The sequence below is a fragment of the Hakea prostrata genome, chromosome 11 (genome assembly GCF_041222555.1).
Source record: "Hakea prostrata isolate BN-2017 chromosome 11, UWA_Hpros_2, whole genome shotgun sequence".
NCBI lineage: Eukaryota > Viridiplantae > Streptophyta > Magnoliopsida > Proteales > Proteaceae > Hakea > Hakea prostrata.
The window spans coordinates 670,010-742,098 of record NC_142610.1 but is presented as its reverse complement, the minus strand read 5'-3'; the positions used below and the strand labels follow the sequence as shown (position 1 = coordinate 742,098).

Sequence of the window (72,089 nt, the reverse complement as noted above, 5' to 3'; positions counted from 1 at the left end):
GTATGGCCTTAGCTTCCTGGCGGCCATCATGAGAGCCAGAGCCTGCTTCTCAATCTGTGAATATCTTATCTCCGCATCTAGCAACACGTGGCTCACATAGTAAATTGGCCATTGTTTTTTATCCTTCTCACGAACAAGTACTGCACTGACCGCTGAAAGGGACGTTGCTAGATATAGCTGTAATATTTCCCCCTTCTCTGGTCGGGACAAGATCGGTGGTTGCCCGAGTGCTTCTTTTAATTCCTCGAAAGCTTTCTGACATTCTTCGGTCCATTTTGCTTCTTTGCTGCCCCTCAAATCTTTGAGTGCCTTGAAGAATGGCAAACACTTTTCTCCAGACTTGGAAATGAATCGATTCAAAGCAGCAACTCTCCTTGTTAAACACTGCACATCACGGACAGTTTTGGGAGCCTCCATATCAATCAGAGCTCGTATTTTGGTAGGATTAGCCTCAATACCTCTTTGTGACACCATGAAGCCCAAAAATTTTCCTGAGGAAACTCCGAAAGCGCACTTTTCTGGATTCAGCTTCATTTGATATTTTCGCAGTACTGAGAATACCTCAGTCAAATCTGCAATATGATTTGCTTTTGTAAAGCTCTTTACAAGCATGTCGTCAACATAAGCTTCAACATTCTTCCCTATCAAATCTTTGAAAATCTTGTTGATGGCCCTCTGATATGTAGCTCCTGCATTTTTCAGGCCAAAAGGCATGACCTTATAATAGTAGCTTTCATGATCAGTCATGAAAGTCAGAACTTCTCATCTTCCTTATTCATAAGGATCCGATTATACCCCCGAGTAGGCATCCATGAAACTTAAAGTTTCATATCCTGCAGTCGCATCTATCAAGAGGTCAATCCGAGGCAACGGATAGCAATCTTTAGGGCAAGCCTTGTTGAGGTCTGTGTAGTCTGTACACATCCTCCACTTCCCATTCGCCTTTTTTACCATTACCACGTTGGCTAACCAAGTTGGGCATTCAATTGGTTCTATGAAACCAGAATTCTTGAGTTTTTCAACTTCGCTACGAACGGCTTCATACTTTTCAATGGAGAAATTTCTCTTTTTTGTATCACTGGTTTCACCTTAGGATCTATCCAGAGTTTATGCTCTGCGACGACCCGATCGATTCCTCGGCATGTCTTCAATGAGACCATGCAAATATGTCGTTATTCTGTTGAAGAAATAACTTCAACTCATCTTTGAATTCCTCCAGTTGTTCAGACCCAATATAAGTGATTTTCTTTTTATCCTCGGTACATAGTTGGATTTGCTCCAGCTGCTCCACTGGTTCGGGCCTTTGCATTTCTGCTTCTTCCCGATCGTCTCGAACTTCTATAGGTAGGGCAGTCCCCTTCCTCGGGCCCTCCTTGTCTTTTAAATAGGCAACGTAACATTGCCGAGAGATCCTCTGGTCAGAGGAGACTTGACCAATTCCCATATCAGTTGGGAATTTTATCTCTTGAGTGTTTTGTCGAAACAATAGCACCTATCTTGGATAAAGATGGTCGCCCGAGGATAACATTATAAGCTGGCAGTTCCCGAACCACCAAAAAATTGATTCGGACGGTTGTTTCCTTAGGAAAACTTCCAATAGATAAGTCCAACTGGACAGATCCTTCTGCCACCGCAGATGACCCTGCAAAACCATATAGATGTGTGGATGAAGGTTCCATCAAGTCCTGATCCACCTTCAATTTTTGATACACTTCATAAGAAATTAGGTCAGCTGCAAACCCTGTATCAACCAAAACTCTATGCACTTCTCGACGTGCAATTTCTACCTTGATGACTATAGCATCATCATGAGGTAAACATATGCCTCTTTCATCCTCCTCACCAAAGGTGATAGAATCTTCACCATTCAGCTTTTTTCGCTTCTATGTCTCTCCGGTTCCGACAAATTTGGCTTTTGTTTTCAAACTCCGGAGTGATTCGGGTTCTGGTCCTCCAAAGATGGTAAGGATCGGTGACCGAGTAGCTTCAGTCACCTCCTTGCCCTTCTTAGACTTCGGAGCCTCCCTTGATCGTTCTGAACTAACCGAACGATCCCTTTTAGGAGCAGCCGCGCATGGCTCCTCCCTTCTTCTGCTAACAAAATTGGACAAGTGTCCCTAAGATATTAATCTCTCAATATCTGCTTTCAGATGACGACAGTCATTTGTATAATGACCATAGTCCTTGTGGAATCGGCAATACTTTTCTCGATCCTGTTGCTCTCCAGGCTTCAAAAGAATTTTAGGCGGCCACTTCAAAATATTTTTTCTTTTGATGATATTTAGAATATCAGCCCGAGGAACATTCAATGGAGTGTACTCACTTTTACCGGGAGACCTCTGGCGCCAAGCCTGAGATTTTCCAACCCGATCGCATACATTTTTCTTTGGCTTCTGCTTCTGCTCAGGAGCCTTCTGTTCCTTATTGGAGACTTTATTATCTCCTTGGCGCGCATCTAGAATCTCCATGACTTCGGCCTGCTTCTGGCATCTTTGTACCAACTCAGCATAAGTTGCAGGCATATCCTGTAGTAATAATTCCAAGAGTTTCCGATTAGTGAGTCCCGTGAATAGAGCAGTTTTGGCTACTTGCTCATCCAAATTTTCTATCTCCATCGTTACTTTGTTGAATCTTTTCAGAAACTCTCTGATTGATTCGTTTTTTCTTTGCCTGACAGTAATCAAGGTTTCCTCTGTCTTCTTGACCAGTATTCCACTCTAGAATCGCCCTATGAATTTGCGCGCCAATTCATCAAAGTTTATGATCCTTCCAGAGGGGAGGTTCGAAAACCACTTTTGTGCCGCTCCAGTTAAAGATGAACCAAAAACCCTGCATAAAATTTCATATGAATTACCTGAAACTGCCATGGTCTGCTGATAATAGCCAATGTGAGTTGTTGGATCTCCGGAGCCATCAAATGTAGAGAAGGTAGGCAAACGAAAGTTATGGGGAAACTGATATCCCGCAATTGGCTCAGCAAAGGGGGTCTTCCGAATGACTGAGTAAATATCCTCAGTTATCCTTCCCTTAGCCAATTGCCCTAATTTCTGATTGATGTTGGCCAATTCCTGACCAATCTGGGTCGGGTGATCTTCAGCAACATGATCACGACCTCGATTAACACGATCTTCACGAGCTATTCGATCATCACGAACAGCCCTTCCATCACGAACATTCCGCTCATCGCGAACTGCTCGATCATCGCAAACGGTTCTTCTTACAGTTGGTGAGTGAGTTCTTACCCCCGTATCCAACCTTGTATTTGAATCAGTTGTACTCTCTTGCGGTCTGTCGAACCGATCGTCTCGCCTAGGTTGATCATCAATTCTCCTAGGTCCTCGGTCTCCTTCACGAAAATTCTGACCGATATTCCGGTCTTCAGCCAATCTTTGATCACGTGACAACGCACGTCTCCCTGAATCGCGTTGATCAGGTTCTTGTGGTAAAACCACTCGTCTGGTGAGCATGCGGAGTGCTTGGCTCACCTCCAAGACTTGAATCTTTACCTGATTCAATTGATCTTGGAATGTATCAGGAGGATTACGTCCTCCCTGACCACCATCTACCTCGATAGGATTTTGGCTTCCCTGGGGAATATCTGGATTATTCGCTCCAGGGATCTGAACACCGGAATCGCGTTGTGCAGCGGCTGCTGTTGATCTAGTCACCATGGCTTTTCAAGTCTCTTCCCACAGACGGCGCCAAATGATGCGTCCAAAATCTGCTCAGCCCTTAGATCTCCTCTTGATGACCTGCAAAACGAAAGCGTCAGATGTGGCCCGACCGCAAGGGTCGGGAGTCCACCTCCGAAGGCTAAGTCAGTTGATGAACTTAATCACAAACGGCTCTGCTAGAAGCACAGAGCTAAGGAATAAAGAACTGGGAAAGGTGATCTAGATCGTAAGCCTCTGATAGTTTACGTCTACCAGTATGTATGTCAAAAATCTCCGTCCCTCACCTCGTATGGCAGTGAGGTTTATATAGAGTGTACCTTTGAATCTCTTTCGTTGGATGCACTTGAGCCTTCTTCGGTTAGTCGTTGGATCTTAACAGTTAGATCCGTTGAGCGATAGACTTCTATTAGTTTGGACTAGTAGAGAACTCCTGAGATAACTTCTAGGTTATGCGATGATTATCCCTTCGTTAATGATTAGCCGCAGCCGTCAATTTGAGTCTGCCATCATTAGGGTAATTAACCTAATCCATAAGTAGGATTAGGGTGTGCTTGTAGCTGAGTAAGTTTCTTTTTCAGCAAGCCATCGGTTCGCTCGGGAGCGAGTCGATTTCATCCGTCCCGACTGGAGTCGAGGATCAAACCAAGTATAAACCCGGTTCGATCATATTTTCTCCATATCAGCATCCTACGGAGGAGAGCAGTTGAGATGTAAATTTGATGATTAATTATAAACTATCATGGTAACATAATTTTACAAGGGTTCCATTGTACAAGGACCTTGGAAACTCTAGAAATCAGCATATAATGTAGTGGATTCCACTGGCACCGTTATATACACAATCCTTGCATAAATACACAGTCCATACTTTTTCTTGGGCTACTCATTACATTTTCACTTCTTTCATAACAAAATTCAAATACTATAAGAAAATTTTATTTTCCTCATTTAAAACCAAGCAACATGAAATTTTCAATCAGGAGGAAATTCTTACATTAAATTGGTTTTTTCTTGTCACTTCCATCCATCTTTGGTCACTTAAAAGGAAAGTGCCATGGAGAAAAGTGTTACCGCACGTAAAATGGACAAAACATCAAAACACTAGAAGTAACAGTGGAAAGTGCAATTAATATGTGTTATGCACATAAAATTTACAACAACGAAACTACATTATCAAGTAGATGCTTAATTGGATGGTCCTCTCTCTGAATCGAGTTCTCTTCTTTTTTTCCTCTCGGCGGCAGCAGGGGTGTCACATGGAGAAGATAAAGAGTACAATAAAAAATTAGAAATAAAATAAAATTTGAGAAATAGTCAAAAGATAAATGACATCAACCATGAGAACTCACTCAAAAATATGGGTGTAAACAGATCGAATAGTAGTAATACCATATCGTATTTAATGATATTCGGACAATATTCTATTGGTTTTTGGACGAATGTTGGATTCAGATGATATTCGGATACTCAACACAGATTGAATACAAGTTTCCGTTGTTATCTTCTCTTCTTCTTTTCTTTTCTTTTCTTCTTTCTTCTTCTTCTTTTTTTTGGTGAAAGTTAGCTTTGAAATTTAAGAATAAGCAAAGTTTCTCTGATCATTTTAGTTTTGAAACTTAAGGAATAAGCAACCCCATTTTCTCTGATCATTTTAGTCTTAGATTTTTTATTTTTTTTTCTTTGGCCCAAAAGATATTTATGTTGGTTTAGGTTTTTCTTTGATCTTTTTTTTTTTAAATCACTAACGATTTTTTTTGTATTTCTTTTAGTCTAAAATATAGAAAAGTTTTCACATATCCCAAGTAATTTTTTTTTTTTTTTATAAAGATGAGAAAATAAATCCAAAAAAGTAACTTAAATGGATAGTTTTGTTGGATGGTTAATAATTGTCTGAAATGGGTATTACTATATCCACATCTTATTACTAATGAGACTGATTTGGATACCTCTAAATGGATTCAAATGCGGATTCATAAGTAAATTTCAATCAACCATTTCCACCTGTAGTTAAAAATTAGAAAGGTAAATTAGTTATTATAAAATATCAAAGGGAGAAGAAGCTCCTCTGAGAGTTCACTATTTTGGAAGAATTAAAAGCAAAACTTTTGAGGGGGAAATTTTAGTAAATAGAGTACAAAGTATAAAGAGTGACAGAAATTTTCTATAAGACCAGGAAAAGAAAAAAAAAAGTATAATAAAAAATCTATCTAAAAAATTTCATGTTACTAGATCAGCTTCTTAAGCTTCCACATATGCAGAGGCAGGCATCCAGACAAGGTGTGAAGTTTTGGCCTGGTTTGCCGAATTTTCGCCTAGATTTGCAATAATTTGGAACACAAGTTGTACAGCCGTGAAGGACAGAATCGGTAATCACTAATCAAGTGAAGTAAAAGAATAAAAAAGGCAATGATGTGACATCACATAATGGGATGGGAATGTGTGGGAAAATGAAAATCAAAATTTAATCACAAAACCACGTTGGAGAATGAAAATCAATAAATTAAACCACAAAACCACATTCGGGAATTAAACCAATAAATTTAATCACAATTCCTTTGGTGGTTTCATGAACCCTCGTTACAGATGGAGGTGGAGCCGTGGAGGTTTTCATGCTTCTTCTCCTTGCCTGCGATTCTACTGTGGAGGCGAAAATCGTTTAACTTTTTCAATATTTTATTTATGATGAAGGAGTTTGATTGGGGTCTCTATAATTTCAACATTTTATTTGTTCAACGTTGTTTGTTATTTCTCTTGTTGCTTCCATGGCAGATCTGCAAGCTTCTCTTCTCGTTGCTTCAATATCTATCTCTTCTTAGAAAATATTGACTAAAGCGTTTCATTTTCCCTCTTTGTTTGGATTTTATTGGGTTTTGCTTTTCTATTCTATATGTGATTGCAGATAACAGTTAATAATGGAGGTAAAAGAGCATGGATCGATGTAGTTTTGGCATTTCCAGTGATATTCGCCAGTATATTACCAAATCGCAGAAAAATCGTAATCCGGCAATATATTGTAAATTCGGATTTTGGTTCGTCTTTCACCAAAACGTCCGAAATTCGACAAAATGTTGTATATTACATCTAGATAGCAACCGTTGTGTTTGTAGACCTCAAATGATGAAGTCAAAGACATATCAAACTATGGCCTTACAGAAAAAGCAAACGACCTACAAGTCTAAGGAAACAATTTCTTCCACACAAAAGAAGATAATGCTAATATTCTGATAATGCTAATATTGTCCTCCTTTAATGTATACATGATATTTGTTGGATGTGTGTGGTTGCCAAGTGAAACTGCGCGTACAAAATCTCGCCATCTCAAATCAATTCAAAAACAAATTTTCTATTGTGGTAACATACCTAATTCGTAAGACTTAAAACCGATTGACGAAGTCAAAGTCATGCAACTTTAATCAAACTGTGCCCTTACAAAAATCAAATGACCTACAAGTCTAAGGAGACAATGTTTTCCACACAATAGACTAAGAAGATAATGCTAATATCCTCATCCTTTAAAGTATATATGACATTTATTGGATGTGTGTGGTTGGCAAGTGAAACTGCCCATACAAAATCTTACTAATCCTAAATCATTTCAAAAACAACTTTTCTATTGTGGTACAATAGCTGACAGTTGTGAATGCGTACTACAATGTATGAGTCCAGATCATCTCCTATGACTGGGAGCACAGAATTATAGGGAGACCTATAGGATTAGGATGATGGTTTTTTTAATATTTTATTATTTTTTACTTGTAGGTCCTACATAATTTGTAGTTGTAGTGTCATTAGGGAAACGTCAGGGAAGATGATCCACATCACAATGTATATCGAAACTATAGTAGTTTAAGCATAGTGGTTGACAATAAATTTCCAATGCATCTTACTATCTAATCTTTTCCAAAGTCATATGCTATTCTTAGAACTTTGCTCAATTCACAAACAAAGAGGAAGACCGTGAAAGACGTATTGTATTTTAAATTTTTAATAAAATAAAAAAAATGTTACATTTTTTATTTAAATAAGTGGTTATCTATCATTTTCCTATTTAGGAAAGAGTTTTTCGTTTAGTCTCATATCAAAACTCAAGAAATCGAAATTCGAGTTAATTAAAAGGTGCTACCAATTAACCTTGATTTATAATAATAAGACATACTCAAGCATGTGTGCGGTGTATGAGTGAGGACAATGTATCGTTCAAGCACACACTCGCGCTCTCGTACTCGCGGCGTTGGCAGTGGTCTGTTTAGGCGATTTTGGCAAATGCACACTTGACATGTTGCACTCTTGCATCACTTCAAGCAATATGGATTGTATATTTTGATCAATAGTAGATCAAGGGTGATGGAGGTAGATCCATTGGATTCCAAGAAAATCCAATGGTGAGATTTGTTCTTGTAATCTATCTGTTATAAGATGATACCCATATACATTAGATGGTTCAATCTAGACCACTAGATCGTGTGGCTATATGATCTAATGGCTCAGGTCTGAACGTGGGTATTGGTATCCCTACAAAGAGGTAACTATATGAACAGAGTCATGAACTATTAAATATAGGTACCTTAATGCTTATAAATACCCTCAGTTTACAACAGTTTGAGATATAGAAATTTTTGAAAATCTCTCTATACTCAAATTTTGTTTGTGCTTTGCAAAATCTGAGAATAACAACATCAAGTTGGCTCCTTGCTTCCTAGGAGACAGTTCGCTAGTACCCTATAGCTTCTTCTGTGGGGGCAAATTACTTCTTAAGGACAACGATTATGGTTTCCCCATTGTTATGCTGCATCTTTCTGTACTTCTATGGGGGGCAAATTACGTCTTAAGGACAACAAAATCAAGTTCTCTTTGTACTTTTTGTTCTTCTTCTTCTTCAATGATTACTACAACTATGGTTTCCCCGTTGTTGTGCTACCTCTTTCTCTATAGATCAATTTCATTATCTTCTCTCTTTGTTGGAATCAAATAATTTTTTATCCTTGGAAAATGTGCAGCTAAAACATCTTCATTATGGGTTATTAATTCTCATGCTTGTCTTCATATGGTTACTGATCTGTCTTTATTTAATCCTAGTGGTCTCATTCCTAACGCCTAATCTGTTCGTCTTCCAAATGGTGGTTTTGCTTTTGTTACCCATAGTGGGAATTGTAGCCTCACACCCACTCTACCCATCACAAATGTGTTGTGTGTTCCTTCTTTTGTGTTTAATTTATTATGTTCCAACAACTTAGTTGTTTCTTAACTTTTTGTTATTTGTGTGATATAGGACCTTTGCACGAAGGAGATGATTGGGCTTGTGAAGGCATGTAATGGTTTTTATTATTTGGAGTTGCATCCCCTTATTATTGTTGTTGCTTCTCTTGCCACTAATTTTTAGCATTCTCATTTAGGCCATCCCTCTAATATTTATTTTCATAAAAATTGCATTTGCTCAATTTGCCTCTAGCTAATCAAACTTGACTTCCTTTCACTTCAAATACAATATCTAGCACTTCTTGCTTTGAATTGATACATCGTGACATGTGGGACCTTACTTAGTAAACTCAATTTGTGGTGTAAAATACTTTTTAACTATTATGGATGATTTTTAACGGTGCACCTATAATACCCCAGTTTTCAGAACCTAGGCCTATTTTGAATATTTGGAATTCTATAGGTGAAGGTTCCTCTAGAGATCTAGAATCCCGAGGGACCACCAAAGATAAAGGTGAGATTAATAGGAATTCATTTTTATTTTAATGGAATTTAATATCAATATTTTAGGGTTCAAGCAGTAAGGTAGAAACCTTGAAGCTTAAGCCAAATGCTTAAACCTGAATTTTGATGACTGGGCCACTCGAGGTGGTCGTGGGCACAAGTGGTGTTAGTGGCATAATAAAGTAGATAAAATAATGGTATAATACAGTAAAGTCGAAGAAAGGCTAAAATGACCCAAATGCCCCTATTGAGCCTAGGCTTAATTAAGGCTCTAATAACACATTGACACCCCCCATGTGATTTATTAAGCCTAAAATAGTAAGCAGGTGGGAAGATTGCACGATCAAACTTAATTTCATCTTCTAAAAAAAACTTAAACATGATATTTATTGGATGTGTGTGGTTGGCAAGTGAAACTGCCTGTACAAAATCTTACCATCCTAAATCATTTGAAAAACAAATTTTCCATTGTGGTACAATAGCTAACATTTTTGGGTGCGCACCACAATATATACCCCTGCAACTGCAATCCTTGGCCCTCAACCTCTCCCCCCTGAAATCTCGTAAATGATTCCTATTACCCCTAAATGGTGTCATGAATTCAGTCATAGTCGGGTATCCGGAGTCAACCATATAATACTTACCTATGACAAATTAAGATAATAAAAGATAGTCCCATAAGTTTAGATTTGATGAAGGGTTAAAAAGAATTGATGAGGTAGTTGTATTAAATTTACCTGGAGGAGATTGAGGAAAATCTAAACTGGGGTCTGTAATCACTTGTCTAAAAACTCTACAATCATTTGCAGAACTTTCCCAGCCAGAGTAGACAAACATGAATTTCATGTCAAAGGAACACACACACATGACATTCTGTGTGGTGATTCCTTTCCTTCCACGAAATGGTACTTGTTTTTTAGCCAGGGCCACTACATGCACATGAGTGCCATCGATAGCACCAATATAGTCCTAGTACAATGAACATTTTCATACCCGTTAGATGTCGATGAGAAAAATAAATTAAAATGTTTACTATTGTATTCCAACAATGAAAGCGTGTATCATACCTTAAAGTAAGGGAAGTGTTTTGGATTTGTGAGGATCTCATTTGGAATCGCATTCAAGTTAGGAGGCTGGATGTTTTCTCTGCTTAACATCACAAAAGCATTTAACACTCTCTTGAATACTCTTGTGACTGTCTCCGTTGAACGTTGATAATCTTCTGCGACATCCCTATATTTGAAGTCACAACCAAGTAAACACAAAAATATGACAAGTTGTTCATCAACACGAATTTACCTAGTATCATCTAACCGTCCTCGATGTCGCATTTTAGACTCTAGGTTATAGAACACGTGTCGCTCCATATTGAATTTCTCGTAGATTCGATCTATGTGTCCCTCTAAGATCTCTCTAACACGTTTCGGTCCTGTGAGTTTACTATCTCGTATTGGCTCAGATACATGGGACACTTGTGGTTAATCCATCAGCAACATCTCTAGGCCTAAAAACTCCACGAAAATTTCTTCATCTGAATCACTAGATGTATCCATATTATGAATATAGCCCCTGAAAATAATCACATGAATGCTATTCAAATAAAAAAGATATAAAACCCATACTTAGAGTTTATAATCCATACACTATTAAAAAGATGAAGATAATGCACACTACGCAAATCAAAGTTATGAATCTAATGGTAACCTATTAAAAAGCACACATAAGTTGCATACAATGCACATCCAAAGTCGGAGGGTCTATACCCTAGTTAAAAGCATATAATATCATCCTAAATCCAAAGGCATATATAATCCATACAGTCCATAACCAAAAAAATAAAAAACCAAAATATGTCCAAGCATTCTTATACAGACCAACTGCATGTAATATCATCCTTAAAAAAACCAAATATAAAAACATCCTGCAAACACAAATTGTTCAAACTTGAGTAGGGTCATTGGGGTGGCTGGGTACTGGTAAGCATAGTATTCAGAAACACTTGCTTCACTTCGCGGGGGGGGGGAGATATCAGCACTTCTCTAAAACCCAGATCCGACTTCACATATAAGATTGCCCTACATAACATGGCGGAATCCAAATTCATAGTCATAAGAACTCTTATGGCATTAGCAATGCTGAAATCATTAGTATCATTGGATGTTGCAGTACTCTAAGATAGATACTTGTCCCGCGTTGCCAAACACATTTCTGAAAATGATTGAATTGCATTTGATTTGCTAAATCTTGGGAATGGGCTCTTTCTCTTCCTTCTCTTTATATTTGGAGTCTTGTCATGCCTTTCAGAAGGAGGGACGGGTCCACTAGGTGTACGAAGCTAAGGGGTAGGTGACAACTCAAGATTGCCTTCAGAAAATATTTGCAGAATGTCATCTCCATCTGAGCTATTATCACCCACATACTCATCATTATCCCTGCTCAGGTCCATTGAAGGCTGCAATGCAGTGGCAGGAGATATCGCTTCCTCACCATTCGCATATGTGCCTCCAAAGATCTTACACAATTCCTCCCACTTAGGAAGGCCATGCCTCTTAAACTTAGCCCAACCTTGATTAGTTTGTTTTAAATATTACACAAATAAGTAAACATACTCCAATTGCTTAAATATATTTAAAAATATAGCTCAAAATTACCTTGATATGAATTTCCCATAAGGACTTCATCAACACTGGCTGTTTTGGTGATAGAGTTCCACCCAAATCCCGTGGTTTCTAGTAACTTTTTGAAACTAGCATATTGCTGCCTTAGCTTGTTAAACTTGTTTGTCAGCCACTTCATTTCCAAATTTAAGTTTGACATGTTTCAAAATTCCTCCAAAATATTTCTCCACCTAACTTTATTGAATGTGGACGTTTTTCTATTTGAAGCCTAGACTTCTTCAATCATAATTTCTATAAAAGTCTTGTATTCTCTTGGTTCCAACTAGCAATTTGATTGGATGGCGATGACATTTTGCAAAAACTACTAAATTCATACAAATAATAATGATTAAACCATACAAGTTACTAGCAATGTAATAATATGAACAACAACTACATAAGGGGCTAACAAATAATAAAAGCATCCAAAACATTTCTCATTTCAGTGCACATTCCATTACAATTTTCAGAAATATAACTAAGCATATGAATCCAATAGGAATAGAAGTACACCACCTAATATAGATAATCCTATCACTACATATTTAATTAATGCAACATCCTTCTCTATGTTCTCCATACATTTCACTCCCCTTTTTTGGGACTTAAACAGTTCCCTAACTAGTGGGTCCTCTTGTCTTGTTTTCATCCCACATGAATGAGTGCTCGTTGGTACTTCTATTGGTTCACACCATTGAAAAAAACTACACCCCCTCAAAAATGATGCACATACTTGATATAACCTATTAGGATGTCGGACTGATGTTGAAATTTTGATTGTAGCTAGGTTCCCACAGTTGCAACTTGTGTTGTTGAACCTCAAATAAGAACTTATGACATCATTCATGCTGGATGTTGACATCCTGATACAAAGGAGCATCCATATAATATACATTTCTTATTTGCTACAAAAAAGAATAAATGAAATATGGACAGTTTGTCTAAAAGTGTAAACACAGATATCTATATAGTTAGCCATAATCACTAGTGTAAAAGTGTTATGTTCATGTTTATGTGGTTTTTACCAGTTAAACATCATGGGCTATTGTATGATATAATCACATAGACTTTGCTGCTTGAGTAACTGTTTGTTGTGGTTTTGCTTGAAGACCATTAGATCAAGTTTGATATATTAGTGGGGTCCTTGTGATTTTGAGTTTAACATTTGATGCGGATCAATTATGCTTCTGGATCCGACTGAGCCTCCTCTCATATCCGAGACAATGAGTCCTACAAGAAAGGTTAGATGCGGGCCGGCTTGTGTGCCGGGCAGCCGCCTCCGATGGCAAAGTCAGATAATGAACAGAGTAAGGTCTCATGCAAAAGCTACACAAGATTATACTCAGAGTGTATTGGATTACCTTCCAAGGGAGTGCGTCCCTTATCTTATACCGTGTTACTTACCTTATGTGTATTTGGTAAGTCCGCCCGACAGGAGCCATCGAATCCCTGAGGATTATGCCCTTCCGTTATTGGTCCCAGTTAGATAGTCGTTGGAGTTGACTTTCTCAATAGAGAGAGACTGCCTTATTTGTGGAGCGTGATGTACGCATTGGCCCAAATAGTCGGTCATGTCCCGATTGAATGCTGAGCCCCATTCGAGCGTAGCCTGCTGATACAAGTACTGGTGAGATGACCCGTTCGGGTTAATTCATATGACCGGGTAACACCCGATCAATCTGATTGTACCCAGATTAACCGGGTTATACCCGTTAGGTACAAAACTTCCCGTATCATAAGCCCCCTATCCCGATCGTTGCTCGCGATGTTCGGGATAGCTAGGAAGTTGGAACATCCAGTGCCCGAGTTTGTAGGAGAGTACTGGTTATCCATGAATGTGTTCATAATGGGACGTTGTCTCGGTTGTTTTAGGGTAATTCCCAAGTCCTTTCTTGATCCCGAGCACTACTCTGCATTACTCAGGGGAATGTAGCAGTTCTCAATTGATACTCGTTGCTTATCCCAGTTTATGAGAAGACTCTCCTCTCCAGTTCTGTTTGGTCTTCTCGGGAGACCCCAGGAGTATTCTTTAACGGATGCATTAAATGTCTGCAATGAAGTGACCAGCCGTTTTTTATAACGGCTTTCCTCGAGGACCTCGCCCAGCCTGGGAGCAACACATCAGGCGGCTAGGCGTAGGTTCTTAATGAGAGCTTCGGGGGAGGTGAACCGTTTCCACTTTGTAACCGTTGATCATCAATGGTCGTAACCGTCTGATTGAAGAGTGTAACGCCTCTTCCGGCAATATAAATAGGGACCTTCCCTCTCCTTTTCTTTCCACTGTTTTCTTTGCTCTCGATTAAGAACCGCTCCCGACCAACTTTCAAAGACTCTCAAGCCTTCCTCGTCTTCAAGCAGTAAGTTTTCTTCCTCCTTATGGCCCCGAGGAAATATAAGGCCCCGAAGAGGCCAAAAGTGAGCTTGAGGGGTTTTAGGCATCAGCCTAAGGTTCCCATTCCTGTATATCGGGAGAAGCGTCGTCGGGCCGAGGGATACGCTAGCGAAGGTGATAGTGATCAAACCAGGAAATTCAACCTAACCGGGGATCGTCTAAAGGACCTTCACGAGCAAACCTCAGATGAGGAGCGATCTGGCTCCTCTAGCAGCTCCACCGAAGACGACGATCCTCGGCTTGTTGGGGAAATTCTTGAGATGTTCCGTAAGGATAAGGAACAACGTGAAGCTCAGCCCCTGACCATTCCAGCTGTTCAAGACGAAGTAGAGCCCGAGATAGAGGCCATTCCTAGTGTTGAGTCCCGAGAAGGTCCTAATCAGGATTCAGACTTGAATCCTGCCGCTGTTTCTGACTCTGCCACACCTTCTGTTGAAAGCATTTTGAGACCCGAGTCTACTGCCACATCCCGAGACCCTCCAGCTTCAACTTCTCAAGCTTTCTTACAAACAGATATTCCGTCTACCTCCCAATCATCAAGATCGAAAGCTCCTCCTCGTCCACCTTTTCAACGCCCCAGTGGTTTTCGGGGGCCTATTCCCCGTAAACCCGATCGTAAAAAACTGGACTCTGCTGCTCTAGCACTGGCTGAGTTTGAGCCTTTGAGTCCCTGGCATGTTAATTTTATCCAGAACTCCTCGGGACCAGAATTCTACCTCTGTTCCCTTTTTCCTGAAGATTTAGAAAGATTTAAACTTAGCTTTGGTATACCCGAGGGATATTAGATTATTCTCCTGACCGATAGTCAGAGGGTGAACAGTCCTCCAAAGGGATTTTATCCCTTGTACTACGATGCCTTCATCGGGGGGCTGCGTCTTCCTTTGCACTATCTTTTTGTTGATGTGCTTGACCACTACAGGCTCAGCCCGTCTAACTTGAGCCCGAACAGTTAGCGAATCATGATCGGGTTCGTCGGCTTCTGTAAAACCCTGGGATTTTTCCAGACTTTCGGCCTGTTCCATCATTATTACTCCCTTCATCCTCACAACCAACGCGGTTGGTTTTTTCTGTCCAAAAAAATTTCCTCTTCTCAAGGAAATTTCATTTTAAAAGACTCCCTCCCATCCACCACCAAGAAGTGGAGGGGATTTTATCTTTTTTTTTAAGCCACCTTCTCCCGAGCCCTTCCATACTCAGTTCCAGGAAGTACCCAAGGGGAAGATTGATCGTCTAAATATCCCAGTCGACCTATATCCTGAGGAGGAGAAATATGTCGAGATCATTAATATGGTTGACGATGATGAACTCGCAGTCCATGGGTATTCCATGGAGTATGAGTCAGTGCTTCGGCTATGGGGTTTCTCCCCTAGTAAGTCTCTGTTTTTATTGCTTTTTTCTCGTACATGTTGTGCTGACCTGATATATCTTCTTTGTTTTCCAGTGAGCCATGACATTTCTGAGGATGACCTATTGGCGATGGCGCTCGGGAACATGGACGAGGCAAAAAGAAGAAAACTTGTGCCAACCAACAAACCGTCTTCTTCGGGAGTGCTGAAAACCAAAACTTCAGCACAAGTTTCCGCGCCTACAAGGATAGTTCCCCCTTCGGGCCAACCATCTTCTGAGCCCATAACAATCGGGACTGATAAGAGTCCAAAGAAGAAAGCTCCTTCTTCGGGAGCTGAAAAAACGTAAGGCGGACGACCTTCATCGCCTTCCTAAAAGGGTTTGTATCGACAAACCTACCCGAGAGGTTGCGCCCTCCTCTTCAACTGGCGATCCCGGCCTTAACACCGTTTTTGGTGATTCCGGGTATGCCAAGCAGTGGTTGAATGAGGCCACAAATGATGCTGACCAGATGTATCTGCGTAATCTCCTGAATAAGGAGTTTTTCAATGAAGGATTCAGGTGCTTCCTTTTCTTAATTCATCATTCTTTTCCTCCCGCCTCCTTGTTTTTGTTTATGTCTTAACCGGGGAGCATTTCCTTTTCAGATATGTTGCAGGTGCGGTCCACATATTTTCCGAGTCTCTTCGTAGGGCTCGGGATCAAGCTAAGCAGTTAGCACTGGCTGAACAGCTCCATGGGGAGTCAAACGTTCGGGCTGTTACTGCCATAACCGACAAGGAGGAAGTAGAGAAAAGGTTGAAAGAGGCCGAAGAAAAGGCTGCCAAGTTTAAGAAAGAGAGGGACGTCTTTTCCAAAAGCAAGGGTAAATATAAAGGAAAAGCCAGTGACCTCGAGGAAAGGCTCGGGAAGATCATCGAGGAATTGAGGGCGTCTGAGGCTCTCTTGGCGGCTGAGAAGAAAGAGAAAATCCAACTGAGGGACGAGTTAACATATCTGAAGTCTTCGGGGAAGCAGATCTTCAGGCGAGATGTCCTCGAGGAATACTTTGAGACCGAAGAGTTTGGAAAACTTTCACTGGCTATTGCCACTCCCGCTTTTAAGAGGGGATTACGTGTAGCCTTTAAGAAAGTATTGCAGCAGACTCAGCTTCCCCGTCCCAACGATCTAAAGCTTCTTCTGGATCCCAGGATTTATGATGAACTTAAGCTGCCCCGGCCGAATGATCTTCCCGAACTGGAATTCTTTCCCTTTCCTGTCACCACCGATTACATTGACCCTAGTCCCGAGCTCCTCCCCGAGGAAGAGGTGGAAGAGGACAAAGAAGATGAGGAAGCAGGTGTCCATGAAAAGGATGAAGAGTTCGAGGGTGACGATCTGGAATAAAGTCTTGAGGAAGGTAGAACTTCCCCGACTGATACTACTGTAGATGTGCAAGAGTCCCTCAAAGGTGGAGTTGAGCCACCTAGTGAAGAGAATCTTCCCGGAAGCCCTTCTGTAAAAATCGACTGAGAATCCTCCAGCTTGAATTCCTGTTTTTGATCTATGTAACTCCTTCAATGTAATCCCGTTTTTAAATGAATTCAAAGACTTTGCCATTTTAATTTGTCATTTGTTGCCAATTCTAATGATTCAAATAAACATACGGGAGAGACCCGAATGAGTTGTATCTTTTAAGAAAAGATGCAAGCCTTTCAAAAAGGCGCTAGGAAACAAACGGGAGAGACCTGAATGAGTCGTATCTTTTAAGAAAAGATGCAAGTCCTTTAAAAAGACGCTAGGAATCAAACGGGAGAGACCCGAATGAATTGTATCTTTTAAGAAAAGATGCAAGTCCTTTAAAAAGACGCTAGGAATCAGATGGGAGAGACCCGAATGAATTGTATCTTTTAAGAAAAGATGCAAGTCCTTTAAAAAGACGCTAGGAATCAGATGGGAGAGACCCGAATGAATTGTATCTTTTAAGAAAAGATGCAAGTCCTTTAAAAGGAAAATGTAAACGGGATAGACCCGAATTTATTGTATCTTTTTTTTTAAAAAAAGATGTAAGGCCTTGTAAGAGGCGTAAGTATAAACGGGACAGACCCGATACTTATAAGGGCTATTGATAGAACTTTTTTCAATTGGTGGAATTCCAAGAACGATCGATTGGTTTTCCACTTTCCACGTCTTTCAGTCGGTATGATCCCGGCCTTGTTTCCTTTTCTACCAGGTAAGGTCCTTCCTATGTTGGAGTTAACTTTCCTTGATTTCTCGGATCTGAAGCCCCAGTCCGTCTCAAAACCAGGTCTCCCAATCGGTACCTTCGGCCTTTGACCCGAGAATTGTAGTGTTGTGCTGCTCTTTTCTGATACAACAGATTCTTTTGTTGTGCTCTTGTTCGGACTTCTTGCAAAAGATCTAAGTTTTCCCTTAGGCCTTGGTCATTCTCGCTTTCATCAAAAACGTCATATCGCAATGATCCAGCCAACACTTCTACGGGAGCTAAGGCTTCAGTTCCATAAGCTAAACAAAAAGGAGTTTCCCTAGTTGGGGTTCGCACCGTAGTTCTGTATGACCAGAGAACACTCGGGAGTTCCTCGACCCACATTGCCCGATTATCCTCCAATCTTTTCTTCATCCCATCAAGAAGTGTCCTGTTGGTGACTTCTACTTGCCCATTGCTCTGGGGGTAGACAATTGAGGCAAATCGATGTTCTATATGGTATCGCATACAGAAGGACTTGAATCCTGTGCCTTCAAATTGTTTTCCATTGTCTATCACCAGGATCCGAGGTATCCCGAATCTATATATTATCTTCTCTTCAAAAAACTTTTCCATCTGTTTTTCTGTGATGGAGGATAATGGTTCAGCTTTGAGCCATTTTGTGAAGTAATCTATTGCAACCACCATATACTCCTGATTCTTGGGAGCCTTCGGTAGTTTCCCGACTAGGTCCTTTCCCCACATCGCAAATGGCATCGGGTTTGAGACAGACATCATGGGAACTGCTGGTAACTTCGGGACATTAGCATGTTTCTGGCATCGTTCACATTTGCGGATATACTCAATTACGTCCTTTTGTACTGTAGGCCAGAAGATGCCCGATCGTAATGCCTTTTGTGCCAACGCCTTTCCACCGATATGTGCGCCACAGATGCCCTCGTGGATCTCAGCTAGGGCGTAGCTTGCCCGGGATGGCCCGACACATCTCAAGAGAGGATCTGTGAACGACCTTCTATACAGCTGGTCCCCAATAATAGTTAACCGAGCTGCCTGATTCCTGACTCTTTTTGCTTCCTTCGGATCAGTCGGGAGAACATCGTCCCGAATATACGTAATCAAAGGTGTTGTCCAGTCTGGTCCCTTATTGATTTCAAAGGTTTCTACCTCCTGGATGCTCGGGCTGCTCAGATCTTCAATATAAACTGCCGAGTCCAAGTTATTGTAGTTGGCCAATGACAATCGGGAGAGTTCGTCTGCCTTTTCATTCTCTTTTCTGGGTATTTATCTGTAGGTTACCCGATCGAATAAAGCCTGGAATTGACCCACCTTGACTAAATACTTAGCCATTCTTTCATCCTTTGCTTCATATTCTCCCTTGATTTGGTTGACAACCAATTGGGAATCACTTCTTACTTCTAATTCCCGAACTCTGAGGGCTCGGGCCACTCGTAAGCCTGCTATGACAGCTTCGTATTCCGCTTCATTGTTTGAAGCTTGGAAATTGAACCTTATAGCATAGCTAATGGTGAAGTTTTCGAGGCTACTGAGGGTCAAGCCTGCTCCCGATCCTGAAACACTGCTCGAACCATCAACGTGCAGAATCCACAAGTCGGATACTCCAGTTGATGCTGTCTGATCTTTCCTCTGTGGTAGAGTGCTCTCGACAACAAAGTTGGCCAGTACCTGAGCTTTTATGGCCGTCCTTGGTTTGAACTCGATCTGATATTCACTTAGCTCCACCGACCACCCGACCATCCTTCCTGCAACATCAGGCCTTTGAAGTATTTTCTTTAGTGGAAAATTAGTCGGGACTACTATCGGGTGTGCTTGAAAGTAGGGCCTCAGTTTTCATGATGCCACCAGAAGCGCCAATGCCTACTTATCCACGTCCGGGTACCGTGTCTCAGCATCTATGAGCACGTGACTCACATAATAGACCAGGTTCTGAATTGTGTCTCCTCTGATCAGCACTACACTGACTGCCGCTGGTGAAATTGCAAGGTAAACTGCAAGAGTTTCCTCGGTTATGGGCCGTGCCAAGACAAGCGTTGTCCCGAGATACGTTTTGAGTTGATCAAATGCTCGTTGGCATTCTTGTGTCCAAGTGATTGTTTCCGAGCTTGATGTAGTTTTCAAAGCTTTGAAGAAAGTATTGCACTTTTCTCCTGCTCGGGATATGAATCGATTTAAAGCGGCTACCCTCCCGGTCAAACACTGGATTTCTTTTATCATAACGGGTGGTGCCATCTCGATCAGTGCTTTGATCTTTTCTGGGTTAGCCTCAATTCCTCTTCGAGAAACCATGAACCCGAGGAACTTTCCCGAAGAAACTCCAAAAGCACATTTTTCAGGGTTCAGGCGCATTTGGTACGTTCTAAGCACATCGAACGTTTCTTCCAAGTTGGTCAAATGCCTTGCCCGAATCAAACTCTTCACGAGCATGTCGTCAACGTAAACCTCCATGTTCCGCCCGATCTGCCGTTGGAAAATTTTATTGACAGCTCTCTGATAAGTTGCCCCTGCGTTTTTCAATCCGAAAGGCATCACTCGATAATAATAACTTTCCCGATCGGTCATGAATGAAGTGTGTTTTTCATCCTCCCGACTCATCAAGATCTGGTTATATCCCGAGTACGCATCCATGAAACTAAGGACTTCATGCCCGGCAGTTGCATCGATCAGGAGGTCTGTCCTCGGGAGAGGATAGCAGTCTTTTGGGCAAGCTTTGTTTAAATCTGTGTAGTCGGTACACATTCGCCATTTCCCGTTTGCCTTTTTGACCATAACTACATTGGCCAGCTAGGTTTGGCATTCAATTGGTTCTATAAAACCCGACTTCTCCAATTTCTCCACTTCGATCCTGATCGCTTCATGCTTTTCTATGGAAAAATTCCTTCGCCTTTGAATGACCGGGATAGCACCCTTCTGTATCCAGAGTTTGTGCTCTGCTACCCGTCTGTCTATCCCGGGCATGTCATTTGCCGACCATGCAAAGATATCTGCATTATTACATAAGAACCGAGTAAGCTCTTTCTTAAAGCTTTTCGGTTGCTCCGAGCCAATAAATGTTCCTCGGTCGGGAAGGGATTGACTCAGTTGTATCCTTTCCAGCTTTTCCACGGGTTCCGCCCGCTGCATGCTTTCTTCGTCCCGATCGTCCCGAACCTCGACATTCATAGCAGTTCCAGAACTTTCTGGCTTACGCTTTTCCTTCAAGTAATTTGTGTAGCATTGGCGGGAAACTGATTGGTCTGAACAACATTCACCTACTCCAGCCTCGGTCGGGAACTTTAACTTCATGTGCGTAGGAGGTACGACTGCCTCAAGCGCATTTAGTGTCGGACGTCCCAGGATCACATTATATGCCGACAACTCCTTCACGACCATGAAATTTACCCGTACCAGGGTATCTCGGGGTGACTTCCCAATCTTAAGATCCAAATGGATCGTTCCTTCTGCCACTGTAGAGTATCTTGCGAAACCATACAATGGAGTTGATGAAGGGGTCAACCAATTTTAATCTCTTGAAAGCTTCATATGAGATTAGGTCAACAGATGACCCTGTGTCAACCAACACCCGGTGAACTTCCCGGTTGGCTATTTTAACTCTGACTATTATAGCATCATCATGAGGTGCTATAACTCCTTCCAAATCTGCATCTGTGAAGATTATGGGTTCCGGACAAGCGGAATTTTGCCTCTTTTTAGGCAAGTGTACTGCCCCCACGAACTCTTGACCGATTCCACCGTTGGACCTCCCATGATCACGTATACGGGCGTTTCTTCCCGATCCTCCTTTTCTTTCCCCTTGTCTCTTTTGACAGCTTCTTTGGGACTAGGGGATCGGCCTCTCATTTTTGATTTGGGTGAGTGTGTTCGGGGCTTTCCCGACTCTTTTACATACTATCCCAGCTTACCTTGTTGGATCAGTTTCTCTATTTCAAACTTCAGACTTCGACACCCATCTGTGTGGTGGCCGTAATCTTTGTGGAATCGACAGTATTTTGTCATATCCCGATCCTCTGGTGGTGTGCGTAGCTTCCCCGACCACTTTAACGAGTTTTTATCCCGGATGTTCATCAAGATCTTTGATGGCTTTGTGTTAAGAGGAGTATAATTCACTCTCTCTTGGTCACGCTTCCATTTGCTTTTTGATCTCTGATTCTTTTCATTCGGGGAAGCTTTATCTACATCCCGATCATACCTTCTATCTCGATCTGCTTTTACTCGGGCGTTTATTACTTCATAAACACTGGCCTACTTCTGACATTTGCATAACAACGTCCCATACGTTTTAGGTTTATCTGTTAGCAAGACTTCCAGAAGTCTTTGGTGTGTGATGCCGCTCCAAAGGGCACTGTATGCAACTTGATCGTCCAGCTCCTCGATCTCGATGGCAACTTCGTCAAATCGCTTCAGATAATCCCGAATGGATTCATTTCTTCCTTGTCGTATTCCAAAAAGACTATCAGAAGTTTTCTTGCTCCCGATTGTGCTTCGGAATCGGGCTATAAATTTTTGTGCCAACTCCCAGAAATTATTGATGGATCCCGGTTGTAGGCTACTGAACCACTTAATAGCCGGTCCTTCGAGTGACGCAGGGAACGTTCTGCAGAGTAGTTCGTCCTCCCGGCCAAGCACAGTCATTACTGACTTAAAGTAACTTATATGCTCTTTAGGACTTGTTTTTCCCTCGAACGGGGTGAATGTTGACATGATGAAGTTCCTAGGAAGTGGCATGTTCATGATCTCATCTGAGAAAGGTTCCCGATCAACCACGTCCAGATCATCATCATGATCACGATCCTCCAACTTGTGCTCGACCTCAGCTACCCGGCTTCGAAGCCAGCTCTGTCGTACTCCATCTTCATCTGACTTGGCATGCTCTTTGCCACGATGATGGGTAGGTGCCTCTTTTACTTGAGGATGTGCCCGAGACGATGATACTCTCGAGCGGGACGGTTGAGGTTGACTTTCTCGCTGGTCCTCCTTATCCTCGATCTCCTCCCGTCGACTCCTTTGAGGCAAAGACCCCGTCTTAGGTGGCATTGAAAGACGGTCTAAGGCACTGATTCTTGTCCCATTGGGAGTAGTTTGGCGTTTGCTTCGTTCGGGATTGTCCTCCTTTTGTTCCCGAGTGACTTTTAACTTCGGGATACGCCTTGCTCCACGGGACCCTCGTGCCGTCCTCAAAGCCCTTACCAATCTTCCCGATTGTGTATTGCATCTCGGTCCTTGTTCGACTCCAATTTGATGGACCAAGTTGCGTAATACTCCTTGCATCTCGAGCATTCCCTTCCGTAACTCGTCCATATCGGCCATAATGGCTTGTTCTTGAGGACCTCGGGAGGTTCCTCCACCATTCTGGTCCTCCAGATCCAGATTGTCCTGAAGTTGTTCTTGCTCTATATGGGTTGAGGGGTCAACCATATCTTCGAGGATCGTTCGATTATCCTCAATATTTTCTTGTCAGGAACGTCCATTTACCCGTCGCACCATGACTTGAATATTTTGTCGTTCCCACAGACGACGCCAAACTGATGCGGATCAATTATGCTTCTGGATCCGACTGAGCCTCCTCTCGTATCTGGGACGATGAGTCCTGCAAGAAAGGTTAGATGCGGGCCGGCTTGTGTGCTGGGCAGCCGCCTCCGATGGCAAAGTCAAATAATGAACAGAGTAAGGTCTCGTGCAAAAGCTACACAAGATTATACTCAGAGTGTATTGGATTACCTTCCAAGGGAGTGCGTCCCTTATCTTATACCGTGTTACTTACCTTATTTGTATTTGGTAAGTTCGCCCAACAGGAGCCATCGAATCCCTGAGGATTATGCCCTTCCGTTATTGGTCCCAGTTAGATAGTCGTTGGAGTTGACTTTCTCAATAGAGAGAGACTGCCTTATTTGTGGAGCGTGATGTACGCATTGGCCCAAATAGTCAGTCATGTCCCGATTGAATGCTGAGCCCCATTCGGGCGTAGCTTGCTGATACAAGTACTGGTGAGATGACCCGTTCGGGTTAATTCATATGACCGGGTAACACCCGATCAATCTGATTGTACCCAGATTAACCGGGTTATACCCGTTAGGTACAAAACTTCTCGTATCAACATTGTTTCAGTTTCATTAGTTCATTAAGTTTCTATACACCTTGGTCACTAGTACTGGTTGCTGGTTTTACACAATTTCTAATGAAGAGTCAGTAATGTATAAGTAAAAATCCTAGTGTTGTGGCACGATCAAGTGTTGAAGCAAAATACCGTGCAATGGCCTCCGCTAATAGTGAACTAGTATCGTTATGACTAATGTTGTGTGAGTTAGGTTTTGGAGGGTCCACTGCACCTATGAAATTGTTTTGCAATAATTAGGCAGCCTCTCGTATTACTTTGAATCCTATCTTCTATGAAAGATCTAAACATATGGAGGTGGATTGTCACTTTATTGGTGAGCATGTTCAAGACAAGATCATCTAGACTCTGTACGTTCGAAGTAAAGACCCACTTGCTGATATTTTTTAAAAAGGCATTGTCTAAAATTGTCTTTCAACACATAATGTCCAAGTTAACCCCTGCCAATGTCTTCATTCCAACTTGGAGGGAGACAGTTGGAGATAGATACAATATGTCAAAGTCTTCTAGTCTATCTCAAAGTCCTAGGATAGAAAAGTCCAATTGTACATGTAGCAGGAAAATTGAAATTATAAAGGACTCTATCTTGTATCCTTATTTAAAGATAATGAGTACTCCTCTTTAGTAACTTGATGAGATGGGGCTTTCATACTGTGGACGTAGGTTCTCTATACTAGAGGCCGAATCACGTGGAACCTTGTTTATCTTTCTTCTTCTTGTTCTCCTTGTTCTTCATTACTTGAGTGAGTGAGTTTTAACATATGGTGCAAGATAGAGCTTGTCTTAGACGCCTTCTCTCACATAAATGAAAGTAATCTGAAATTCAAGCAATTCAAAATAGCCTCATTTGATGCTCCATTGAGATTTTTAGAGCTTAAAATTGACAACCTCAAGCCAATTATTACAACAAGCCAAGGTGACAAACCCTTTCTCTCCTTCTCTCTACTTCTTTTGTTTCCTTCCTCACTTTCCTCACCTTCCCCCTTTCTCTCGTCCTTGTCTCCACTTCTGCTACTTTTCTCCTCTCCCCCAAAGTATTGGATGATTCAAGCTTGAAATTAATGTTTCCTACACTAATGCCATTATTCATCTAGATTTCAAGCCCTCTAGTTTGCTGATTTTGGCTTCCTATCTTACTTTCATAGGAAACTTTTGGGCATGTAAAAAGTTGCAGAAGAAAATGAAATTCTTATGACATTTTGGGTCTCTATGCTTTTTTCCATATTTTAGGGTGTCTATACAATTTTCACCCCATTTGAGAGTCTGAACCTTGCCAATTGGTCAACTACTCCCCAAGTACTCTCAAGCTCTCAAATTATAAGAAATCAATGGTTTTGTCTCTCATCCTCACTCAACCTTGAAGAACACACCAAGGTGTTAAGCAAGCTAATGGAACCCAAGCTTGAGGTGATTGAAGGCGTCGGTAGTACATTCATTTCCATTTGAGCATGCACTCTTATTGCATCACACTGACAAAAGAGGTAAAATATCACACATCTTTTTAGGTAACATCCTTCTCTTGTATATTGCTTGTCTTCAATTTTAATTCTAGTTGCTTTTGCCCATGTACAAAGATTGTTTGGGTGCTCTTGCCCTAGGAAAAAACAAAGATTGTAAAGGGTACTCTTGCCTTATTTAGAACAAAGATTGTAAAGGGTGTTTTTACCCTATTTGGAACAAAGATTGTAAAGAGTGCTATTGTCCTATTGAACATAGATTGTAAGGGTTTGATCTTTACCCATTGTATTGAAAGAGAATCACTAGTGAAAATCTCTCTTGAGGTCAAGAGGGGAGTGGATGTAGACTTGTAAAATCAAATCACTATAAATTCTTGTGTTGTGGTTAATTGCAACTATCTTATACATTGAAATTTACAATTCATCTTAAATTTGCAATCAAATTGAAAATTTGGCAATTCCACTAGTTGCAACCTATTAAACCCCCTCTAGGTTGCACCAACAAAAACCTTTATGCAAGAATCTAGAGATTCGAATTCCCTGAGATATTGCAAGTTGAGATATCAAGATGCTTGAGCTTCTTGAGATTCTTGAAATCCAATAGGTAGTGTCCCTAGATCATTAAACAAAAGTCTAGAATTATGAGTTTTGTAAATCTTGAAAGATACACCAAGTCAGAGAACCCATCGTAGGAGAGATTGAGCATTTGAAATGAAGAAGTTGAAATGATTCTAGAGGTGGGTTTAAATCCACCCACCTCTCCAAGGTGATTCATGGAGAGATTGAACTCAACAAGACCTAACATTGACTAGAATCTCCCCATAACATACCCCTGAAGCAAATTATCCCAGAGATCAATCTTTGCCAACCACGACATGTTTGCGAGAAAACAATATTCCACTATAGGATGATGGACATTTTCAGAGATTGGTAGGACGTCTGATCTATCTCACTATTACATGACCTCACATCAACAATGCCATCAGTTATGTAAGTCAACTTATGCATTCCCCTACTGAAGGACATATGACCCTTGTAGATCGAATATTGAGGTATCTAAAACATTGTCTTGGATGTGGTTATTTTGATGAAGAAGAAAAACCACATAGAAAGCATTGGCTATACTGATGTAGATTGGGCTGAAAATCCTATAGATAGAAGATTCACCTTCAGCTTCTGCATGTTTTTAGGGGGAAATCTCTTCACCTAGAAAAGAAAAAAATCCAAGTGTTGAGGCACAATCAAGTGTGGAAGCAGAATACCGTGCAATGGCCTCCACTACTCATGAACTAGTATCATTACAACTATTGTTGTGTGAGCTAGGTTTTGGATGGTCCACTGCACCTATGAAATTGTTTTGTGATAATTAGGCAGCTTCTCGTATTAATTCCAATCCTATCTTCTATGAAATATCTAAACATATGGAGGTGGATTGTCAGTTTATTTTTGAACATGTTCAAGACAAGATCATCTAAACACTTTACATTCAAAGTAAAAATCCACTTGCTGATATTTTTTTAAAAAGGCATTGTCTAAAGTTGTCTTTCAGCACATAATGTCCAAGTAAACCTCTGCCGATGTCTTCACTCCAACTTGGAGGGAGAGAGTTGGAGATAGATACAATATGTCAAAGTCTCCTAGTCTGTCTCAAAGTCCTAGGATAGAAGAGTCTAATTGTACATGTAACAGAAAAGTTGAAATTATAAATGACTCTATCTTGTATCCTTTATCCTTTATTTAAAGATGAAGAGTACTCCTCATCAGTAACTTGATGAGATGGGGCATTCATACTATGGACGTAGGTTCTCTATACAAGAGGCCGAATCACGTAAAACCTTGTTTATCTTTCTTCTTCTTGTTCTCCTTGTTCTTCATTACTTGAGTGAGTGAGTTTTAACATATGGTGCAAGATAGAGCTTGTCTTAGACGTCTTGCTCTCACATCAATGAAAGTAATCTGAAATTTGAGCACTTCAAAATAGCCTCATGATTAATTGGCTTGAGGCTATTTTGTAATAATGGGCTTGAGGTTGTCAATTGGCCATGAAAGTCTGATGGTTCGCCAAGAAGTGCTTCAACTTCATCAGAATTTTGTGCAACTCAAGGGTGCTTTTGATAGTTGTTCAACCGTTGTAGCTCCATTGCCACTTCTTTCATTTTAGGCCTTTTTTCCCCTTTTATTGTTAGACATCTTTCAGCTAGTACCATTGTAAAATCCGACGTTATCCTAACCCTTACCCGGCTCGGATTTTATACTGTTGCAGGTCCGAAGACCTGAAGTGGAGGTAGAAGAGACTTGTGGGCCCTCTTAGTTGAAGATTCGATGCTTGATCCAGAGCCTATGGACATTGACAATGATGCCCCTTACTTGAGCACATTGTCAGTGTTGAGTGAAAATCTGCGCATCGATGAAGATTGAATTAGTTGAAGCACTTATTAGACCCCCGTGATCAATCCGAAGGTATTTCTTGAAACTAGACTTGTTGATTGACTTGTAGGAGAAAACCCAACTCAATTCAGATCTGTCTGGCCTTCCAAATCCACTCCAGAAGTTGTTGTCATGCCTTGGTTGACTGACAGTCGACCAAACAGTCGACCAGCAGTAATGGAATTCAAATTTTTACAAAATCACTTCCCATTTTGCCCCTACCTTTCAGAATTCGTTAATGAGGACCTAGGCTAACCATTTGCACTCCAAAGCAAGAAGTTGGACACTCTCTTGGGCTTTTCTTGGTGTTTGGGAAGATCTTTGACTCCAATCATTTGTATTGCACATCAATCATCAACTCAAGGTATGATTCCTTCTATTCTTCTTCTAATCTATTCATTTTCTACCAAATTATGATCTTTAGACCATGGTTGAAGTGTTGCAACCTTGCAAATACTTAACCATGAGTCTTCCCCAATCAATCCCATGATTATCACCCCATTATTGCTATGCTATGATTCAATTAGGATTGCCTACATTTCATTACCTTGATTCCTTTCATTTCAACCTTGTCTTGATTCAAAACTGATATGTAAATGCATATTAGGTCTAGACTACTATGAATTCTTGATTCTAATTTGATTTTTACCATTCACTTAATTGATTCCCATCATTCTTTACAATTCCAATCAATTCCAATTCTATTTGTGATATTTATCATATAGAACATAAGACTTTGATTTGGGTATTTTTAATTGGACCGTTGGATCGTCATGAAATTTAGTGTGAAGTATCCCCATACTGTTGTAAACATGCCCTCAAAATTTCGTGTCAATCGGAGCACCGGAAGGTCAGTTTCTGACCAAGTTTTTAATTCTGCCCAGTGGTTAACAAGTCTTGGCAACCAAGATATGAGAACACCCCTGTACTCAGCCGAATTGATTCGTTTGACCTCCGATTCGACTGTTTTCTTCTCTGATGTTGTATGTTGTCTAGGGTACCAGCACTGATTTCTAGGACTATTCTTGGTGATCATTGATTTTATTTACGACTCGATTAAGGTAAGGAAGGTCGTTAACTCAAGTATGTTAATTATGTAAACATGCTTTTACTTTGAGAACTCAATGGTTATATTCCTATGTGTATTTTTTTATCATACATGACTACTCTATACATTCTTGTCAGTAGTAGTATGTCACATGTCATTTGGAATATCATGTTTAATTATATTTTTATGATTTTATATATGATTAATCATGCTATGATATGCCTTTGTTTATATGATGAATCATTGATTAAGTATGATACGATGAGATTGAATTTGTGATTGATTACGTATGACTTGGGATTGGGAAGTGTCCTTCTGACACTTCTGTCCTTGGACATCGGAGGGAGTAGTATGGGATATTCTCTGAAGGTGTCCATCGATGCTTTCCCGGGTTATTAGATGACATACATGGGATTGTCTAGGTGTGTGGTTAGGATAAATCCTTGTCGTATCATACCTGAATCGGAAGGGTATTGAGACCGAACGACACATGGTAGAGTATGGTAGATGGGCGCTCAAGACTGGTATCCACTCCATGAGAGGACTTAAACCATACTACGGATACCCGAAAGGGGCCATTTATTCGTAGGGTTGCAAATGGATAGACCTGGGCTCACAGGCGCTCAAGACCGGTAACCAACCTGTGAGAGGATGTCAGAGCTTCCCGTTTACCATTTGTGGATGACCAATAGGGTTGATGAGTCTGTAGTCCGAGTTGGTCGGTGCCATAGGATACGTTGACTCTAGTGTGAAGGATACGGAACCGAGTTGGTCGGTGCCATAGGCAAAGTATCCGGATTTGACATGATACGACTGAGTAGATGACTTCCATTGGGCTAGGCTTCGCCGTGACATGCGCTAATACTTATACCAATGGTGATGTGAGAGAGTGGTGACTGAATCCCCAACCATGGTTTGATGAGGACCTTACCCAATTACCACGGCAGACCCAAGATATCTATATGATTGAGGGGGAGTGACAGACGACCCAAAGAAGTACGGTGCTATGGATTAAAGCATGCCTACCTTAGAGACTAGCATACTCAAGATTAGAATCATATATCATCATTGTCTCATATCATATTGCATCATACCATGATTTCTATCGGATGAACTGTGTATTATGAAACGATGCCTTGCTGAGTTCTTTTGAACTCATTCCTTTTGTGCAATTTGTTAGATTATCCTGTAGGTAGAGAAGATCCTGATGGCGCACACTACGACCCGAGCTATGATCCCGCATACTACCCTTCGGGTGATGGCTACGATGAGAGTCAGGATTATTGTGCCGAGGAGGATTATTGTTCGTACCAGGGTTAGCCCCACTTTAGTGAGGGAGGGGCCGTGCATGGTTCACTTCATCCATACTTATGAAGAAACAATTATTAGGATTGAAGAAACCTTTGTGTAGTGCCCCATTTCCTTGGATGACTGTAAACTCATGAGCATATGGTCTTTAGCTTTTATGGATTTACTCTTAATACAGATTTGTAATTCAGTATAATTAATCACCTTTCCGCTATTTTGAAGGGGTGACTTCTGATCACTCCTTCCCCTTGAAGATTACTTTTATGAGAATTTGACACCTGCTATTTCTGCACTCTGATTGATTATCTTTTATTATTATTCATTTGATCTGTTTATTGCTTACTTTAAACCTTGATTATATTGTTCATGATTATGTTATCGTATATGTGGGAGGCATGGCCGCTCGATCTGGATCTTCGGGTTGTGGATCACATCTCGGGTATGCCAGATAGGATACCGGCTGGGTGGATGTGACAGAGTGGTATCAAAGCCCAAGATCAAGTAAGGCCCCAACCACAGAAACGATAACGGAACATTCCGAGTCACAGATCCAAGGTGACTCAATTATTCTTAGAAGTGAATAATAGATAACTCGGACTAGAAACCCGATTAACGAAACATAAGTGAATTGTTGAATAACATACAATAATTATAATTTAACATTCATCACTTAATAAAAAGAAAAAGAAAGTGAATAATACACAATAATAGATGAAACAAAAATAACTTTCATTAACTCAAATAAGTTTTACAACGGGTTACATATGGAAAGCATAAACTGAAATCCTAGTACAAGCTATCTATCTAGGAGATCGTCGTCGAACTCTGGATGTGCTGACATCCTCAGTGATCTGAGTGAGCTGAGACTACATCTGATCCTGCCGGGACTCTATCTGTGCAAGCCTCACCTCCAATCTCTTGTACATATGTGATTGACTCGCCTCCATCCTCTCGTATATTTGAGTCTGCCTGGCTCCTAAACTCTCGAACAACTGCTCCTATCTAACCCCCATCCTCTCCATCATGGAAGTCATAGACTGCATCTGAGCATATAGATCCGGTGCCTCTAGTACAGCCTGTGATGGACCCCTAGCCTCAAACTGTGGCGCAGGAACCGCCTAATCATCGGGACCGACTTCCTGCATACCTATGTCATCTCCAGCCTGATCCTCTGCTGGAGCATCCTCATCATCATCCTCGGACTCTGCCTCATCCCCTAGACTGGGAGACCTGGCAACTCGATCTAACTGCATCAATCCAATAGTCCTCGTACCGATGGAATATCCCACACCTCCAACAACTCTATCCTCACCATCCAGATCTATCTCAAAATAACTGAAGATGCGTGTCAATAAGATCCCAAAGCAAAGGTTCCTAACCCCCGGATGCGTGACAACCTCGATCATAACATTCTATATGATGTAAACCAGATCGATCTCAAATCCCATATAGATCCGATAGATGAGTAAGGCATCCATCACCGTAACCACATGATGATGTCCCGCTCTCGGTATGATGTTCCTCCCTACAATCCGCCCAATGACTCTGGCCGATGGAATCATCTCCCCACTATTCCTAGGCTGATAACACCTATCATCATTCTAAAGTGTCATATATACCTCATACAACTCATATGGAAGCATAAGCAGGCTGAAATCCTCCCCTACTGATATCCACACACATGCATGTGGACAATAAGGAACTCCGAGAATCTCTGCTAGTGTACGAGTAGTAAATCTAATATGAGTCTCTCTGATCTGAGTCTCTATCACTAACTCCATCTGATCAGCTGGACCCTCCACAAAAGAAGTCAGATTGCTGTAAAACAGCCGAACTAACTCTGGGTACACCGGTAAATCCGCAGTAAGTAGGTGTGTCCATCCCAAAGTATCGAATCCCTCCCCGATCCGAAATGTCGAAAACTCTCCAACCTGAAATGGTCGACCATACTCTATGTGACAATGCCCAAAGTATACGTCATAAAGGAACTCGGCCAATGGTGTAACGAAGCGATGTCGATCAATCACCTTCGCTCGTGGCAGAAAAGGCACCGGACCTCTACCTCTCCTGGCTTCTACTACCCGACCTCAAGCATGACCACCTCGTCCTTGTCTCTCCATAGTGTATAAATACCTATAGAGAAGATCAACAAGTCAATGTTAGAAGATTACTCAAAATTGGACATGAAGGGCTTTTTCCTAAATTTTCGGAAATTTTCAAATTTGGGAAAAATTCAAATCGTGTATACTGACATATGCACAATACCTAGAAATGCATGATTATGAAGTTTGTTAGAAGAAAGCCAATCGAAATCGGGTCCTAAAGTTGAAAATTCAGCAAGCTAGGAAAGAGGAATTTCGACGTTAGGCCAAATTTAGGGATTTTTTATATTGTTGAAATTGGTTGAAATGAATTGCATGGTAATGTGTAGCATGTCATTTGGAGTGTGTAGCATCAAATTTGGTGTTAAAACTCCTAGCGGTTTGGGAGGAATCGAAGTTTTACTAAATTTTGGAAATTTTAGGCTACGTTAGCGAGAACAAGTTGAAATGTTGTGTTTGATTGATGTTTAAGCATTGTTGTTGCATGTAAACTATGGGATTATGTTTCTAAGCATGCATGAACATGTTTCTAACCTAGAACAACAAGTTTAACATGGTATTTTGAGAAATCTAAGTGAAGAAATCAATTGAGAAGATGATGAATAGTGATTTCCTTACTTGGTTGAGCAATGCTTGTTGTGTTGATGTTGTGGAAGCCTCAAACCACTTGGAATGCAAATGCGTTCTCCAGAGCCCCTCCACAAGGAAAATGAGTTAGAAGTGAGAAATGAAGTGGGAATGAAGTTAAAAGCCTGATTTTTTTTGTTACTGTTGAGCTTGGTCGATTGACAGTTGACCAGCCAGTCGACCAAGGCAAATGAAAGTGAGAAAAATTGGATTTTTGTTGAAGTTTTTAGACTTTGACCAATGTTTGATTATTTTCTTATTATATGGATGAACCTATGTATGATTTGAGCATTTTAATCATATGGTCAAGTGAGTTTTGATGAATCTTCGTGTCTCGATGTGGTTGGCTTTCTTTTGCAGAATGGTTCTACTGAGAAATCGTCTCATCGGCTCTGGTAGTACCAGTAATGAGGAGACGCCTGCTGGAGGGTCTGACCAACAAACCCAAGATATAGGTCCGAACCTTAACCCGGATACTCTTTGATTGTAGGTCCGAAGACCCGAAGTAGAAGTGAAAGTCAACTATGGGCCATATTACTCCGAACCTATGGAGATTGAAGATGATGCCCCATACTTGAAGACAGTGTTGGATATAGAGAAGAGACTGCACCTTGATGAATAGAAGATTAGTTGATGACCTTAGAGCTTGGTGGGATATGATTTAAAGCCATTTTTCCATGCTAGGTATGTTATAGAATATGTGTTTAAACTTTCGTTTGATTCCGAGTAGTGGAAGACCCTCAAATCCCTATCTTTGGCTTTGCTGTCAACCTGGGTCGAGTGCTTGGGTCGATTGGGCCATGCTACCTAGCCAATCGACCCAGAGATGCTGAACTCGAACAAAATCTTTTGTTTTGAGTATCTTGCTATATATACCCCATGACTTCGTGATTTTAGTATCCCTAGCCTCCATAACACTTAGAGAACGAAGGGAAACCATCTCCAAGCCTCCAAGAGTGAAGAAGAAGACCTAATCTTGCAATCTTGCAAACTCTCTCTCTTGTTCTTCAATTAAAGGTTAGTATTCTATCTTTTATGTTATTGATTTATTCTTTCTATGATCACTCTCATCTCTGAACTGAGATTACGATGAAGATGCTGCAACCTTGTAGTCATATCTTTACAATCTCTTTTCATTCTATTGTGCTATGATCATCTCATTCATTCTTGACATGATTCTTATGATTTCTTCTTAAACTATGATAATATTCCTATTTTGATTCATTCTAGCATCATAGATGCTTCTCTATGACTATTCATACCTCTGATCTATTGTGTTCTTGTACTAGAATGAGATCTAATCATCTCTAGTTCATCTCTTTCATTCATAGCATGTTTCCAATGAAAACTATGATTTTTACCAAAATAAAAACTATGATTCTAAATTAGTAAGTAATGTTTTAATGGTGGATTGATGTCTAAATTATGCTTTTTAGTCTTAGACTACTATGTTAGACATTCTCTCCAAGTTTTGTCGCATTCCGGTTTGTGTAGCATAGGTTTCGGATCAAGATTCTCTTTTTATTTTCGGATTTGCTCTTGGGCAGATTGCCTGGGTCGACTAGAGCACTCAACCCAGCCAATCAACCCGCAAGAACAGAATCTGTTTTCTTCATCCGATTCGATTCGATTCATGCTTATTCTTTTAGGACTACTTCCAAATGATTGTGTGATGCTATTCTAGGGTTTATTTGCTAACTTTGGATTCATCCTCTTGTCCGTCCGGAATACATTCGAATCTATTTAAGGTAAGGAAAGTTGTTACCATATTAACATAGATTTGCATAGATTTAGTTTCTAATTTGGGAACTACTTAGATTTGCTACTGTTATGTTAGTTTCTATTATGATATAAATGCTGCTAGTACATTAGAATCTTATTTCCTTATTTACTTTATGTACTTGATTATGCATGAATACTTACTCATGTATGTTTTCTTATTTATTTAATCTTGTCTTATTATATTCTTTCATATGATGAGATATTTGTCGTGGATGATATAAATGAATTATGATTGTGATTGTTTAGGTATGATTTGGGATTGGGGAATGTCCTTTTGACATTTCTGTCCTTGGACCTCATTGGGAGTAGTATGGGATATTTCCAATGTTGCCCTTTGACACTTTCCCGGATTATTGATTTACATACCTAGGACTTGTCTAGCAGTGTTTGGCTAGGTTATGCCCTTGTTATATCAGACCCGATTCGGAAGGGTATTGAGACCGAACGACCCGTGGTAGCAATGGGGATTCATGGGTGCTCAAGACCGGTGAGTTATATCCGTGAGGGGACATGAATCACATTGTGGGGGCCATTTATGGGTAGAGTTGCATATGGATAGACTTGGGCTCATGGGCGTTCAAGACCGGTAACCAACCTATGAGAGAACATGAGAGCTTCCCGTTTACTATATATAGATGACCTATAGGGTTGATGAGTCTGTATTTGAGAGAGTCGGATACGCTGACTCTAGTGTGAAGGATACCGGAAAGGATCCCGAGAGGGGAGGAATGGACGTATCTGGATCTTAGTTGATATGACTAAGTAGAAGACTTGCATTGGGCTAGGCTTTACCTTGACATGTGCCAATACTTAGACCAAACGGTGATGTGAGAGAGAGGTGACTTAACCCCTAACCATGGATTGTCCGAGATGGATGAAGGACCCTTTGCCAACCGATGATGTGTGATTGAGACCTACCCAAAGAAGTATGGTGCTATGACTTAAAGCATGTCTGCCTATAGAGACCAGCATACATAGAGTTAGACTCATACATGCATTGTTGTCTCATATCATATCACTTTATGCTTTGTTGTGATACTATGTTATTATGCTATTATGGAATAACATGCCTTGCTGAGTTTCTTTTGAAACTCACTCCTTTTTGTACAATATCTTTTGTTAGACTATTCTACAGGTTTTGATCATGGCTATGAAGAGCAATATGAGGAAGCGCAAGATGAAGAAGCATACCATACGCAAAGTGTTGGCGATTACGAAGATTACTGTGAGGATCCCTCGAGTGGTCTCTCTTGTTACCAGGATTAGCCCTATAGTGGAGTGGGAGCGTCTGAGCGTAATCGATGAAGTCTATGATTATGAGGACATCCTTTATAAAGTAGAAAAGACTCTAGTTTAGTTAGATTATAACTTTTTTTCTTGGCTTTAGAATCAGTTGTAATCCCTTTGATTTTCGAACTACATTCCGCTGTACTCGTGGAGTGAGATTCCGCCTCACTCTACTTTTGATTCATATATCTATTGGTATCTTTTCCACACTCTGATGATTATCTCGTTACTTTACTTTGATTCATTTGAATAATATTGTTAACATTGATTTAGTCTTGTTCTTGATTATATTGTTGTGAATGTGGGAGGTTGATTTTACTAACTACTGGATCTTGTGGACTGTGGATCACACACTCGAGTATGCCAGATAGGGTACCAGCTGGGTGGATGTGACAAGGAGTGTGGGTAAGAGTTCCAGTGCTACTCATGTGGGTCCTCGTGGCCAACCTTGTGAAACCCAGCCCTAACCCTGACCCGGAAACCCTGTTGTTTGTAGGTCCAGCAACCCGAAGTAAGGCAAGAAGTCAACTTTGGGCCATTTCAGTTGAAGACTTGATGGCTGGAGTGGAATCCTTAAGTATGGATGTCAGTGCCCCTTCTATGGAAACTGCACACTGATGAAGATTTGATTAGTTGATGGACTTGAAGTGCTCTCTGTATTGGTTCGAAGGCATTTCTACCTACTAGGTATGTCACTTTAGGTGTGTGAAAAACCCCTTGATGTTTGGACTTGATCTGAGCCTTCAATTCCCTGTTTTGAAGTTGTTGTTCTGATTGGTCGACTCATTGGTCGATTGGACCAGTCGACCAATCAATCGACCAATTGATTCTGTTTTTGAGATTTAAATCGTGGCTACTCTATTTAAGTCTAATCTCGGGAATACTCCGCCTCATCTGCCTCCTAAGCCTCTGGAATGAGTTAGAACCCTATTCTAATCGTTTCCCTTGCATCCTTGGTTGATATCTTGCAAGAACTCAAGAAATCTTCATCCTCCTGCATCAAAGGTATGTGTATGATCTCTTTCCTCTCTATCTCTGATTTTCTTTTCTGAAATCTGTTCTTGATTGAGATTAGGAAGATGATGCTGCATTCTTGCAACCATCTATTCCATGATCTCATCATGTTCCTTGAGATCCATGATCATCATCATGATCTCAACCCTTGCCAATTGAATCCTGGAAACCCTAACCCTTGAAACCCTAACCTTGTGTGGTCATCAGAAGAACCTTTTGGTAAACCCCCCATATGAGGGAAACCTCATGGGTAATGTGGAGGTTGATCTAAATTCAATGTTCTTTAATTCTTCTTGTTGTAATTGACCTAACAATTTACCTCCCTTCATCCGGAACTCTCAACCTTTTCATGGGAACCAAAAAGGGTGAAACCCTAATTTCTTGGGTAAGATCAAGAACCCCTATTTTGATCATGTTAGAAGACTCTCACTTTATTTTCTTTACTAGAATTGTAACCTATTAATTTTATTTCCTTACCCTTGATCCTATTATATTTTTCCTTCATAATCTATGTTTAACCTAATTAGGTTAACTTTCTGGTTCCTGAGTTGTGACCTGGAAACTTGATTTGATTAATGGTTTGTTGTCCTCTATAGACTTAGATGTTTCCATTAAAGTTTCCCCCTTATTTTGTACCCTTTTGAACCACCAAATTCGAATTCATATTCTAAAAATTCTGATTTTTGAAGGCTACTGTCTCTGTTGGTTGACTCATTGGTCGACTGGGGCAGTAGACCAATCAGTTGACCAATGGGTACAGCAAACCCCATTCTTGGTCTGTTTTGATTGGATTGTAATCTTTCCTTCTATGTATCTTTCCTAACTCATAGTATACACTTGTTTAAGACTCTTTTCTCAGGTTTAGTCAAGGTCTTACTTGATTCTCTAAGTTCCTTTACGAATTAGAAGGTAAGGACAATTATTTCCTTAACTACATAGATTACTTGTTCTCTGGTTTCTACTTTATGAAACTATGAGATTACCTACTGTTGTTGTACTTTAATTCTGATCTCCTACTATGAGAACAATAGCACTTGTTTATATCATCTTTTTCATTATTCATGTTATATGAATTACTTATTACTGCTTAATCTGATTTTGCTTTTACATTCTCTTTTATATGATGAACTACTGGTTGTGTATGTCATGATTGATCTGAGAATGTGTTTGATTAAGTTTGGTTTGGGATTGGGAGGTGTCCTTTTGACACTTCTGTCCTTGGACATTGTCGGAAATAGTATGGGATGTTTCCGGGGTTGCCCATCGACACTTTCCCGAATCATTGGTTGTCATACCTAGGGTTGTCTAGCAGTGTTTGGTTAGGTTATACCCCTGTTATATCAAACCCGATTCGGAAGGGTATTGAGACCGAACGACCCGTGGCAGCAATGGGGATTCACGGGCGCTCAAGACCGGTGAGTTATATCCGTGAGAGGACGGGAATCACATTGTGGGGGCCATTTATTGGAGGGTTGCATATGGCTAGACTTGGGCTCATGGGCGTTCGAGACCGGTGAGTTATATCCATGAGAGGACATGAGAGCTTCCCGTTTACCATATGTGGATAACCAATAGGGTTGATGAGTTCGTAGTCCGGGACTATTAGGACTCTAGTGGAAAGGATACCGGAAAGGATCGCCCGGGGCGAGGAATGGAAGTATCTAGACTTGAGTTGATGTAACTGAGTAGATGACGTGCATTGGGCTAGGCTTTACCCTGACATGCGCCGGTACTTATGCCAAATGGTTGTGAGAGAGTGTGTTGACTTAACCCCCTGCCATGGTTTGTCCTGAGGGATGCCAGACCCACTACCAACAGGAGCCGTATGCATGACCTACCCAAAGAAGTACGGTGCTATGACTTAAAGCATGTCTACCGTAGAGACCAGCATACATAGAGTTTAGATGCATACATACATTACTTGTTTCATATTGCATTGCATCTTATTATGGTTTGCTTCCATGTTATTTATGTTGTTATGGATTAACTACCTTACTGAGTTTCTTTGAAACTCATTCCTTTTGTACATTGTTTTTGTTAGACTATTCTACAGGTACTGATTACTATGGCGAACAGTACGATGAAGCGCAAGCCGATGAAGCGTACTACGCGCAAGCCGATGAAGCGTACTACACGCAAGGTGTTGGCAACCATCAAGATTACTCTGATGATCCCTTAGTTGATCAAGCTGCGTACTACGATTAAAGACAACGTATACGTGGAACGTCTCAAATGGATTGATGAAGTCCACTATTTTGAAGACGTTATTTATAAAATAGAAAACCCTGATGTTAGATATTTCTCTTAGTTCCATTGTTGTAGATATTATTTCTTTTAGACTTACATTCTGCGTTCCGCTGTATTTTGTGGAGTGAGTTTCCGCCTCACTCTACTTCTTTTGATGTGATTACATCTGGTATCATTTTTGCACTCTGATTATATTGATTATTCATTTATTGACTTTAATCTTTTGTTTATAATATTTTAAACCCTGATTATTTCTTGTTTATGATTATGTTATTGTATATGTGGGACGATGATTTCCTCATTACTTGATCTTCGGGGCTGTGGATCACACTCTCGGGTATGCCAGTTAGGGTACCGGCTGGGAGGACGTGACAAACCTAGTGGAGCTTGGTATGGTTCACCCTCGGCCTGCTTTTCAGAGACCCCCTTTGGCAGCCACTTCTGTTGGACAGAGAGACCTTGTGTGATTCCTTTGCAAGCAGCTTGGACATTTTGCTCGTTTCTGTCCGAAGAAGTCTACCTTGCTCGGCGTTTTTGCTCCTACCATGAGAAGCGCTCCCGCTCCTGTTCCTGCCCTTGCCCCTCCTTTTGGCAGAGTATTTAGCATCTCTGGTACTGAGCAGGACCCTTGCCATGAAGTTGTAACAGGTACATTGTTAGTCGCTTCTTTTCCAGCAATTGTGTTGTTTGATACGGGTGCATCTCATTCATTCATTTCATCTACTTTTTCTATGAAGACTAACCTAACACCCAGATGTTTATCTAGTTGTTTGTCAATTTGTACCCCTGTTGGGTCTGCTGTTAAACTAGATAAAGTGGTAGAGGAATGTCCTGTTTTTGTTTGCGGTTTGAACTTGAAGGCAAATCTGGTGTTGTTTGATATGAGGGATTTCAACGTCGTCTTGGGAATTGATTGGTTGACATCCTATAACGTTGTGATCTTGTCTTTCCGACACTTCTGTCCTTGGACATCGGAGGGAGTAGTATGGGATATTCTCCGAAGGTGTCCATCGATGCTTTCCCGGGTTATTGGATGACATACATAGGATTGTCTAGGTGTGTGGTTAGGATATTTCCTTGTCGTATCAAACCCGAATCGGAAGGGTATTGAGACCAAACGACACGTGGTAGAGTATGGTTGATGGCCTCTCAAGACCGGTATCCACTCCGTGAGAGGACTTAAACCATACTGCGGATACCCGAAAGGGGCCATTTATTGGTAGGATTGCAAATGGATAAACCTGGGCTCACGGACGCTCAAGACCGGTAACCAACCCGTGAGAGGATGTGAGAGCTTCCCGTTTACCATTTGTGGATGACCATTAGGGTTGATGAGTCCGTCGTCCGAGTTGGTCGGTGCCATAGGATACGCTGACTCTAGTGTGAAGGATAAGGAACCGAGTTGGTTGGTGCCATAGGGAAATATCTGTATCTGTCATGATACAACTGAGTAGATGACTTGCATTGGGCTAGGCTTCGCTGTGACATGCACCAATACTTATACCAATGGTGATGTGAGAGAGTGGTGACTGAATCCCCAACCATGGTTTCATGAGGACCTTACCCAATTACCACGGCAGACCCAAGATATCTATATGACTGAGGGGGAGTGACAGACGACCCAAAGAAGTATGGTGCTATGGCTTAAAGCATGTCTACCTTAGAGACTAGCATACTTAAGATTAGAATCATATATCATCATTGTCTCATATCATATTGCATCATACCATGATTTCTATCGGATGAACTGTGTATTATGAAACGACTTGCCTTGCTGAGTTCTTTTGAACTCATTCCTTTCGTGCAATTTGTTAGATTATCCTGTAGGTACAGAAGATCCTGATGGCGCACAATACGACCCGAGCTATGATCCCGCATACTACCCTTCGAGTGATGGCTAGGATGAGAGTCATGATTATTGTGCCGAGGAGGATTATGGTTCGTACCAGGGTTAGCCCCACTTTAGTGAGGGAGCGGCCGTGTATGGTTCACTTCATCCATACTTATGAAGAAACAATCATTAGGATTGAAGAAACCTTTGTGTAGTGCCCCATTTCCTTGGATGACTATAAATTCATGAGCATATGGTCTTTAGCTTTTATGGATTTACTCTTAATACGGATTTGTAATTCAGTATAATTAATCACCTTTCCACTATTTTGAAGGGGTGACTTCTGATCACTCCTTCCCCTTGAAGATTACTTTTATGAGAATTTGACACCTGATATTTCCGCACTCTGATTGATTATCTTTTATTATTATTCATTTGATCTATTTATTGCTTACTTTAAACCTTGATTATTTTGTTCATGATTATGTTATCGTATATGTGGGAGGCATGACTGCTTGATCTGGATCTTCAGGCTGTGGATCACATCTCGGGTATGCCAGATAGGATACCGGCTGGGTGGATGTGACAACTATAACTTCGTGGAGTTGCTCTTTCCATCCTTCAGCTATAACCCCATCATCTAAAATATCCCAAACCCTTCCTTCTTTGATTGAAGTGATAAAATGCATTGCTAGGCCTACCTTTACTGGAACCATCTGAATAGAGTGCTTTTTTCCCAGTTAATAGCTCCAGAAGTACTATGCCAAAACTATAAACATCACTCTTTTCTGTGAGTTGGCTTGATTGAAGGTACTCTGGGTCCAGATACCCTAGTGTTCCTTGGACTAGTGTACTCATTTGAGTTTGATCTAATGGAACCAACCATGATGCACCAAAGTCGACACCTTTGCACCTGTAATTATCATCCAAGAGCATGTTCGTTGACGTGATATCTCTGTGAATTATAGGGGGCAAAGCTGCAGAACGCAAATAAGCGATGGCCTTTGATGTTTCTGCAGCTATCCTTAGACGGTTATCCCATGAGAGTCGAGAATTACACCCCTCATTATGGATATGGTCGAATAAGGTTTTGTTAGTAACAAACTGATACACTAAAGTAGGAAATTCAGTCTCTGAGCAGCAACCCAATAGCTTCACTACATTTCTATTGTTGGTTTGGGAGAGAATAACCACTTCATTTATGAATTGCTCAATTTGACTTTCATCAACTATTTTCGACTTCTTGATGGCAACAACTCTATGGTCAACAATAATTCCCTTGTATACTGTACCATATCCTCCTCGACCAACAATATGATCCTGAGCATAGTTGTTTGTAGCTTTCTTCAGTTCTTCAGCTGTAAAGATTTTGGCGACTTCAACAGATCCTTCATGGGAAGAGAGCTGCTGCTTTAACAAGAAACCTCCATTTTGCTCGAAGAATTTTTGCCTGAGTTTGTTATCCCTTCTCTTTTGAAGTGCAAAAAACATCATCAAGCTAACCACAAGAAGAAACAAGCAGCCCATAGCAGTACCTATAAGGAGAAATTCAACTCATGAAAGACTAGAAATCATAGGAATTTAATTTACCTTAAAGAAGCATTAAAACGCTTCTTAACACGTAAATTTTACATCCAAACAACCAGGGCTTACTTTTTTGTTTCAAAATTTTGTAGCTCTAACATACCTACAGTGAACGGAAACACCGGGAAATATTGCTTTTCACTATGCCAGCATCCAATTCCATTTTTGTTCCTGTCCCCTATATACCCAGGAGGGCAAGAGCAGTCGTAACCCCTAGGCCGGTTGGTACAAACCGCACTTTCGTTGCAAGGACTATTAATTGGATCTAAACATTCATTTATGTCTGCATCAAACAAAAACACACCTGTATAGCTTAGGGCTTTCAACCAGCAGAAATCCATATATTAGTGTTGGGGTAATTGTATGACAAATTCTACAAAATACAAAAAATGGAATTGCAACACAATTGAAAGATGAAGATACTTAGCCAATCTGAAGAGCTTGAGGTTGCAACTGAACGAACCACCGATCAATGAGGTTGAGTCACACCTTGAGTGTTGTCTTTAAGGTAATTGATGCACCCTACTACCAAGGGTTCTTCGCACCACCACCTCCAAGATAAAGCAACCTGCAACTAGAAGATGAGGTAGTTCTTCTAGTCCCTTCAAGGAGCCAAAAGCTAGACAACACTTAGACAACTCAAGAAAGAAATGAACTTTGTAAAACAAATAATGTGAGTGAGGAGTGTCACTATTGCCACATCACATGCAAGGAAGGGTTGGGTTTATATAGGCCCAAACCACACCTCCCATCAATGGGGAGAATCAATTCTCCACTAATGGAGAATCAATGGGCTTGTCCCTCCTCCACTAATGTGAATAAACCCCCTTGACCTAACCTCCCCACTACTTGGAGAAGTAACTCTCATATTCACTTCTTTGGAATGAATTGGATTTAATCCATTGAAAGACCTTAACCCCACTCATGATAATGACCATGAATGGTCATGAAGTTGAAATGAGAAATGAAGGTCAAGAGCTAGAATTTGAGTAAATTCCACCTTTCAAGTAAGCCCACCTCATCACCATGACCAAGACCTTTAAGACCCATGACCAATGTCATGAAGAGCCTCATAACCAAGGTCATGAAGGGCCTCCTTTACTCATGGTGCCTCATTACCACCCTTACCTCATGGGTCCCACACACAAACAAAACAATTAAATAAAAGAAAAGAAAAAACTAATTTTGAAACTTAATATATAGATAATATATATTTTAATAAAAAACCTAACAAGCCCCCACAAGTTTCAAAATTGCAAAAAAGGACTCGTGTTGTGATTGTATTAGACACTAAAGGACACATTGTTGTAGGTGTCTTTCTGTAAAACCCAGCCCTAACCTTGACCCGGAAACCTTGTTATTTGTAGGTCCGATGACCCGAAGTAAAGTAAGAAGTCAGCTTTGGGCCATCCCAGTAGAGGACTTGGTGTCTGGCTTTGAATCCATGCAAGTTGATGATGAGGTTCTATTTATGGAAACTGAATCCTGATGAAGATCTAATTAGTTGATGGACTTGGAGTGCTCTCTATCTTGGTTTGAAGGCATTTCTACCTATTAGGTAAGTCACTTGACTTGTGTGCAAAACCCCTTTAGGATTGGATTTGATCTGGACCTTCAATTCCCTGTTTTGGTCTTGCTGTCAGCATTGGTCGACTGATTGGTCGACTGGACCAGTCGACCAATCCACTCGACCAATGAGTGCTGTCTTTGGCAATTAGGTTGTTCTTGCTCTATTTAAGTCCAATCTCGAGTCCACTTCGTATTTGCTGCCTCCAAACTCTCGAAACGAACCAAAGACCTCTGCAAGTCATCTCTCTTGCATCCTTGGTGTTTTCTTGACGGATCTTCGTCAAAACTCTTCTTTTTGCATCGAAAGGTATGTCTACTCTCTCTTCTTCTACTCCATCTTTGCTTTTCTTTCCTTTTTGAGTTGAGACAGTAGAAGAGATGCTGCATTCTCTGTTGCAAACATCTCTGAACATGTTCTCATGATCATCCTAAGGATTTGAGGCTAGAACAATGATCTTAACCATGATCATTGCAAGCTTTTGAAGGAATCATGATCAAACCATGATCTAATCTCTGTTAAACTTCTAATCTGAATTCTGATCTCTTTGGATCTTCTATGTTGATCATGTTAGTAGTTAATTACTGTGTTTTCTTTCCATGATCCATAACCTATAGATTTCTAGTTGTTCTCTTCTACCATACTATGTGTTCTTCATGATGCATGATAGTTACATATATGGTAGGTTTTATTTCCTTATTTAGATTTATACTTCTAAGCCTTATTCCATGAAGATCTATGTATGTTTTCATGATACCATTACCGAAAGCAATGATCCATCCTCCTATTGTTCTTGTCTTTGTTTTCTATTTCAAATTCATCAAGATCCATGGTTGATTTAATTATGGTAACTTTTGTTTCCTAATTTGGATCTTGATACCTTGATTGGATTAGTGTTTTGAGGTCCCCTATATGTTAGAATACTACTGATGTAGTCTACCCCTTGATTAGTACCCTTTTGAACCACCAAATTCGGATTTCATATCTTAAAACTCTGATTTTATAGGCTTATGTCTGCATTGGTCGACTGATTGGTCGACTGGACCACTCGACCAATCCACTCGACCAATGAGTACAGCAACTCCCGATTTGGTCTGTTTCGGATGTTTTGATATCTTTTCTGTTAGGGATCTTTCCTAATATGTTGTATATACTTGTTTAGGACCTTCTTCTCAAGTTTGCCAAGATCTTACTTGATTTCTTAGGATTCCTTTGCGAGTTATAAAAGGTAAGGATGGTTATTTCCTTAATTACATAAATAGCATGAATCTAGTTTCTATATTTGAACATCATAGATATGATTCCTAAATTAGATTCTTACAATGATATTCTACTGTTGCATAACTTTGATTACAGTAGCATTACTTATTCATATTGAATTGATTCATGTATGATTTACTTACCAATGTTATACAAGTGATTGTAATTACTGATTTCTTTCCATATATGAAGTTACCATATATGTGATGATATGAATTGATGCATGTGTATGCTTAAGTATGGTTTGGAAAGGAGAGGTGTCCTTTCGACACTTCTGTCCTTGGACTACTACGGGAATATTATGGGATGTTTCCGGAGATGCCCTCTGGACACCTTCCTAAACTGTTGGATGACATATCTAGGATTGTCTAGTAGTGTTTGGCTAGGATGTCCTGTTATGTCAGACCCTAATCGGAGGGGTATTGAGACCGAACGACCCGTGGTAGCAATGAGGATTCATGGGCGCTCAAGACCGGTAACCAACCCGTGAGAGGACAGGAATCACATTGTGGGGGCCATTTATTGGTAGGGTTGCATATGGTTAGACTTGGGCTCACGGGCGCTTAAGACCGGTAACCAACCCGTGAGAGGACGTGAGAGCTTCCCGTTTACCATATGTGGATGATCAATAGGGTTGATGAGTCCGTAGTCCGAGTTGGTCGGTGCCATAGGATACGCTGACTCTAGTGTGAAGGATACCGGAAAGGATCGTCAGGGACGAGGAATGGAAGTATCTGGATCGACTTGATGTAACTAAGTAGAAGACTTGCATTTGGCTAGGTTTTACCCCGACATGCGCCAGTACTTATACCAAATGGTTGTGAGAGAGTGTGTTGACTTAACCCCCTGCCATGGTTTGTCCTGAGGGATGAAGGACCCATTACCAATCGGCGCTCAAGACCGGTGAAATGATCCGTGAGAGAATCCAAGATATCTTAAATGGTTGAGGATGTGAGTGGACTTTCCTAAAGAAGTACGATGCTATGACTTAAAGCATGTCTGCCAATAGAGACCAGCATACATAGAGTTAGATTCATTCATTCATTGCTTGTCTCATATCATATTGCATTTATGTTTGTTCTGGAATTCTGCCATTTATGTTATTATGGATTTTTAATCGCCTTACCGAGTTTCTTTGAAACTCATTCCTTTATTGTACAATGTTGTTAGACTATCCTGCAGTCTGAGTACTATGACGGTCCCTATGAAGAAGCGCAAGGCGAAGAGGCATATCTCCGGGGAAGGTGATTGCGGTTACCACAATTACTCGAAGATCCCCGCAGTGGTTATGCTCCGTACGATGCTTAGTCCGACCATCGAGTGGAAGCGTCCTTGTGCCATTTATGAGATTTACACTTATAAGGATGTTGTCTATAAAGTGGAGAACAATTTAGTTACCCAATGTACTAGCTACTGGGATTAGATTTTATTTCGTTTATTCTTTTAGAGCTACTTTTCCGCTGGTTGTAAAGTGGGATTTTTGCCTCGCTTTACTTATCTGTTTGATACTCTGATTATAATTATTATTCTGATTCATTTATGATTCATTCTTTCTTTAATGGATCTATGATTTATCTTCCGCACTCTTGTTATGATTGTTCATGATTATGTTATTGTTTATGTGGGAGGTTGATCACTCGATACCTGATCTTCGGGCTGTGGATCACACTCTCGGGTATGCCAGATAGGGTACCGGCTGGGAGGGCGTGACAGATTGGTATCAGAGCCCAAGGTTCGAGGAGATCCTAACCACAAAAGACAACAACTGAACATTCCTGAGTCATTGATCTGAAATGACTCTTCTACTCTTAGAAGTGAATAAAAGAACACTGAATTAGAAACTTGAACTTTGAGGCATAACAGAACATTTCCGAATAACATACCATAATTATACTTGAACAAATGTCACTAATGCAAGGAAAAGAAAGGTGCATAATATACAATAATTAAAGAGAAACAAAATGAACTTCATTAATTTCAAAAGTTTTTACAACGATTACATCTGAAATGCATAAATGGAAATCCTAAGGTACAGTCTATCTAGGTGATCCGCTCCGATCTCTGTATGCTCTGAACTCCTCTGCTAGCTGAGTCACCCGATGCTCTATCCTATCCTGTCGTGACTCCATCCTCTCGTACATCTGCTCCTGTCTGACCTCCATTCTCTTTAGCATGGAAGTCATCGATCTCATCTGTGCACCAAGATCTGAAGTCTCCGGAACTGCATGTGAAGGGCCACCTACCTCAAAGTGTGATGAAGGAAACTCGTGATGCACAGGATCAGCCTCGTGCATATCCGCATCATCTCCGGCCTGATCATCACTATCGGGACCGAAATCCTCTCCTCCATCCTCTCGATCCCTCATCCTCATCCTCTCGATTCATCATCATCCTCACCCTCCGGACCGGGAGATCTCTCCGACCGCTGTAGTCTCATCCGACGAATGGTCCGAGTCCCAATAGGGTATCCCCGTGATCTAGTGTCCACTGGTGTATCCTCGAAACTCACCCCGAAATGCCCGAAGATCAAAGTCGAAGCCTCCCATAGCAAAGGTTCCGCATGCTAGGCCGCGGAGAACTAAGTCCAGCATGACCTGCTGAATGATGTAGGAGAGATCGATCTCGAAGCCCATGTAGATGCGGTAGATGACTAAGGCCTCCATCACCGTGACCCGATGGTGATGTCCGGCTTTCGGCATGATGTTTCGGCCGACTATGCGACCGATAATACGTGCAGAACCCGTCATCCGTCCGCTAGTCCACGGTGTGAAGCATCGACGGCTATCCCATAGCGTAGAGCATATCTCGCGAAGCTCGTACGGCATCGGATGGCTGTCCGGATCGCTCCTGCAGGTATCCACACACACTGCTTGTGGATAGTAAGGAACCTGCAAGATCTCAGCTAGTGTCCGGGTAGAGAAGCGAATCCGAGTCTGGAAGACCCCTGCTCCGAGGACAAGTCTAAGTGGATGTCCTTGGCCTCGAGCCTCCTCTGTGTAAGTAAGGTTGCTGAAGAACAACCTCACTAGCTCCGGGTATACCGGCAGATCCTTAGTGAAGAGATGAGTCCACTGTAATGTGTCGAACCTCTGCCGAATCCTAAAGGCTCTGAGCTGGCGTAAGTGAAGTAGACGTCCCATCTCGATATTGCAGTAACTGAAGTAGGCCTCGTACAGGAACTCGGCCTGAGGTGTGTCAAACATATCCGGTCTCCTAACCTCCCGTCTAGGCTCGAAAGGAACCTGACCTCTGCCCCTAAGAGCACCTACGATGCGACCACGACCTCTACCTCGTCCTCGCCCTCCCCTCTGCATAGTGTATCTGTGAAAGAGACAAGAGACAATTCCAATTAGGGCTATTTTAAGATTTTAGCCAAAAGGGTATTTTCGTAATTTTTCGGAAAATTTCAAATTTGGGGGAAATTTGATTCGAACATACTAGCATGTGCACAATACTTGGAATTTCATGTCTATGAAGTTGGTTTGATGAAAATCGATCGAAAACTTGGATTAAAGCGAAAAATTCAGCAAGAAGGAAATTTGGGGATTTTGCAAATTAGGTCAAAATTGGATTTTTGAAAAGTTGAAATTGGTTAAATCAAATTGTATGGACCTATCTACAATGTCATCTTGAGCATGTAGCATTTGATCTCGTGCGAAAATTTCAAGCGGTTTGAGAGAAAACGAAATTTTTCTAAAGATATCGATTTCGGTATAAAACTTTGCGAGATGAGCACCAATGTGTTAAAACTTGTTGTCTATGCATGGCATTGTGTTTAAAACCTAGGGAATATGTTTCTAAGCATGATTTCTAGCATTGGATACAAGTAAAGCATGGTTTTATTTGAAATGCAAGCATGAGAAGATGAAAATGGAAGAAAGAATGAGAGGTTTACCTTGTTTGTGAAGATGGTGTGTTGTGGTGTTGTTGTTGAAGCACTAAATCACCTCAAGAACACTTGTGGGAACTCTTGGAGATTTTCCCTAGAGCTCTCTCACCTTTGGAAGAAGTTAGAATGAGGTTGGAATGTGAAAATGAGGCTTATAATGCGAATTTTCGCATTACGTCTTCATTGGTCGGCGATTGGTCGACTGGGTCACTCGACCAACCACTCGACCAATGGTCACAGTGACCTCATTTGCTGTTGAATTTTTGGAAAATGTGATTTTTGCCTTATGGAATATTGTTTGATGACTATATGGATATATTTGAGCATGATTTAAGTTTTCAAATCATTTGGACTTGTGGTTTATGTTGAATCTTCGAAATTCGATAATTTGATGTTCTCGGTTTTGCAAAATGGTTACTCTGAGAAGTGGGCGTGGTGAATCCAGTGGTCATGGAGGTGGTGAAATACCTCAGGGAGGTGGTGAAGTACCTCATGGAGGTGGTGAGATACCAAATGTTGATCGGGGTACTCATGAGATCCCTGGTGCCCCGAATGTTGGAAGTTTCGGAGATATTGCCAATATTATGGGCAATATGATGCAGCGACAAGCGGCTCGGTTCAACCAGATGTTGGTGGGTTTCATGACTCTGCATAATGAGACCCGGGCTGGTGCTAATGTGAATCCTCATGCCGCGATCCTGAATGCGGGAGGTTTAGCTGGAACTCCTCATACTACTTTGATGGAGAGTTTTACGAAGATGCAAGTACCCACTTTTCTTGGAGTTACCAAGGACCCCTTGTTTCCTAACAAGTGGCTTCGTGAGTTGGAGAAGGCTTTCCGACATCTGCAATGCTCGGAAGCTCGGAAGATTTTGTTTCTTGAGCGAAGTTGCAACAAGAAGCTGATGCATGGTGGATCTCCACTCGTCCTGTTTTGGAAGGTTTGCATGCGGGAGTTGTAACTTGGGAGTTATTCAAAGAGGCTTTTTGTATGAACTACTTTCCCGAGGCGGTGAAGGATGCGAAGGAAGCTGAGTTTATGTTTCGACTCAAGGAACTCTGTTTGTGTTGGAGTACCAACGAGAAGTTCGAGGAGCTTCATTTCTTTGCTCCAGATTCTTTGAAGGAAGACCTCGCCAAAGCAAAGAAGTTCTTCAAAGGACTGCGCCCTGCCATTAAAGCTTACCTCACAGTCCAGCCTATAGTGAGCTATGCTCAAGTGGTGCGAGAACTCGAAGAAGTTGGAAGAAACGAGAGAAGGAAAGTGCTCGTGTGCAAAAGCCTTGGCGAGTCAAGGAATTCTGGTTTGGTGGATCGCAATGACCGTCGTTTTGTGAGACCTACACCCTACCCCACTCCTACCTTTCGGGCTAAGAGTGTAGGTCGAACACGGGTTTTCAGCAGCCCGGCCAGTTTAGACGAGTATGGCGGAAACCGACCACCAGCAAGTGCAAGTGCAAGTGTAAGTGCAAGGCCTTTTGTTCGGGAAGCCCTCTGTTGCAGCCACCCCTGTTGGATCCAGCAATCTGTTTGCTTCTACTGCAAGCAAGCTGGTCATTTTGCTCGTGCCTGTCCGAAGGCGGCCTGCCCCAGTGGTGAAGAGTGCTCCTGCTCCTCCCTCGGTAGAGTTTTCGGTATTTCCGGTCTTGAGCAGGATCCAAGCCATGAAGTGATTACGGGTACATTGTTAGTCGCTTCTATTTCTGCATTTGTCTTATTTGATACGGGTGCATCTCATTCGTTCATGTCATCTGCATTCATCAAGAAGACTAACCTAATCCCGAGAAGTTGTCTAGTTGTTTATTGATTAGTACACCTACTGGTCTGTTGTGAAACTAGATAAGGGGTTATCTAAATGTCCTGTGTTGATTGGTGAGAAGAACTTGGAAGCCAATTTTGTGATTCTTGACATGAAGGACTTCGATGTTATTTTGGGAATTGATTGGTTGACAGCCCACAAAGCTGTGTTCCTTTGTTCCTCAAAGAAGATTCAGTTCCATATTTGTGGAAGTCCGGTCTTTGAATTTCGGGGTGAAAAGAGAAGGGTTTGTAGGAAGGTGTTGTCACTGACTGATGCAAGTCTATGCCCTAGTGGATGATGCATCATCCGAAGGCAAGGGTATAGTGGAGAAAAGAGTCGACGAAGTCGAGTTGTCTGCGACTTTGTTGATGTCTTCCCCGATGATCTATCGGAGTGCCTCCGGACAGAGATGTCGAATTCTCTATTGATCTCGTCCCTGGTGCTGCTCCGGTATCTAAAGCTCCGTATAGGATGGCTCCTACTGAGTTAAAAGAGTTGCAAAATCAGTTGAATGAGCTCATTGATAGAGGTTTCGTACAGCCTAGTGTGTCACCTTGGGGAGCTCCGGTCTTGTTCGTCAAGAAGAAAGACGGTAGTATGCGCTTGGGCATCGACTACCGTGAGTTGAATAAGTTGACTATCAAGAATAGATATCCGCTGCCCAGAATCGATGATCTCTTCGATCAGTTGAAGGGTGCAGTTGTGTTCTCAAAGATTGACTTAAGGTCCGGATATCACCAATTGAAAGTGAAGTCTAGTGATATCTTCAAGACAGCTTTCCGAACGCGGTATGGTCACTACGAGTTTAGAGTCATGCCCTTCGGATTGACCAATGCTCCTGCGGTGTTCATGGACCTCATGAACCGAGTATTTCATGATGTACTTGATAAGTTTGTGATTGTTTTCATTGATGACATCTTGATCTATTCGAAGAGCGAAGAAGAGCATGCGAGTCATCTAAGTTTCACTTTGCAAAGGTTGCGAGAAAAGAAGTTGTTCGCTAAGTTTAGCAAGTGTGATTTCTGGCTTAAGAGAGTGGTATTCCTTGGTCATGTAGTTTCAGCCGAAGGTATTCGTGTCGATCCTGAAAAGGTCCAAGCTGTGGCTGATTGGGAGAGACCGAAGTCAGTAACGGAAATAAGAAGTTTTCTTGGATTGGCGGGTTACTACCGAAGGTTTATTGAGAACTTTTCTCGGTTGGCTGCTCCTATGACTAAGTTGACCAGGAAAGAAGAGAAGTTTGTTTGGTCTGACGCCTGTGAGAAGAATTTCCAAGAGTTGAAGGATAGATTGACAAGTGCCCCGGTTTTGACTATACCTGATAGTTCCGGTGGTATGACGGTTTATACCGATGCGTCAAAGATTGGTTTGGGTTGTGTACTGATGCAACATGGCAAGGTCGTAGCCTATGCTTCTCGGCAATTGAAGGATTATGAGCGGAATTACCCCACTCACGATCTAGAACTTGCCGCCGTTGTCTTTGCTTTGAAGATTTGGAGACATTATCTTTACGGTGAGAAGATTGCCATTTTCACGGATCATAAGAGTTTGAAATACTTCTTTACCCAAAAGGAGTTGAACATGAGACAAAGGAGATGGTTGGAACTAGTCTCCGATTATGATTGTGATATTCAGTATCACCCTAGGAAAGCAAATGTTGTTGCTGATGCTCTTAGTAGGAAGAACCAGAAGAAGACTTTGGATTTGAATGCTTTGAGTTTACCATTGTGGTCTTCTATTGAGAGTTTTGATTTGGAAATCGTCCACGAGAATTCTGATTTTATTCTTTACGCCATGATGGCAAGATCTGGTCTTAGAGATAAGATTGTTGCTCACAGAGTTCGATCAAGAGATTTTGATCAAAGTTGAGAAGATTTCTTCGAATCCGAGTCGGACCCCGACTTTGGTATATCCATGGATGGTGCTTTGTTGTTTAGAGGAAGACTGTGTGTGTGCTGCAAACGAAGAAGTTAAGAAAGAAATATTGAAGGAAGCACACCGGTCGGTCTTTCATCGACACACCGGGAAGCACCAAGATGTACAAGGACTTGAAGGAACATTTTTGGTGGATTGGTCTAAAGGCGGATGTTGATGATTTTGTTGCCAAGTGTGAGACTTGCCAACGTGTGAAAGCCGTTCGACAACCTCCATCTGGATTACTTCAGCCCCTTCCTATTCCTAGTTGGAAGTGGGAGGATATCTCCATGGACTTTGTGACTAGCTTGCCTCGGACAAGTAAAGGCAATGACACTTGTGTGGGTGATTGTTGATAGGTTGACCAAATCAGCCCATTTCATTCCTATGAAGATCACTCATACTACTGGATAAGCTAGCAAGGCTTTATGTGGATAATGTGGTTCGTCCGCATGGTGTGCCATTGAGTATTGTTTCGGATCGTGATCCTAGGTTCACCTCAAGGTTTTGGAATAGTTTGCGAAGGCCTTGGGAACCCAATTGAACTTGAGTACAGCTCATCATCCACGGTCGATGGACAATCCGAGCGGACAATTCGGACATTGGAAGACATGCTCGGATCTTGTGTGGTGGATATGGGTGGTAATTGGGATGAACACCTAGCTTTGGTTGAGTTTGCCTATAACAACGGTTATCAAGCAACAATAGGCATGGCTCCATTCAAGGCTTTGTATGGCAGTACTTGTAGGACACCTTTGTCTTGGTCGAGACAGGTGAAAGAAAAGTCTTAGGTCCTGAGATGATTGAAGCTACAAGTGCTATGGTAGATATGATAAGAGAAAGGATTAAGTCCACTTGATCGAGAGAGAAATCTTATGCTTGATAAGAGAAGGACCGATTTGGAATTTCAAGTTGGAGAGAAAGTCTTTCCGAAGGTCTCACCAATGAAGGGTGTGATGAGATTCAATGTTAAGGGAAAGCTTAGCCCTCGTTACATTGGACCTTTCGAGATTTTGGAAAAGGTTGGACCTGTTGCGTATCGATTAGCATTACCTCCGCCTCTTGCTGGTGTGCACAATGTGTTTCATATTTCGATGCTCCGAAAATACATAGAGAATCCGGAACACATTTTGCAGCAAGCACTGAAGGACTTAGTGCTGATTTGACCTATGATGAAGAACCGGCCGAAATCTTGGATAGGAAGGACAAGCAGCTGCGGAATCGCGCCATTCCTTTGGTGAAGATTCGGTGGAAGAACCATACCCCTGAAGAAGCTTCTTGGGAGAAGGAAGAAGATATGAAGGAGAAGTTTCCTTACCTCTTTGGAAGCACAGTACGCTTTCAATTTCGGGGACGAAATTTCTTTAAGGGGGGGAGAATGTAAAACCCAGCCCTAACCTTGACCCGGAAACCTTGTTATTTGTAGGTCCGATGACCCGAAGTAAAGTAAGAAGTCAGCTTTGGGCCATCCCAGTAGAGGACTTGGTGTCTGGCTTTGAATCCATGCAAGTTGATGATGAGGTTCTATTTATGGAAACTGAATCCTGATGAAGATCTAATTAGTTGATGGACTTGGAGTGCTCTCTATCTTGGTTTGAAGGCATTTCTACCTATTAGGTAAGTCACTTGACTTGTGTGCAAAACCCCTTTAGGATTGGATTTGATCTGGACCTTCAATTCCCTGTTTTGGTCTTGCTGTCAGCATTGGTCGACTGATTGGTCGACTGGACCAGTCGACCAATCCACTCGACCAATGAGTGCTGTCTTTGGCAATTAGGTTGTTCTTGCTCTATTTAAGTCCAATCTCGAGTCCACTTCGTATTTGCTGCCTCCAAACTCTCTGGAACGAACCAAAGACCTCTGCAAGTCATCTCTCTTGCATCCTTGGTGTTTTCTTGACGGATCTTCGTCAAAACTCTTCTTTTTGCATCGAAAGGTATGTCTACTCTCTCTTCTTCTACTCCATCTTTGCTTTTCTTTCCTTTTTGAGTTGAGACAGTAGAAGAGATGCTGCATTCTCTGTTGCAAACATCTCTGAACATGTTCTCATGATCATCCTAAGGATTTGAGGCTAGAACAATGATCTTAACCATGATCATTGCAAGCTTTTGAAGGAATCATGATCAAACCATGATCTAATCTCTGTTAAACTTCTAATCTGAATTCTGATCTCTTTGGATCTTCTATGTTGATCATGTTAGTAGTTAATTACTGTGTTTTCTTTCCATGATCCATAACCTATAGATTTCTAGTTGTTCTCTTCTACCATACTATGTGTTCTTCATGATGCATGATAGTTACATATATGGTAGGTTTTATTTCCTTATTTAGATTTATACTTCTAAGCCTTATTCCATGAAGATCTATGTATGTCACGCCATCCCAGCCGGTACCCTATCTGGCATACCCTAGAGTGTGATCCACAGCCCGAAGATCAGGTATCGAGTGATCAACCTCCCACATAAACAATAACATAATCATGAACAATCATAACAAGAGTGCGGAAGATAAATCATAGATCCAATAAAGAAAGAATGAATCATAAATGAATCAGAATAATAATTATAATCAGAGTATCAAACAGATAAGTAAAGCGAGGCAAAAATCCCACTTTACAACCAGCGGAAAAGTAGCTCTAAAAGAATAAACTAAATAAAATCTAATCCCAGTAACTAGTACATTGGGTAACTAAATTGTTCTCCACTTTATAGACAACATCCTTGTAAGTGTAAATCTCATAAATAGCACAAGGACGCTTCCACTCAATGGTCGGACTAAGCATCGTACGGAGCATAACCACTCGCGGGATCTTCAGAGTAATTGTGGTAACCGCAATCACCTTCCTGGAGATATGCCTCTTCGCCTTGCGGTTCTTCGTAGGGACCGTCATAGTACTCAGTACCTGCAGGATAGTCTAACAACATTGTACAATAAAGGAATGAGTTTCAAAGAAACTCGGTAAGGCGATTAAAAATCCATAATAACATAAATGGCGGGATTCAGAACAAACATAAATGCAATATGATATGAGACAAATAATGAATGAATGAATCTAACTCTATGTATGCTGGTCTCTATTGGCAGACATGCTTTAAGTCATAGCACCGTACTCCTTTAGGAAAGTCTACTCACATCCTCAACCATTTAAGATATCTTGGATTCTCTCACGGATCATTTCACCGGTCTTGAGCAGCCGATTGGTAAAGGGTCCTTCATCCCTCGGGACAAACCATGGCGGGGGTTAAGTCAACACACTCTCTCACAACCATTTGGTATAAGTCTTGGCGCATGTCGGGGGTAAAACCTAGCCAAATGCAAGTCTTCTACTTAGTTACATCAAGTCGGATCCAGATACTTCCATTCCTCGTCCACGACGATCCTTTCCGGTATCCTTCACACTAGAGTCGGCGTATCCTATGGCACCGACCAACTCAGACTACGGACTCATCAACCCTATTGGTCATCCACATATGGTAAACGGGAAGCTCTCACGTCCTCTCACGGGTTGGTTACCGGTCTTAAGCGCCCGTGAGCCCAAGTCTAATCATATGCAACCCTACCAATAAATGGTCCCCACAATGTGATTCCTGTCCTCTCACGGGTTGGTTACCGGTCTTGAGCGCCCATAAATCCCCATTGCTACCACGGGTCGTTCGGTCTCAATACCCCTCCGATTAGGGTCTGACATAACAGGACATCCTAGCCAAACACTACTAGACAATCCTAGATATGTCATCCAACAGTTTAGGAAGGTGTCCAGAGGGCATCTCCGGAAACATCCCATAATATTCCCGTAGTAGTCCAAGGACAGAAGTGTCGAAAGGACACCTCTCCTTTCCAAACCATACTTAAGCATACACATGCATCAATTCATATCATCACATATATGGTAACTTCATATATGGAAAGAAATCAGTAATTACAATCACTTGTATAACATTGGTAAGTAAATCATACATGAATCAATTGAATATGAGTAAGTAATGCTACTGTAATCAAAGTTATGCAACAGTAGTATATCATTGTAAGAATCTAATTTAGGAATCATATCTATGATATTCAAATATAGAAACTAGATTCATGCTATCTATGTAATTAAGGAAATAACCATCCTTACCTTTTATAACTCGCAAAGGAATCCTAAGAAATCAAGTAAGATCTTGGCAAACTTGAGAAGAAGGTCCTAAACAAGTATATACAACATATTAGGAAAGATCCCTAACAGAAAAGATATCAAAACATCCAAAACAGACCAAATCTGGAGTTGCTGTACTCATTGGTCGAGTCGATTGGTCGAGTGGTCCAGTCGACCAATCAGTCGACCAATGCAGACAGTAGCCTATAAAATCAGAGTTTTAAGATATGAAATCCGAATTTGGTGGTTCAAAAGGGTACTAATCAAGGGGTAGACTACATCAGTAGTATTCTAACATATAGGGGACCTCAAAACACTAATCCAATCAAGGTATCAAGATCCAAATTAGGAAACAAAAGTTACCATAATTAAATCAACCATGGATCTTGATGAATTTGAAGTAGAAAACAAAGACAAGAACAATAGGAGGATGGATCGTTGCTTTCAGTAATGGTATCATGAAAACATACATAGATCTTCATGGAATAAGGCTTAGAAGTATAAATCTAAATAAGGAAATAAAACCTACCATATATGTAACTATCATGCATCATGAAGAACACATAGTATGGTAGAAGAGAACAACTAGAAATCTATAGATTATGGATCATGGAAAGAAAACACAGTAATTAACTACTAACATGATCAGCATAGAAGATCCAAAGAGATCAGAATTCAGATTAGAAGTTTAACAGAGATTAGATCATGGTTTGATCATGATTCCTTCAAAAGCTTGCAATGATCATGCTTAAGATCATTGTTCTAGCCTCAAATCCTTAGGATGATCATGAGAACATGTTCAGAGATGTTTGCAACAGAGAATGCAGCATCTCTTCTACTGTCTCAACTCAAAAAGGAAAGAAAACAAAGATGGAGGAGAAGAAGAGAGAGTAGACATACCTTTTGATGCAAAAAGAAGAGTTTCGACGAAGATCCGTCAAGAAAACACCAAGGATGCAAGAGAGATGACTTGCAGAGGTCTTTGGTTCGTTCGAGAGAGTTTGGAGGCAGCAAATACGAAGTGGACTCGAGATTGGACTTAAATAGAGCAAGAACAACCTAATTGCCAAAGACAGCACTCATTGGTCGAGTGGATTGGTCGAGTGCCGCCCAGTCGACCAATCGGTCGACCAATCTTGACGACAAGACCAAAACAGGGAATTGAAGGTCCAGATCAAATCCAATCCTAAAGGGGTTTTGCACACAAGTCAAGTGACTTACCTAATAGGTAGAAATGCCTTCAAACCAAGATAGAGAGCACTCCAAGTCCATCAACTAATTAGATCTTCATCGGGATTCGGTTTCCATAAATAGTACCTCATCATCAACTTTCATGGATTCAAAGCCGGACACCAAGTCCTCTCTTGGGATGGCCCAAAGCTGACTTCTTACTTTACTTCGGGTCATCGGACCTACAAATAACAAGGTTTCCGGGTCAAGGTTAGGGCTGGGTTTTACATTCTCCCCCCCTTAAAGAAATTTCATCCCCGAAATTGAAAGCGTACTGTGCTTCCAAAGAGGTAAGGAAACTTCTCCTTCATATCTTCTTCCTTCTCCCAAGAAGCTTCTTCAGGGGTATGGTTCTTCCACCGAATCTTCACCAAAGGAATGGCGCGATTCCGCGTTGCTTGTCATTCCTATCCAAGATTTCGGCCGGTTCTTCATCATAGGTCAAATCAGCACTAAGTCCTTCAGGTGCTTGCTGCAAAATGTTTTCCGGATTCTCTATGTATTTTCGGAGCATCGAAATATGAAACACATTGTGCACACCAGCAAGAGGCGGAGGTAATGCCAATCGATACGCAACAGGTCCAACCTTTTCCAAAATCTCGAAAGGTCCAATGTAACGAGGGCTAAGCTTTCCCTTAACATTGAATCTCATCACACCCTTCATTGGTGAGACCTTCAGAAAGACCTTCTCTCCAACTTGAAATTCCAAATCGGTCCTTCTCTTATCAGCATAAGATTTCTGTCTTGACTGGGCAGACTTAATCCTTTCTCTTATCATATCTACCATAGCACTTGTAGCTTCAATCATCTCGGGACCTAAGACTTTTCTTTCACCTGTCTCAGTCCAGTACAAAGGTGTCCTACAAGTACTGCCATACAAAGCCTTGAATGGAGCCATGCCTATTGTGGCTTGATAACTGTTGTTATAGGCAAACTCAACCAAAGCTAGGTGTTCATCCCGATTACCACCCATATCCACCACACAAGATCTGAGCATGTCTTCCAATGTCTGAATTGTCCGCTCAGATTGTCCATCAGACTGTAGGTTTTATTTCCTTATTTAGATTTATACTTCTAAGCCTTATTCCATGAAGATCTATGTATGTTTTCATGATACCATTACTGAAAGCAACGATCCATCCTCCTATTGTTCTTGTCTTTGTTTTCTACTTCAAATTCATCAAGATCCATGGTTGATTTAATTATGGTAACTTTTGTTTCCTAATTTGGATCTTGATACCTTGATTGGATTAGTGTTTTGAGGTCCCCTATATGTTAGAATACTACTGATGTAGTCTACCCCTTGATTAGTACCCTTTTGAACCACCAAATTCGGATTTCATATCTTAAAACTCTGATTTTATAGGCTACTGTCTGCATTGGTCGACTGATTGGTCGACTGGACCACTCGACCAATCCACTCGACCAATGAGTACAGCAACTCCAGATTTGGTCTGTTTCGGATGTTTTGATATCTTTTCTGTTAGGGATCTTTCCTAATATGTTGTATATACTTGTTTAGGACCTTCTTCTCAAGTTTGCCAAGATCTTACTTGATTTCTTAGGATTCCTTTGCGAGTTATAAAAGGTAAGGATGGTTATTTCCTTAATTACATAAATAGCATGAATCTAGTTTCTATATTTGAATATCATAGATATGATTCCTAAATTAGATTCTTACAATGATATTCTACTGTTGCATAACTTTGATTACGGTAGCATTACTTATTCATATTGAATTGATTCATGTATGATTTACTTACCAATGTTATACAAGTGATTGTAATTCTTGATTTCTTTCCATATATGAAGTTACCATATATGTGATGATATGAATTGATGCATGTGTATGCTTAAGTATGGTTTGGAAAGGAGAGGTGTCCTTTCGACACTTCTGTCCTTGGACTACTACGGGAATATTATGGGATGTTTCCGGAGATGCCCTCTGGACACCTTCCTAAACTGTTGGATGACATATCTAGGATTGTCTAGTAGTGTTTGGCTAGGATGTCTGTTATGTCGGGACCCTAATCGGAGGGGTATTGAGACCGAACGACCCGTGGTAGCAATGAGGATTCATGGGCGCTCAAGACCGGTAACCAACCCGTGAGAGGACAGGAATCACATTGTGGGGGCCATTTATTGGTAGGGTTGCATATGGTTAGACTTGGGCTCACGGGCGCTTAAGACCGGTAACCAACCCGTGAGAGGACGTGAGAGCTTCCCGTTTACCATATGTGGATGATCAATAGGGTTGATGAGTCCGTAGTCCGAGTTGGTCGGTGCCATAGGATACGCTGACTCTAGTGTGAAGGATACCGGAAAGGATCGTCAGGGACGAGGAATGGAAGTATCTGGATCTGACTTGATGTAACTAAGTAGAAGACTTGCATTTGGCTAGGTTTTACCCTGACATGCGCCAGTACTTATACCAAATGGTTGTGAGAGAGTGTGTTGACTTAACCCCCTGCCATGGTTTGTCTTGAGGGATGAAGGACCCATTACCAATCGGCTGCTCAAGACCGGTGAAATGATCCGTGAGAGAATCCAAGATATCTTAAATGGTTGAGGATGTGAGTGGACTTTCCTAAAGAAGTACGGTGCTATGACTTAAAGCATGTCTGCCAATAGAGACCAGCATACATAGAGTTAGATTCATTCATTCATTGCTTGTCTCATATCATATTGCATTTATGTTTGTTCTGGAATTCTGCCATTTATGTTATTATGGATTTTTAACTGCCTTCTTGAGTTTCTTTGAAACTTATTCCTTTATTGTACAATGTTGTTAGACTATCCTGCAGTCTTGAGTACTATGACGGTCCCTATGAAGAAGCGCAAGGCGAAGAGGCATATCTCCAGGAAGGTGATTGCGGTTACCACAATTACTCTGAAGATCCCGCGAGTGGTTATGCTCCGTACGATGCTTAGTCCGACCATCGAGTGGAAGCGTCCTTGTGCCATTTATGAGATTTACACTTATAAGGATGTTGTCTATAAAGTGGAGAACAATTTAGTTACCCAATGTACTAGTTACTGGGATTAGATTTTATTTAGTTTATTCTTTTAGAGCTACTTTTCCGCTGGTTGTAAAGTGGGATTTTTGCCTCGCTTTACTTATCTGTTTGATACTCTGATTATAATTATTATTCTGATTCATTTATGATTCATTCTTTCTTTAATGGATCTATGATTTATCTTCCGCACTCTTGTTATGATTGTTCATGATTATGTTATTGTTTATGTGGGAGGTTGATCACTCGATACCTGATCTTCGGGCTGTGGATCACACTCTCGGGTATGCCAGATAGGGTACCGGCTGGGAGGGCGTGACACTTTCAGACTTGAACCTACACTAGGTCTAATGAGATGCACTACAAAGTACGGGTAGAGTCATACTCCTTGAACCTTTCCTCATTAGCATAGTTGACCGTCTCATCATCTATGTCCTAAAGGTCTACTTTTGGAGCTACCTTTTATACTACACATTGGGCTTTTGAACTGGCCATGTCCCTTATCCTAGATTCATGAATGTTTAAAGAACTTGCCCATTAGTTCTCATTGGCGGCAGCCAAACCACCTACATCCACTTAGGTTAGTCTCTAATGTGTACCACAAGTAACACACCCCCACACTCCTTGGGATTAGACTAATTAAGAGCTTCGCTCAACCTTACCCTTGTGGTAGTACTATTTCCTTCATCTACACCCTAGAATGGAATAATTATAAATAGTAGTACTGAACCAGTCTTCCCATGACTTTGTTTGTCCCCCTTGAACCTAATTCAGGTATTTAACCTCTTCACACATGGAGGGTATCCATCATGTGACCCGAGGATTAAGCATTAACCCCATTCCTGTAGATGCAACACACAAGATTTTGACAGACATAGCCTTTGTGAACATGTCAGCTTTTCTGACTTCACATAATCGATAGCTATCATTTCTTCATTTATGTACTGTCACAAAAGATTGTGTCTAAGGCGTATATGCCTCCTTTTACCATTGTACATCTTATTCTTTTTTAAAGATAACAAGATGTCAACATGGCTTCCCCCACATATCAAGTGGTACATTAGAACTCAACAACATGGAGTTCCTCATCTTTTTAAGAGATCTATTTTTCATTTCCGCTACCCCATTTGATTCCGGTTAGTAGGAGCGGTCGGTTCATGGATAACTCCATTTTCCTCACAAAACTTATCAAGATTAAAATACTCAAGTCCCTCTATTGGTTCTAAGTCTTTTAATCTTCTTGCCAAGTTGATTTTCAACTTTTGTTTTGTAAGATATAAATGTCTTTCCGGCCTCATCCTTTGATTTGAGCAAATATATCATGGTATATCTAGAATAATCATCTATGAAGATGATAACATAATTGTTTGCTCTCATTGACTCATATGACTTATAGTCACTTAAGTCACTATGAACCAATTCCAAGAGATCACTCTTTCTATCCATAATCTTGTGAGGCATTTTGGTTAACTTAGCCTCCACACAAGTTTTACACTTGTCCTTAGGAGATTCCACCTTATCGGCGATCATCCCTAACTTGCATAATTTGGTGATATATTTCACACTACTATGACACAAATCATAAGTATTGAACGAAACAACAAAGTAAACAGAATAAGTGCTAGAGTTCTCAATTACAACATTTGAAATACTAAGAACAAACAAACCCTCACTAAGGTATCCCTTTCCCACAAACACATTTTCATCATTTGAGCACATGGAATAGGAGGAAAACATTTTTTCATTTTTTCCCTTCTTGAACCTACAATCTTTTTTGAAATGGCCAACCTTTCCACAAACAAAACAAGCTAATTTCTTCTTCTTAGAAGACTCATCATAGTCTTGATGGTTTTTCCTCTTCTTGTTTTGCTTGTTGGTTTCCACCAAGTTTGCTTTTAAGCTTACTTCCCCAAGGTCTTTTTCACCCTTATCTTTGAACCGGTTCCTTTCTTCAATCTTGATCCTTCCAACCAATTGGTCTAAAGTCAATCCCGTCTTCTTATGTTTCATAGACATCTTGAAAGCATTCCATGAAGGTGGAAGTTTCTCAATCAAGGTACCGGTTACAAATTCTTCAGGTAAGATAATTTTCTCTTTTGCTAGCTTCCCAACTACAATTTGAAATAGATCAATTTGGGTTGATATGGTGTCACTATCTTTCATAGAAAAATTTAGAAAGCTAGCCACCAAGTATTTCTTTGAACCAACATCTTCAAAATATTACTTTTTAACCAAAGCATCCCAAATCGAATAAGTATATTCTAATGAACTATACACATGGTATAAGTCACCAGATAATGCATTTAAAATTCGATTCTTGTATTGGTAGTCCACTTGAATCCAAGCCACCCTTTTGCCCTCCTTAATATGATCATTACTTTTTTCTGGCATGGATTCAGTCAAGGCAAATGTCACCCCAATTTGGGCTAAGACAAACAACAACATTTGCCTCCATCGTTTGAAGTTTTGACCTCCAAACTAACCGATTTTGTCAAACTTAGTGGCAATCTTCATCTTACCCAAATCCGAGATAAGATCTGTCACTGTTGGAATTACATTAGTGGGGATTGAATCATGGGTAGCAAGGAATGGATATTTCATACCATCTATACCAACGAATGTGTCGTCACCTTGTTTGTCGACGTTACCTTCAACGGTATTGTTTGAAGGATCTCCTCCGTTGTTAATTCCATCAACAACTTCAATGTTGTTGTTTCCGTTTTTGTTGAAGTCGCCATCTCCAAGACGTGCCATTGGATCTTTCAGGATCAATTACCTTAAACTAGTTAGGGTAATTGTATTACAAATTCTACAAAATACAAAAAATGAAATTCCAACACAATTGAAAGATGAAGATCCTTAGCCGATCCGGAGAGCTTGAAATTGCAACCAAACGAACCATCGATCAATGAGGTTGAGTCACACATTGAGTGTTGTCTTTAAGGTAATTGATGCACCCTACTACCAAGGGTTCTTTGCATCACCACCTCCAAGATAAAGCAACCTCCAACTAGAAGATGAGGTAGTTCTTCTAGTCCCTTCAATGAGCCAAAAGCTAGAGCACAATACTTAGACAACTCAAGAAAGAAATGAACTTTGTAAAACAAATAATGTGATTGAGGAGTGTCACTATTGCCACATCACATGCAAGGAAGGGTTGGGTTTATATAGGCCCAAACCGCACCTTCTCACAAGGGGGAGAATCAATTCTCCACTAATGGAGAATCAATGGGCTTGTCCCTCCTCCACTAATGTGAATAAACCCCCTTGACCTAACCTCCCCACTACTTGGAGAAGTAAATCTCATATTCACTTCTTTGGAATGAATTGGATTTAATCCATTAAAAGACCTTAACCCCACTCATGGTAATGGCTATGAATGGTCATGAAGTTGAAATGAGAAATGAAGATCAAGAGTTAGAATTTGAGTAAATTCCACCATTTAAGTAAGCCCCACCTCATCACCATGACCAAGACCTTTAAGACCCATGACCAATGTCATGAAGAGCCTCATAACCAAGGTCATGAAAGGCCTCCTTTACTAATGGTGCCTCATTACCACCCTTACCTCATGGGTCCCACACACAAACAAAACAATTAAATAAAAGAAATGCAAAAACTAAATTTGAAACTTAATATATAGATAATATAGATTTTAATAAAAAACCTAACAATTAGTGTTGAGGATTTTAATTACCTTGGCATCCATATGGTAGTTAAGGGTTTCCTTGGTAACCTTTAGAACAGTTGCAGCTGTATCCAAGCTCGTTCTTGGACTTATGGCTCTCAGAATTTTTGCCACAAGCATAAGTGGTGTGGTTCTTTCTTGCTTCTTCACAAGACAAACCATTTGGCATCTCTATTGCCCAATCCAACACAACCAGGACTCGCGGGATACCTTTTTCGTTGATATCGTTGCTGAAATTCTTGAGATGGGACTCAGGGAAGTTATACCATTTCACGTCAACCACGAAGGCGTAGCCGCAGGGATTGAAACTCAAGGTCTTGCTGTGGTTGTAAATGCTTCCTATTGTTATGTTGAATCTCTTTAGGCTCTTTGGTATAGTTATCTGGCAACAAACGCTGTCTGGTCTGCAGAATCCTTGGGTAGAATCGCCCTTGTAACTGGATTCCATGCTGCACTGACTTTTGAAGTTTCCATTGTTGGTGATAAATCGAGCCCTGGTGTCACAACCCAGAACTGTGAATCTGTTGTCAGTGTCGGAGAAGCTCATGGGATACCTTGTCAAAGTGAGAAACTTACCGTTCCCATAAGCCAAGCTCGATGTGTTGAAACAATCCCGGCTTATGATGTTGAGGACTCGCATTTGGCCTTGTAATAGTGAAATGTCCACTTCACTTCAACATTTGCCTTCCCAAGGAACAGTTTTGGATGGTCGTAATGAGTGTCGCTGCAGGTTAGGAAAAAACCATATCTGTAACAACGTTCGTCTCCAAAACCAAAGGTGTATGGAACTGTGATATAGCACAATGATCAGAGCAGTTGGGTTTAGGCACTGGGAAAGTTAAGGTTGCCATAGCTGGCCAAAACAGGAAGAAGAACTTAAGCAACAGAAAAGCACCCATGGCTTAACGAAGATATGGGAACTACCTTCCTGATTTTATACAATTTTTGCATCGTTTCGAAAAAGGAATCGTTGACTTGGGGGCCAATCGTTGAGTTTTTTAAAGTTACTTATTAATAAAGCATTGTCACCTTGATGTTTTTATTTGTTTATATCCAACATATTTAAACACACAACCAATTTCTACTAAAAGGTTTTTAAACTTCACGTTATTTACCCACCCCAACCCCCCCCCTTTTTACCCCCTCCCCCTCGCTTTCCTTTTTCCCCCCCCCCCGCCCCCGCCCCCCCCCCTCTTCTTTTGCTCCCCCCCCTTTCTTTTTTTTTCTTTTCCTTCGTCGGTCCCGGCCCCTTTTTTGTTTCCCCCCCCGAATTCTCTACTTTTCACATTAGAAGTAAATGTTTTCTCACACTTTTTCTCCATAAATTAGGAGAAAGTCCGCTGGAGAACACCCTGAGCAGAGAAAAAAACTCTATTAATATATAATGCAGAGATGTGAATGGAGGATAAAATTCTACAAAAATACTTGGTTCCATTAAAAATTGGATAGGCAAGACAGGGCATGTTTCACTTGCATCAATTTTTAAGCAATTGTGTTCATTGTTCATACGTCTGCCACCCTGCTAGTGTGATTTCTCGTTCTTTACTGTATTGATGTGAACTTCCCTACAACTCTTTTCATTTTTAAGAGCAGTGTTGTTTGAGAAAAATTTACCTACAAAATTTTCTAAGCTTATGAGCCGAAATTGATCTGCCAATCCTAGGTTAGAATCCTATGAAGGAGAACAGTTGAGAAGTAAATTTCAAAATTAATTGAGAACTTCAACGTAACATAATTCTATAAGGGTTCCATTGTACAAGTACGTTGAGAACTCTAGAAACCAATATAGGAATTCACCATGGGACTTATAATCAGTGGCTCTTGGGACCGGAGGGGGCCATGGTCCTCCGATTTTTTGAAATTGTAAATATTCTTGTTTTTCTCCTTATTTCTCTATCTTTAATGTGAAATATCACTATTTGGTCCCCTCCAAAAGTTAAAAATAAAAATTTAAGATAAAGATGATGGGTACAAATGTCATTCATAATCTTTATCTAATGGTTATCATTAAATCTTTAGTTTTAAGGAATAAAAGGTTAAATTATAAATAAAAACTAACTTACGATCCATGAATTTCTCCTTATATATTTTTTCCTATTTTCATTTCTATTTATTCTCACACGTTTCACCAAATATTGAAGTAGTTAGCAAATTTTGGAATTTTTCTAAATCTTCTACACATTAGGTATTCACTCTCTCTTTCTCAAATTATTCTTTTCTCTCTCTCACACTCATGACTTTTCTATTAATTTACCTAATTTTTAATGTAGACTCCACATTAAAATATAATAATATATTTTGAGATGAAATCTACAGCGGGTCCCACATTGGCCCACATACATTTGCCCCCCCCCCCCCCCAATGTTCAAGGTAGAAGATAAAATTTAAATACCATTAGAAGAACCTATTTTCCTCGCTCAACACCAAACATCATGAAATTTTCAATCAGGAGGAAATGCATACGCTAATTGGTTTTTTTTTTTTTTCATTTCCATGGATCTACGATCACTTAAAAAAAATAAAACAGAAATAGCCATACGGAAAAGTGTGAATGCACGTAAAATGTACAAAACATCCAACCACTAGAAATAACAATGGAAAGTGCAATTAATGTCTTATGCTCATAAAATTTACAACACTCAAGTTGCATTATCAAGTAGATACTTAATTGGCCCAAAAGATATTTGTGTGGGTTAAGTTTTCTTCGATTTTCTTAAATTTCTTCACTATTTATTTTAATTCAAATTTGCAAAAAGTATTTACATACTTGAAGTAAAAAAATTTATAAAAATAAGAAAACATATCTAAAAAATAAGTTAAATAGATTATTTTATTGAACGAATAATAATTGTCGATTAGAAAGGGTTATTGTCATATCTGTATCTTATTAGTAATAAAATGAATTTAAATATTTATTAATAGATATTAATGCCAAAAGCAGATTTCAGTTAACATTTATATTCATAATTAAAAATTAAGAGTATAAATAGGGTATTATAAACTATAGACAAAAGGAAGAAATTAGGATTTACTATTCCGGAGGAATTAAAGGTGAACTTTTGATAGGGGAGTTTGAGTAGATTGAGTACTAGTATAGGCCGCAATAGAATTTTTTTTAAAAAGAACATGACACAAAAAAAAAAAACAATAATAAAAAATGTGAGATGAGAATTAAAAGAAAAATAAATAAATAAAAAATCTATATAAAAAGTTTCTTCTCACGTAGATCAGATTCTTTAGGCTCCTTAGAATCATCCAGGGCAGCAGCCCGGATGGCAACCGCCGTGTTTGCGAGCCCCCAATTATTTTTCCTTCGTGGACTAAATGACTTGGGAAGCTTAAAACCGGTTGACGAAGTAGTCAAGCAAACTCATCAAACTATTGCCTTACAAAAGAACAAATGATAAAACAGAAAATATATTGCCTTACAAAAGAACAAATGATAAAACAGAAAATATTTTGATGACGTACAAATCAAATAAAGAATTTCCTCCACACAAAAAACAGAAGATATTTTTTTCTACGAACCTCGTAATTTTTGGATGTGTGTGGCAGGAAAATGTGAAACTGCCTGTACAAATCATACCATCCCAAAACATTGAAGAAAAAAAAAAAAAAAATTCTAATCTGGTGCAATTGCTAGCAGTTTTGGGTGCGTACCACAATATACACCAAAACCATAGTGTGTAAAACTGTTCATGGTGCTTTTCTATCCTTTAAAACGTTCACCAAAACAAATAATGTTTACTAAATCAAAACTTCATAAGGTCCTGTTATGGGCAATTCATAATGAACCGTTTAGGTTGACTTGAGTTGAATTGGATCGACCAACCGTTGGTCGGACCATGAACGAGCCCAGGGACTGCGTTCAGAAACGTACACCTTCTAAGTTGCAACCAACATCTGTAAAATTAGGAATAAAAACTCTAACGAAGTCAGGAAGTTTGTGTTGCATTCAAAGTTCGGATCGAACTCTACATTTACAGCATGAAATAAACTCTTTCTCTCAACTGATAAGACTCTCTCGTACAAGTTGAAGAGCAATGATGGAGTTTAAGTTCTGTCACCGTACAACCAAGGTAACCTTTGCTAAGCTATAAATACCTATGTCCCCACCATAGTAAGGTAAGCATTCTGGAATAATCTTCTTAGGGAGTTTTTTTTTTCTTCCTAAACTCTACTTCTAGATGACTTGATCGTCGGAGGCGTTACTCGACCAGCCCGATCGAGCACTTTCTTGCAGGTACATTTTTTTGTGCGGTCAAATATGAATTTTTGCAACAACAGTTGGCGCTGTTTGTGGGAAGCTGATCAAAAAGCCATCATGCGTACAAGGTTTGGAAGGTTAATTGGAGATGATTCAAGTGAAAGCGAATATGAGATTAATAAAAGAGGATGCAACCAAAAGACTTAAAAAAGTTCCTCATAAGTTCTAACTCTATGTATGTATGCTGGTCTCTATTGGCAGACATGCTTTTAAGTCATAGCACCATATTTTTTTGGGTAGGTCTCACTCTGTTCATCGTTTGGTAATGGGTCCTACACCCCTCATGACATTCCATGGCTAGGGTTTAGGTCACTGCTCTCTCACATCACTATTGATCTAAAAATTAACGCATGTCAAGGTAAAGCCTAGCCAAATGCAAGTCTTCTACTTAGTTATATCAACTCAGGTCCAGATACATCCATTCCTCGCCCCGGGTGATCCTTTCCGGTATCTTTCCCAATAGAATCAGCATAGTCCCGAACTACGGACTCATCAACCCTATTGGTCATCCACAAATAATAGACGGGAAGCTCTCATGTCCTCTCAGGGGTTGGCTACCGGTCTTGAGTGCCCATGAGCCCAAGTCTACTATTTGCAACCCTACCAATAAATGGTCCCCACAATGTGAATCATGTTCTCTCACAGGTTGGTTACCGGTCTTGAGCGCCCACAAATCCCCATTGCTGCCACGGGTCGTTCGGTCTCAATACCCTTCCAAATCGGGTCTGATATAACAGGGGTATTCCTAGCCAAACACTATCACATCCACCTAGCCGGTATCCTATTTGACATACGTGTGATCCACAGCCCGAAGATCCAGTATCGAGGAAATCAACCTCCCACATTCACAATAATACAGTCAAGAACAAGACTAAATCAAGGTTATCAATATTATATAGAAGATCAAAGCAATGTAATGAAATAACATCAGAGTGCGGAAATGATACCAATATATATAATCAAAAGGTAGAGTGAGACGGAAAAGTTACTCCACGATTACAGCGGAAATGTAGCTCAAAAGTAAAAGAAGATTACAACCGATTCCAAAAGAAGGAAAGAAAGAAGTAATCAAACTAAACTAATGTTTCTTCTAACTTATAAAGCGTGTCCTCATAAACATAAAAAAAGGAAACTAAGCACGGCCGCTTCCACTCCAAGGTATGGCTAATTTTGGTATGCAACATGATCACTCGAGGGATCTTCACCGTAATCTTCATAACCGCTAGCACCGTAGGAGTAGTATGCTTCATCAGTTTGCACTTCTTCATACTGGCCGTCATAGTCATCAACACCTATAGAATAATCTAACAAAATGTATTTGCACGAAAGGAGTGACTTTGAAAGAACTCAGCAAGGCAAGTTATTTCATAATAACATAAATAACAGGATAGCAAAAACATAGCATGATGCAATATCATATGAAACAGACAATGCATGTATGAGTCTAACTCTATGTATGCTTGTGAAACCCGGCCCTAACCTTAACCCGGATACTCTTTGATTGTAGGTCTGAAGACCCGAAGTAGAAGTGAAAGTCAACTATGGGCCATATTGGTAGAAGATATAGTGTTCGACTCCGAACCTATGGAGATTGAAGATGATGCCCCATACTTGAAGACAGTGTTGGATATAGAGAAGAGACTGCACCTTGATGAAGAGAAGATTAGTTGATGACCTTAGAGCTTGGTGGGATATGATTTAAAGCCATTTTTCCATGCTAGGTATGTTATAGAATATGTGTTTAAAGTTTCGTTTGATTCCGAATAGTGGAAGACCCTCAAATCCCTATTTTTGGCCTTGCTCTCAGCCTGGGTCGAGTGCTTGGGTCGACTGGCCAATGCTACCCAGCCAATCGACCCAGAGTTGCTGAACTCGAATAGAATCTTCTGTTTTGAGAATCTTTCTATATATACCCCATGACTTCGTGATTTTAGTATCCCTAGCCTCCATAACACTTAGAGAACGAAGGGAAACCATCTCCAAGCCTCCAAGAGTGAAGAAGAAGACCTAATCTTGCAATCTTGCAAACTCTCTCTCTTGTTCTTCAATTAAAGGTTAGTAATCTATCTTTTATGTTAATGATTTATTCTTTCTATGATCACTCTCATCTCTGAACTGAGATTATGATGAAGATGCTGCAACCTTGTAGTCATATCTTTACAATCTCTTTTCATTCTCTTGTGCTAAGATCATCTCATTCATTCTTGACATGATTCTTATTATTTTCTTCTTAAACTATAATAATATTTCCTATTTTGATTCATTCTAGCATTATAGATGCTTCTCTATGATTATTCATACCTCTGATCTACTGTGTTCTTGTACTAGAATGAGATCTAATCATCTCTAGTTCATCTCTTTCATTCATAGCATGTTTCCAATGAAAACTATGATTTTTACCAAAATAGAAACTATGGTTCTAAATTAGTAAGTAATGTTTTAATGGTGATTTGATGTCTAAATTATGCTTTTTAGGCTTAGACTATTGTGTTAGACAATCCCTCCAA

At 40.6% G+C, this 72,089-nt stretch overlaps 1 pseudogene; it reads right to left on the bottom strand.

Moving 5' to 3' along the window:
- Window positions 1-27,497: 27,497 nt before the first annotated feature.
- LOC148999497 (wall-associated receptor kinase 2-like) lies at window positions 27,498-66,214 on the bottom strand (annotated as a pseudogene).
- Window positions 66,215-72,089: the final 5,875 nt, after the last annotated feature.